The 72,089-nt window shown below is 45.5% G+C and overlaps 1 protein-coding gene across 1 annotated transcript; it reads left to right on the top strand.

The window, feature by feature from the left end:
- The first annotated feature begins 28,775 nt into the window (after positions 1–28,775).
- On the top strand, positions 28,776–63,715 carry LOC136632014 (phospholipase A2 inhibitor and Ly6/PLAUR domain-containing protein-like). The gene is made up of 5 exons (XM_066606550.1): positions 28,776–28,890; positions 31,684–31,791; positions 49,478–49,624; positions 55,025–55,162; positions 63,446–63,715. Exons 1-5 carry the CDS (start codon positions 28,836–28,838, stop codon positions 63,577–63,579), a joined length of 582 nt encoding a protein of 193 aa, XP_066462647.1. The 5' UTR covers positions 28,776–28,835; the 3' UTR covers positions 63,580–63,715.
- Positions 63,716–72,089: the final 8,374 nt, after the last annotated feature.

The raw sequence follows: 72,089 nt of genomic DNA, 5'->3' as shown, positions 1-72,089 counted from the left end.
ACGGTGTTGTACAAACATGAAATTTGGCATGACCATTCTTAAGGTCCTAAATAGAAAAAGTAAAGGGGTCACAACTCGATTATGCAATGCTAATTGCAAAACTAAGTGCACCCCTATGTAATTTAACTTCCTGGTGTTGTACAAGTGTGAAATTTGGTACAACAATCTAACTGACTTATGTGTGTATATACTGAGGAGCATCTACCTCACCTCTATGTGTATATACTGAGGAGAATCTACCTCACCTCTATGTGTATATACTGAGGAGAATCTACCTCACCTGTATGTGTATATACTGAGAACAATGTAACTGGCTTCTATGTGCATATGCTGAAAGGCTGTAAAGTGCATAAGGAAGTGGCCATGCAGTGCAGGGATGTAGCATACCTTTTAAGGCTAAAAAAGGTCTGCAACTTCCAGTTAAATTTGAATAAAAATGGGTGTTACCTTCAAGAGTAAAAAGTGAGTAGCGTGTAAGGGGTGGCACATTCTGCAGAAGGACATCGGTTCATGCAGTATGAAGAGAATCTAATGCTCCTCTATGTGTATACATATATTATTTCTTGCTTACTATGAAGTGACAATATCTTCATTAAAAATTTCCATGTGAGCAACGTGTAAGCACTAGAAATGAGCGAGCACACTCGTCCGAGCTTGATGCTTGCTCGAGCATTAGGGTGTTTAACCCCTTAACGACCAGCCCATAGTCTTTTCACGTCCTCCCGAAGTGGGCTTTATTCTCTGAGGACGTAAAAACATGCGTCCTGCAGAGAATAAAGCCCCTCGGTCTGTGGACGTGACAGCTTCATGCTGTCGGTGTCCGCAGATAGCCGACAGCATGGCATGGAGCTGTCATCCCGGGCTGTCCGCCCCCCCCCCCAGCATTGTGATCGGCGCTATCCAATGGATAGCGCCGATCGTAAAAAAGAAAATAAAAGTATCAAAAAAGTTAAAGATTCAGCTGCCCTGATGGGTCAGATCCATCAGGGCAGCTGAAAATACTCACCGAGGTCCGCCGCACTGCTCTCCGCTCTCCTGCCGCTCCGGGCCCGGAAGCTGGTCTTCTGCGCATGCGCGCCAGGCGGCATTATGTCAGCCGCATGCGCAGAAGGCCCGGCAGTACAGAAGCCGGGAGCCAGGAGATGTCAGCGGGGACTGCAGTGAGCGGTCCCTGGTACCGCGATCGTCATTATCCAATGGATAGCGGCGATCGCGGAAAAGTGCAAAAAAGTTTTTAAAAAGTAAATGTTTCACCTCCCCTCATGAATCGGATCCATGAGGGGAGGTGAAAATACTCACCCCAGGTCCGCCGATGTCCCCGGTGTTCCGGGACCCAAAGTCCCCCTCTGCGCATGCGCGCCCAATGATTGACATCGGGCGCGTGCACAGAGGGGCTCGAGCCCCGGGAAATTCAAAATCCCTCTGCTCCTGGCTGCCATGTGTAGCCAGGAGCAGAGAGATTATACCGGAGACATGATCACTGTTATCCAATGGATAGCAGTGATCATGTAAAGTAAAAAAAATGTAAAAAAGTAAAAAAAAAAAGTAAAAAAAAGTTTTAAAAAGTTAAAAAAGCGTACGTTTCATCTCCCCTCACGGATCATATCCGTGAGGGAGGATGAAATTACGTACATACAGCCCCCGGATTTATCCGCGGACCTTACCCCAGCTTCTGCGCACGCGCCCGTCGCCAATATAGCGGACGCATGCGCAAAAGCTGTGGATTGCCAGGATAATTTAAATTCTCCCTGCTCCTGGCTACAAAACGTAGCCAAGAGCCTGGAGATTTCACAGGGGGCGACGGTGAGGGGTTCCTGATCACGTGTTCGCCATTATCCAATAATGGCGATCAGGTAAAAGTAAAAAAAAAAATTTGAAGTTTCATCTCCCCTCATCGATGCGATCGGTGAGAGGAGATGAAACTCTTTACCGGAGGCCTGCGTATTTGAACCCCGACGCGATCCTCCTCCGTGAACCATCCCGAATTCTGCACATGCGATTGCCGGCAAAAAGCCGGACACATGCGCAGGAGTCGGGGAGCACAGGAAATTTTAAATCTCCTTGCTCTCAGCGACCAATGGTCGCCGAGAGCCTGGAGCAGTGACAGGCGGCCTCGTTGAGCGGTCCCCGTTCACGTGATAAAAAAGTAGCGCTCTAACATAGGTCGGTCTCACATGACCGGATAGGAATTACGGATTCCGCATGCGTCTGATCCGCGCTAATATGCAGATCAATCGCATTGGATTTCACAATTCCGCTCATATTAGTGGGTTGGAATTGTGTAATCCACTCGCAGAAAAGAGAACGCAGCAGGTTCTATTTTATCACGGCTATCCGCAACATAGAGCCCATTGTGCTCCATGGTCGCGGATATACCCGCAGCCCATACGCAACTACGTTGTATACGGGCTGCTGGTACCCGCGTCATCGTTAAGCGAGGGTTCGGGAAATGCAAACAACAAAAAAGGTGTACTGCGCATGACCGCCTGTGTGAGTACGCAGTTATGCGCAGTACATTACGCGGCCGTACGCAGGGTCACAGCCGGCCTCACAGATGAGATCCGCTGTGGGCCTCCGCAAGCAGAATCCACCTACGGTTGCGTGAGCACGGCGTTATTCAGACCGCTACCTGTAATACGTATTTTACAAGAAGCCCCGGGAACGCTCGCCTTCATGCAGTTTCAGGAGCAGCTTGTTGAGCGCCTTCTGTGTGAGACCGCCGCACCTCCGCAAGCTTACGGAGACTCACGGAACGCCACTTTTTACACCCCATACCTGCCACTGAGGTCACTAAGTACCCCCAAAAAGCATGAGAGGAGGGGGGATACACGGTTTTATTGCCCCATGGGCCCATTTCAACCAGTCTCCGTAATTACCCCTGTCTTCGGAAATACTACACAGTTCACATTATTACTTTTATTTAAGATTTGTGAACGCTGAAAAGGGCGTGGGGTGTGTGGGGGAGGGGGGTCTTTTAGGGAGTCAATTTTTATTCCGTACAAATAAGCAATCGGCCTGGAATGTATTCAGTTGTGCCCTGAAATCCAACGGGTGTTCCCTCCTTTATAGGCCTTGCCACGGGTCCTGTAAGTAAATTAGGGCCACAATGGGTATGTTTCTGAACACGGGACAAATGGGGGTATCCATTTGGGGGTGAATGTCCTCATTCCTATGTACACTGTACAAAAAAAAATGTTTTTAAATTTAAAAAATTGCCAAAAAAATTGAAAATCGAAACTTTTTCATTCTGCTTTGCTTAGATTCTAGAGATGAGCGAACGTACTCGTCCGAGCTTGATGCTCGTTCGAGAAGTAGCGTGTTCGAGATGCTCGTTATTCGAAACGAGCACCACGCGATGTTCGAGTTACTTTCACTTTCATCTCTGAGACGTTAGCGCGCTTTTCTGGCCAATGGAAAGACAGGGAAGGCATTACAACTTCCCCCTGCGACGTTCAAGCCCTATACCACCCCCCTGCAGTGAGTGGCTGGCGAGATCAGGTGTCACCCGAGTATATAAATCGGCCCCTCCCGCGGCTCGCCACATATGCGTTCTGACATAGCTCAGGGAAAGTGCTGTCTTGCTGGAGTTGCTATAGGGAGAGTGTTAGGAGTATTTTAGGCTTCAAGAACCCCAACGGTCCTTCTTAGGGCCACATCTAACAGTGTGCAGTAGTGTGGAGGCTGCTTTTTGCAGTGTTACACTTTTTTTTTTTTTTTGGTATATGGGCCGTGCAGAGCATTGCGCCCTGCAGTAATTATACATAGTCCAGGGCCAGTAGTGGTGGTGAGGCAGGGACAGAAGACATATTTCTTGAATATAGGCAGTGGGCCTTTCCAAAAACATTTGGGAAAAAAATTGTATTTGGGCTGCCTGTGACCGTCCTCAGTGTACAGGGTCTGTGCTGGGGGTAGTTGTCCAAATTCATACGCAGCCAGCTAAGTGTTACAGCAGGCTTGTGCAAAATTATTTCCTGGCTCTGTGTTGGCTGTTACATCAGCGCTGTATTCCAGTCCACAGTGCAACACTCTGCAGTTATTTTACATACTCCAGGGCCAGTAGTGGTGACGCAGAGAGAGAAGACATATTTCTTGAATATAGGCAGTGGGCCTTTCCAAAAACATTTGGGAAAAAAATTCTATTTGGGCTGCCTGTGACCGTCCTCAGTGTACTGGGTGTGTGCTGGGGCTAGTTGTCCTAATTCATACGCAGCCAGCTAAGTGTTACAGCAGGCTTGCACAAAATTATTTCCTGGCTCTGCTGTGCGGTCCGTAAGCGAAGTCAGCCTCCAACCACAGGCCAATAAGCGGCACATTTAATTACAGCGTTCTGTTTCTGCACTACTGCTAATACACCATGCTGTGGGGTAGGGGTAGGCCTAGAGGACGTGGACGCGGGCGAGGACGCGGAGGCCCAAGTCAGGGTGTGGGCACAGGCCGAGCTCCTGATCCAGGTGTATCGCAGCCAACTGCTGCGGGATTAGGAGAGAGGCACGTTTCTGGCGTCCCCAGATTAATCTCACAATTAATGGGTCCACGCGGTAGACCTTTATTAGAAAATGAGCAGTGTGGGGGGGCGTGGCCTGACCAAGCACCAAGATGGCTGCTTAATTTAAGTGCTCCGAGCGCAGAGGCTTTTAAAAGCAACTTTTAAGCAAAAAACGGTCGTTTCCCACCCAACAGAAAGACACCCTGCACTACCGACAGTAGCGGTGAGCGGAAGATCCGTCCTCAGCGTTCCATCTACTGCACGGACACCCGGAGAACCCGCTCCTTGCTCGTGGCGATTTCTCCATAGCGGACCCTGCACCTACAGCGCACGTGGTTTCCCGGAGGGTGAGAGACGGCCGGTGGTTTCGTTCGGAGATCGGCGGTCCCTGTACCTGCCGCCCGTAGCGAAAAGAGGGGAGCTGGATCCGGTGGAAAGACTGCCGGCTTCCCATCTACTGAACGGACACCCGGAGTGCCCGCTTTCTGCATGTGCCGGCTTCTCCACAGCGGCCCCTGCACCTCAGCGCACACAGTCTCCCCGGTGGTGTGAGACAGCCGGTGGGTCGTCCGGAGGCCGGCTGTTCCTGACACCTGCCGCTCTTAACGAAGAGAAAGACCCGGGAGAGAGCCTACACGGCTGTCATTGACGGAGAGCGGAGGAATCGTTGTCGGCTTCCCTTCTACCACACAGTAACCCGGAGAGCCCGCTTCCTGTGAGTGTCGGCTTCTCCACAGCGGCCACTGCACCCCAGCGCACATAAGCTCCAGGGTGGAGAGGGACAACCGGTGGGTCGTTCGGAGGCCGGCGGTCCCTGACACCTGTCACTCGTAACAGAGAGAGAAGAGCTGGCTCCCACCCAGCAGAAAACAAACTGCCACTGCTAATACTAACGAGAAGCGGAGAAACCGCTGTCGGCAGCTTCATCTTCTCCACGGATACCCGGAGAGACCGCTCTCTACAAATAGCAACCTCCCCTTACCCTGTGGTCTCCCTGACGGTGAGAGGCATTCAGTAGATCGTTTTTTCTTAAAGCTAGCGATCCCCGACGGCTCCCACTCATAGAAGAGAGTGACAAGGTGGTGCAGGACAACCAAGCTCAGAAAAACTGGAGAACAGATGAGCCGACGTAAGTCCTGTCAGCCCCTGCACAGACGACTAGAAGACTTCTTCACCCTGCGTGGCAGCCCATACACAGCGGATCCTGACTCTGGGACACAGCCTGCAAGCCAAACAGAGGAATCCAACTTACAACCTCCTAAAACCAGCGAGAGCCCTCTGACAAGAACCGCAGCAGAACGGAGAGGAGACATAGTGGTGAGTGACACTTCAGCCCCGCTTAACAACCCCTTGCCCCACACCACTAACTCCATGTCGGCCATTAAGGGGAAAGCTCCCCCAAAAAGCAAGTCACATCCCAACAAAATGGCTGCTAATTCAGCCCAAAACAAGAAACCACATGCATCCCCGACCGCTAGCCCATTAAAACAACGGGCAAAAATAGCGGAAGATCACATAGAAGATCCACAAAGCCCTCAGATGGAAGACCCTATCACTTCTATGCCCTCTTCAGACAAACCAGCCACAGAGGCATTTATGAAAGAAATGTTACTGGCCCTAAAAGATTCCTTACAAGTGAACTTTGATTCATTAAGCTCCACCCTAAAATCCTCTATGGAGGAGATGGAGGAAAGAGTATCCCATACCGAAAACAAAATGACCGAATTAACCCAATCTCATAATAATTTAATTGATGACCACTACTCTCTGTCAGAAGAGGTTGATGCCCTCAAAATAAAGCTTGCAGATATAGAGGATAGAAACCGACGTAATAACGTCAAATTCAGAGGCATTCCAGAGACGATCCAGACAGCTGAAATCACCAAATATATCCAGCAACTGATTAAAACAGTTCTCCCAGATGCTTCACTCATGGATTTAACCATAGACAGAGCGCATAGATTGCCAAAACCAAAATTCGTCCCCGACTCTATGCCTAGAGACATCATTGCTAGGTTTCACTTTTTTCATATCAAAGAAGCCATGATGCAAGCTACGCGCAAACTAAACCAACTACCGGCCCCATATAATGCAATTCGCCTCTACACGGATCTCTCGCAGATGACTTTACAAGCAAGAAGAAAATTCTCAATAGTTACCAACGCCCTACGTCAAGCTAAAATTCCATATAAATGGGGCTTCCCTCCGAAACTCCTAATCCACAAAGATGGATCCACTCACCTCTTCTCAAATCCAGAAGAGGCCACAGAAAAAATTAAATCCTGGGGCATTTCCATCCCACCTCCGGATGAAAACCCTAGGGGTCCAACAAGAAGACCAAGACCAGAAAAAACCCACATGACCTCCGAGCATGGCCGTTAAAAAATCCACTTACACCTCGACCTACGAAAAAACCTCATCATCACAGCCTGCCTCTGGCTCCTGCTTACTCAGGTGAACTTTACCCCCCCACTTTACAAGCCCACAATTTAACTGGGCTTGAAGTTCCACCCATGTTGTCAACTGTTTTGATGATATTATACCTTTTGATACTATACTCTGCAATGTTACCCTTTGTTATGCTTAGACATCGCTATTTTCCATGCTGCTTTATGTCATACTCTACTTCTAAAAATGTCGGTTAAACTTCTCTCCATAAACGCGAATGGGTTAAATTCACCATTTAAACGCTCATCACTATGGAGAGAAGCGTTGACCCAAAATGCTGATATTCTTTGTGTGCAGGAGACACATTTCGATGCTTCCGCGTGTCCAAAAATTTACCATACTAAATTCCCTAAGATCCTCCTGGCCTGCGCCCCAAACAAAAAGGCAGGAGTATTGATTGCTTTTAGAGACACGATTAATATACAAACCAAGTCAATTATACAAGATCCTAGAGGGAGATTTCTCTTGGTAACAGGAACTTTAAACTCTCTCCCTTTCTCCTTACTGAACATTTACGCACCAAATAAAGCCCAGATAAGTTTTCTGAATAAGACTATCAAAAAACTGCGGAGGCATGGAAATGGAAAAATGATGATTTGTGGAGACTTCAATCTCGTCCCAGACGATTCCATAGACACAACTTCTCAAACCCGCAGAATCCACCCAAACTTAAACCCATGGATTCAAAAAGAAGCTCTCTATGATAGCTTCCGCTGCCTAAACGCATCAGCGAGAGAGTATACTTTTTACTCCCCCCCGCATAAAATTTTTTCGAGAATAGACCTGATATTGGTGGATAGATGGTCTCTACCTCTAATCTCAAACGCCTCGATTGGAAAATCCACATGGTCAGATCATGCACCTATCACAGCCACTTTTACATGGGGAGAGGGAGGGAATGCGACACGCACATGGAAATATAACACTTTTCTAATGGGGATCCCTAAACATACAAAAACAATAAAAGATGCCCTCACGGAATATTTTCAAACTAATGTTACTCCGGAGGTATCTCCAGCAACAATTTGGAATGCCCATAAAGCGTTTACTAGGGGAATCCTCATTAAAATCAGCGCAAAACACAAAAGAGACAAAGAAAAACAAATCAATGACATTTTAAACCAAATAACAGCCACTGAAATTCGCCTACAAACAGTCCAGTCAGATGATTTACATAAACAATTATTTGAACTAAGGCACAAGTTACGCTCCCTTCTTATAGATGACTTTGATAAAATTATCAAAAATTCAAAAATAGCCTACTACTCCTCGATGAATAAACCTTCCAAATTAATGGCAAACCTAGTCAAAAAAACCAGAACAAAAACAAAAATTCCCTACATAGCAGACCCAGAAAACAAAAAGCTAAAAATATCACATCCTAAACAGATAGCGGAATGTTTTCGCAAATTTTACGAAAAGCTATATAATCTGAAAGAAGACCCCTCCACCCCCCAGCCGAACAAAAAGGAAATAGCGTCTTTTCTTCAAACATTAAATCTCCCAAAAATTTCAGAGTCGCAACTAAAAAACCTAAGCAAACCTATAACAACCCAAGAAACTATTGACATTATAAAAACACTAAAACTGCAAAAATCCCCGGGCCCAGATGGCTACCCAAACGAATATTATAAATCCTTTAAAGACATTTTAGCTCCACACCTGACCCAAATGTTTAATTCGGCAATTCAACAAAGTAAATTTCCAAGAGAAATGCTTGAAGCTACTATCGTTACAATAGCCAAACCTGGTAAAGACCCCTCGTGCGTAACGAACTTTCGCCCTATATCGCTGCTTAATTGCGATACTAAACTATATTCTAAAATTATTGCACAGAGACTACAGACAGTCTTACTGTCCATAGTTCACTCAGATCAAGTGGGCTTTATTAAGGGACGTCAAGCATCCGATGCTACAAGAAGAGTCATCAATCTTCTCTCTATACTAGAAACATCCCACACCCCGGCCTTATTCCTCGCCTTAGATGCAGAAAAGGCTTTTGATCGCCTCCATTGGGAATACACTTTTGCTGTTCTAGAAAAATTTGGACTCACTGGAAATATCATTAACGCAATAAAAGCTCTCTACTCCAGCCCCTCAGCTAAAATCCTGGTAGACGGTACACTGTCTGATACTTTTTCCATCACTAATGGGACCCGTCAGGGATGCCCACTTTCCCCCCTAATATTTATTCTAGCTATGGAACCCTTAGCTGAATTCATAAGAATGAACACTAACATACAGGGAGTACCTACAAAAATTAGACAACACAAAATCAGCTTATTTGCAGATGATACGCTAATTATGATAACTAACCCTTTATCTTCCCTTAGACATGTATACTCTAGTCTAGCCCTATTCTCAAAAATCTCATACTATAAATTAAATGTGTCCAAGTCACAAATACTGGGAGTCTTCATACCAACTGATTTAAAAAGAGATATAAAATCTGAATTCCCATTTCAGTGGCAGTCCCAAAATATTCCCTATCTTGGAATTCAAGTTTGCTTCCCCCTGGCTGCCACCATTTCAACTAACTATTCCCCACTACTCAAATGTATACAAATAGATCTAAACGATTTTAAAAAACATCACTCTACATGGCTGGGGAAAATTACATTGTATAAAATGATAATTCTTCCAAAAATCCTCTATTATTTCAGATCACTTCCTATTCCGATCCCACAAAAAATTTTACAAAAATTCCAAAGTCAGATGTCAGAATATGTGTGGAATGGTAAACCACCGAGAGTGGCACGTTCTATTTTGTCTTTACACAAAACCCAAGGAGGAGTTGATCTTCCCAACTTAGAGACTTATTATACAGCGATACAAATTAATCAGTCAAGAGATTGGTTAACCCACTCGACAATGTCAGGATGGGTAAATTTGGAGAGAGAAATAATGAACCCTAAAGCTCTAAAATCGCTAATTTATGCAACTATTATGACATCTCAACATCCACAACTAAGGTCAAAAATTGCGATCCCAAACTCCTCACCAACAATCACAGCGACAACGGAAGCATGGAGCAAATTTACTCAAAGCATTGAATATACAAAAACCCATAACCAAAACTCAATCCCGTTAGACACTTTGGAACATTTCATTCCAGGACTGAGACTAAACATTTGGTTAGAAATGGGGATAAAACAAATAGCAGACCTTTATGAGCAAAACTCATTGAAATCTTTCTCACTATTGGTTCAACAATTCAACTTACCAATAACAGAAATGTACAGATATTTCCAAGTAAGATCATTATTAAAATCCATCCACCCTCAGAACACAATGATTCCATACATAATGGTTTCAAACATAACAAAACTACAAAAGGGGAACAAAAGTGCAACCAGACTCCTCTATGACCAGATGACTGGAAACCTGAAGTCGGGTAAGAGATGCCACCTCTTAAATTGGGAAAAAGATTTAAAAACAAAGTTCTCTCTCGAAAGCTGGTTAGAATCTTTTAAAAGAGCCAAACAAGCGACAAAAAGTGCCAACTTAATAGAAACCCACTTAAAAACTCTCACAAGGTGGTACCTCACTCCGGACCAATTAAAGAAAAGACGGTTGATTCCCGGGGCTGAATGTTGGAGGGGTTGCGGTCAGGAGGGATCCCTAATCCACATTCTTTGGGCTTGTCCCCTAATCTCTATATATTGGTCTAACGTATTCTCACTAATTAACAAAATATTGAATATTAATGTACCGAAAATCCCTGCTACAGCGCTCCTACTTCTTGACCTCGGAGAAATAAAACCGGAAAAAAGACAATTAATAAGCCACATACTAATGGGAGCAAAAATCCTAATTACTAGGAAATGGCGAAACACGGAAATCCCTCATATAAACGAGTTAACTCAACTCATAACGGAACACGGAACCTTTGAGAAAGCTCTTGCGATCAGAAATAACTCTTACTTAAAATACACAGCAGTATGGAAACAATGGTTTGATAAATTTCAGCTGGATGTCTAAAAATGTTATATCCTATTATGTTTTTTCCTAGCCCCCTTTTCCTATATCCCTCTGTTCTTCTCTCCCTCCCCCCCCCCTCCCCTATCAAACCCCCCCTCTGCCCTGATTTACCTAATAAACTCTAAAATGTGTTCTTTAAATAACTAAACAAGAATTCACATCAACAAATCGAATGTGTCTGACTTTCTAATATATATATTGTGTAAAAAAATTGTTTTTTCTTACTAATGCATAATTGTATACCTGAATGTGAAATTCAATAAAAATTTAATGAAAAAAAAAAAAAAAAAAGAAAATGAGCAGTGTGAGCAGGTCCTGTTGTGAATGGCAGAAAGTGCATCCAGCAATCTATCGAACACCAAGAGTTCTGCGCCATCCACTGCTGCAACTCTGAATCCTCTGGCTGCTGCTCCTCCTTCCTCCCAGCCTCCTCACTCCATTACAATGACACATTCTGAGGAGCAGGCAGACTCCCAGGAACTGTTCTCGGGCCCCTGCCCAGAATGGGCAGCAATGATTCTGAATCCTCTTCCACTGGAGGAGTTTGTCGTGACCGATGCCCAACCTTTTGAAAGTTCCCGGGGTCCGGGGGATGAGGCTGGAGACTTCCGGCAATTGTCTCAAGACCTTTCAGTGGGTGAGGAGGATGATGACGATGAGACACAGTTGTCTATCAGTGAGGTAGTAGTAAGGGCAGTAAGTCCGAGGGAGGAGCGCACAGAGGATTCGGAGGAAGAGCAGCAGGACGATGAGGTGACTGACCCCACCTGCTTTGCTACGCCTACTGAGGACAGGTCTTCAGAGGGGGAGGCAAGGGCAGCAGCAGGGCAGGTTGGAAGAGGCAGTGCGGTGGCCAGAGGTAGAGGCAGGGCCAGACCGAATAATCCACAAACTGTTTCCCAAAGCGCCCCCTCGCGCCATGCCACCCTGCAGAGGCCGAGGTGCTCAAAGGTCTGGCAGTTTTTCACTGAGAGTGCAGACGACCGAGGAACAGAGGTGTGCAACCTGTGTCGCTCCAAGATCAGCCGGGGAGCCACCACCACCAGCCTCCCCACCACCAGCATGCGCAGACATATGATGGCCAAGCACCCCACAAGGTGGGACGAAGGCCATTCAACGCCTCCGTTTGCACCGCTGCCTCTCCCCCTGTGCCCCAACCTGCCACTGAGATCCAACCCCCCTCTCAGGACACAGGCACTACCGTCTCCTGGCCTGCACCCACACCCTCACCTCTGCTGTCCTCGGCCCCATCCACCAATGTCTGTTAACGCACCATCCAGCCGTCGCTAGCACAAGTGTTGGAGCGCAAGCGCAAGTACGCCGCCACGCACCCGCACGCTCAAGCGTTAAACGTGCACATAGCCAAATTTATTAGCCTGGAGATGCTGCCGTATAGGGTTGTGGAAACAGACGCTTTCAAAAGTATGATGGCGGCGGCGGCCCCGCGCTACTTGGTTCCCAGTCGCCACTACTTTTCCCGATGTGCCGTCCCAGCCCTGCACGACCACGTCTCCCGCAACATTGTACGCGCCCTCACCAACGCGGTTACTGCCAAGGTCCACTTAACAACGGACACGTGGACAAGCACAGGCGGGCATGGCCACTATATCTCCCTGACGGCACATTGGGTGAATTTAGTGGAGACTGGGACAGAGTCAGAGCCTGGGACCGCTCATGTCCTACCCACCCCCAGAATTGCGGGCCCCAGCTCGGTGCTGGTATGTGCGGCGGTGTATGCTTTCTCCACTAAACTACCCTCCTCCTCCTCCTCCGCAACCTCGGTCTCGCAATCAAGATGTGTCAGCAGCAGCACGTCGGCAGCAGTCGGTGTCGGGCGGCGTGGCAGCACAGCGGTGGGCAAGCGTCAGCAGGCCGTGCTGAAACTACTCAGCTTAGGAGAGAAGAGGCACACGGCCCACGAACTGCTGCAGGGTCTGACAGAGCAGACCGACCGCTGGCTTGCGCCGCTGAGCCTCCAACCGGGCATGGTCGTGTGTGACAACGGCCGTAACCTGGTGGCGGCTCTGCAGCTCGGCAGCCTCATGCACGTGCCATGCCTGGGCCACGTCTTTAATTTGGTGGTTCAGCGCCTTCTGAAAAGCTACCCACGCTTGTCAGACCGGCTCGGAAAGGTGCGCCGGCACTGCGCACATTTCCGCAAGTCCCACACGGACGCTGCCACCCTGAGCACCCTGCAACATCGGTTTCATCTGCCAGTGCACCGACTGCTGTGCGATGTGCCCACACGGTGGAACTCTACGCTCCACATGTTGGACAGGCTCTATGAGCAGCGTAGAGCTATAGTGGAATACCAACTCCAACATGGACGGCGCAGTGGGAGTCAGCCTCCTCAATTCTTTACAGAAGAGTGGGCCTGGTTGGCAGACATCTGCCAGGTCCTTGGAAACTTTGAGGAGTCTACCCAGATGGTGAGCGGCGATGCTGCAATCATTAGCATCACCATTCCTTTGCTATGCCTCTTGAGAAGTTCCCTGCAAAGCATAAAGGCAGGCGCTTTGCGCTCGGAAACAGAGCCGGGGGAAGACAGTTTGTCGCTGGATAGTCAGAGCACCCTCCTGTCTATATCTCAGCGCGTTGAGGAGGAGGAGCATGAGGAGGATGAGGAGGAGGGGGAAGAGACAGCTTGGCCCACTGCTGAGGGTACCCATGCTGCTTGCCTGTCATCCTTTCAGCGTGTATGGCCTGAGGAGGAGGAGGAGGAGGATCCTGAAAGTGATCTTCCTAGTGAGGACAGCCATGTGTTGCGTACAGGTACTGTGGCACACATGGCGGACTTCATGTTAGGATGCCTTTCTCGTGACCTTCGCGTTACACGCATTCTGGCCACTACAGATTACTGGGTGTACACGCTTCTCGACCCCCGTTATAAGGAGAAGCTTTCCACTCTCATTCCCGAAGAGGAAAGGGGTTCGATAGTGATGCAATACTACAAGGCCCTGGTGGACAAACTGATGGTCAACTTCCCATCTGACAGCGCTAGCGGCAGAAGGCGCTGTTCCGAGGGCCAAGTAGCAGGGGAGGCGCGGAGATCAGGCAGCATGTTCAGCGCATGCAGGGGAACACTCTCCAAGGCCTTTGCCAGCTTTACGGCTCCCCAGCTAGACTGCGTCACCACTCCCCAATCAAGGCTGAGTCGGAGGGAGCACTGTAAAAAGATGGTGAGGGAGTACATAGCCGATCATACCACCGTCCTCCGTAATGCCTCTGCTCCATACAACTATTGGGTGTCAAAGCTGGACACGTGGCACGAAATTGCGCTTTATGCCCTGGAGGTGCAGGCTTGCCCTGCCGCTAGCATCTTGTCAGAGAGGGTGTTTAGTGCAGCTGGGGGAATCATCACGGACAAGCGTACCCGCCTGTCAACTGCCAGTGCCGACAGGCTTACACTCATCAAGATGAACAAAGCCTGGATTTCCCCAGACTTCTCTTCTCCACCAGACAGCAGCGATACCTAAGCAACACGTAGGCTGCACCCGCGGATGGAAGCATCGTTCTCTATCACCATCAAAAACGGGGACATTTTTGCTTCATCAATCTGTGTATAATATTCATCCTCCTCCTCCTGCTCCTCCTCCTGAAACCTCACGTAATCACGCCGAACGGGCAATTTTTCTTAGTGCCACAAGGCTCAGTCATATCATTTTTGTAAACAATTTTTATACGTTTCAATGCTCATTAAAGCGTTGAAACTTGCACCTGAACCAATTTTTATTTAAACTGGGCTGCCTCCAGGCCTAGTTACCCATTAAGCCACATTAACCAAAGCGATTAATGGGTTTCACCTGCCCTCTTGGTTGGGCATGGGCAATTTTTCAGAGGTACATTAGTACTGTTGGTACACCAATTTTTTGGGGCCCTCGCCTACAGTGTAATCCAATTAATTTTTTGCCATCCTGCATTACAGCTGACGTTACCTCAGCTGTGCTGGGCACTGCAATGGGATATATTTATGTACCGCCGGTGGGTTCCAGGGAGCCATCCATGCTGTGGGTCCACACGGAGTTGTAACTACATGTGTCCACTTCTAAAGAACCCCAGTCAGACTGGGGCATGCAGTGTGGGCCGAAGCCCACCTGCATTAAATATGACATTACCTCAGCTGTGATGGGCAATGCAATGGGATATATTTATGTACCGCCTGTGGCTTCCTGGCACCCACCCATGCTGTCGGTCCACACGGAGTTGTAACTACATGTGTCCACTTCTAAAGAACCCCAGTCAGACTGGGGCATGCAGTGTGGGCCGAAGCCCACCTGCATTAAAGCTGACGTTACCTCAGCTGTGCTGGGCACTGCAATGGGATATATTTATGTACCGCCGGTGGGTTCCAGGGAGCCACCCATGCTGTGGGTCCACACGGAGTTGTAACTACATGTGTCCACTTCTAAAGAACCCCAGTCAGACTGGGGCATGCAGTGTTGGCCGAAGCCCACCTGCATTAAATATGACATTACCTCAGCTGTGATGGGCAATGCAATGGGATATATTTATGTACCGCCGGTGGCTTCCTGGCACCCACCCATGCTGTCGGTCCACAGGGACTTCACAATAGGGAGTTGTACCTGCCTGTGTCTATGAATTAAAAAGCCCGGTCAGGTTGGGGCATGCAGTGTGGGCCGAAGCCCACCTGCATTTAATCTGATGTTAGCTCTGCTGTCCAGGGCACTGCAATGGTATACATTTTTGTACAGCGGGTGGGTTCCAGGGAGCCACCCATGCTGTAGGTGCACACGAAATTCCCATTGGGGAGTTGTACCTGGCTGTGACTATTTATAAAAAAACGCGGTCTGACTGGGGCATGCAGACACCTTGACAGAATGAATAGTGTGTGGCACATAGGTTCCCCATTGCTATGCCCACGTGTGCATCTCCTTATGGCGGTGGCACAGGATTATATTTCTCACTGCTTTTGTACAGCATTGTGGGCTATCATCCTGCCCCTTTTAAAGAGGGTCGCTGCCTAGCCGTGCCAACCCTCTGCAGTGTGTGCCTGCGGTTCCTCCTCATGGCAGACGCACTTATAAATAGACATGAGGGTGGTGTGGCATGAGGGCAGCTGAAGGCTGCGCAGGGACACTTTGGTGTGCGCTGTGGACACTGGGTCGTGCGGGGGGGTTGGGCAGCATGTAACCCAGGAGAAGTGGCAGCGGAGTGTCATGCAGGCAGTGATTTTGCTTTGTTGGAGGTATCGTGCTGCTTAGCTAAGGTTTGCATTGCTAATGAGGGCTTTTCTGAACTAAAAATTGTTGGGAGGGGGGTGGCCTCTCTTGCCGCTATTGTGGCTTAATAGTGGGACCTGGTAACTTGTGATGCAGCCCAACATGTAGCCCCTCGCCTGCCCTATCTGTTGCTGTGTCGTTCCCATCACTTTCTTGCATTGCCCAGATTTTCACAAATGGAAACCTTAGCAAGCATCGGCGATATACAAAAATGCTCGGGTCGCCCATTGACTTCAATGGGGTTCGTTATTCGAAACGAACCCTCGAGCATCGCAAAATTTTCGTCCCGAGTAACGAGCACCCGAGCATTTTGGTGCTCGCTCATCTCTATTAGATTCATTCAAATACTGTGGGGTCAAAATACGCAGTACACCCCTAGATGAATTCGTTAAGGGGTCTAGTTTTCAAAATGGGATCATTTGAGGGTGTGAGGGGTTAATTCAGGTTTATGCCTTTAAATAGAGAATGATAAGTGTATTTCACAGAATACTTATTTATTTATAATTTGCGTCTTCTTCTGCTAAAGGTTTAAGCTTATACGTGTAAGGGCTGACGCTTTAAAAATAGACTACAGAGACTCCATTTTGTCTCTTTGCTTGTCTGCTATAATACACATATATACCTGTATTAATTTCAACTTTCACTTGAGAAAAATGTTAGATTTCAGTTAGAATGACCCACCTGAAAATATTAATTGCATTACCGTTAGGTTTCTGTCCTATTCTTATCTCTAAACAATTCTGGTTGAAACTTACTAACAAGCTTACAGGAATGTACCTGCGGATTACACCTACACAGAGGAAGACATACTAATAAGAGGCCGAGATGTTTTAAATCAATATATGTGCTTATTAATTTTAATTGTATCTGGCATAAAGCCACTCACTTCGTAAGAACTGTATAAAGATTGAATACATTGTACATTAAACAGGCATTTCTTTCGTTAACACATACGCTGTGGAGTCCATAGAATTCCTCCGAGTATACTCACATGATTTAAGACTAATTCGGAAGCAGACAGCATCAGCTGAACGGTCTGTTTTGACCCCCTACAAGGGGGTTCTTTATAGTTTTGGCCGCTCAATGGCTCTATAAGTGGGCAATGGGGCCTGGAATTTATTCTGTTGTACCCTGAAATCCAACGGGTATTCCTTTCATTGTAGGCCTAGTCATCGGTCCTGTAAGTCTATTAGGGCCACAATGGGTATGTTTCTGAACACAGGACAAACAGGGGTATCCATTTTGGGGTGAAAGTCTTTATTTATATGTGTGCTGTACAAAAAAAACTGTTTTTAAATTGACGCATTAGCCCAAAAAATGTAAATCGTAATTTTTTCCTACTGCTTTGCTTAGATCTATTCAAAAATTGTAGGGTTAAAATACACAGTACACCCCTAGATAAATTCGTTAAGGGGTCTAGTTTTCAAAATGGGGTCATTTGTGGGGGTTCTCTATGGTTTTGGGCGCTCAAGAACTCTACAAGTGGGCAATGGGGCCTAAAAGGACTTCAAGCAAAATCTATGTTCTGAAAGCCACCGATTACTCCTTTCATTTTGGGCCCCGTTGTGCATGCGGACATAAGATTAGGGCCACAATGGGTATATTTCTGAAAACAGCACAAACAGGGGTATCCATTTTGGGGTGCAAGTCTTTCTTCATATGTATGCTGTACAAAAAAAGCTGTTTTTAAAATGACAGAATTGCCAAAAAAACAAAAATCCTAATTTTGTCCTTTTGCTTTGCTTGAATTTATTCAAAAACTGTGGGGTCAAAATGCGCAGTACACCCCTAGATAAATTCATTAAGGAGTCTAGTTTTCAAAATGGGGTCATTTTGGGGGGTTCTCTATAGTTTTGGGCGCTCAGGAACTCTACAATTGGGCAATGGGGCCTAAAAGGACTTCAAGCAAAATTTATGTTCTAAAAGCCACTGACTACTCCTTTCATTTTGGGCTCCGTTGTGCATCCAGATATAAGATTAGGGCCACAATGGGTATGTCTCTGAACACGGGACAAACAGGGGTATCCATTTTTGGGTGCAAGTCTTCATTCATATGTGTGCTGTACAAAAAAAGCTGTTTTTAAAATGACAGAATTGCCGAAAAAACGAAAATCACAATTTTTTCCTTTTGCTTGGCTTGAATTCATTCAAAAACTGTGGGGTCAAAATATGCAGTACACCCCTAGATAAATTCCTTAAGGGATCTAGTTTTTAAAATGGGGTCATCTGTGGGGGTTTTCTCTGGTTTTGGGTGCTCAAGAATTCCACATGTGTGCTATAGGGCCTGAAAGGACTTCAAGCAAAATTTCTGTTTTGAAAGACACTGACTACTCCTTTCATTTTGGGCCCCTTTGTGGACTCAGATATAACATTAGGGCCACAATGGATATATTTCTGAACATGGGAGAAATAGGGGTATCCATTTTGGGGTGTAAATCCTCATTTTCATGTAAACTATAGGAAATAAATATGTCTTTAAAATGACAGATTTGCAAAAATATGAAATTTTACTTTTTCTCCTCTAAATTGAATTAATTCCTGAAAAAAAACTGTGGGGTCAAAACACTCATGACACCCCTCAGTGAATACATTAAGGGGTGTAGTTTTTAAAATGGGGTCATTTGTGGGGGTATCTATTATTCTGACACTCATGAGCCTTTCCAATCTTGGCTTGGTATAGGAAAACAAAGTGTTCGTCAAAATGCTAAAAAGTAATGTTAAATTTGTACATCTCCTAAATGGTTAAAAAAAACGAAAGTTTTTCCAATGTGCGCCCAAAATAAAGTAAATGGGTGGAAATATAAATCTTAGCAAAAATTTCTATATTATGTTTGCACATATTTAAGATATTGCAGTTGGAAATGTGAAAAAATGACGATTTTTTCAAAATTTTCCCAATTTTGGCGCTTTTAATAAATAAACACAAATTCTATCGGTCTATTTTTTTCACCTAAATGAAGTACAACATGTGGCGAAAAAACAATGTCAGAATCGCTTGGATATGCAAAACCTTTCTGGTGTTTTTCCATGTTAAAGTGACACATGTCAGATTTGCAAAATTTGGCCTGGTCATTAAGGCGCAAACAGGCTTGGTCACTAAGGGGTTAAGATGCTCATTACTCGAGACGAGCACCATGCGGTACTCGAGTCAATTCCATTTCCTTCCCTACATGTTTAGCGCCATTTTTTAGCCAATAGACATGCAGGGAAGGCATTACCACTTCCTCCTGTGACATTCCAGCCCTATCCCACCCCCCTACAGTGAGTGGCTGGTGAGATTAAGTGACCGCCGAGTACTTAAAGTGGTCTCGCCCGCGGCTCGCCTCAGACACACACTGGGAGAGTATAGGGAAAGTGCTGCTGACGAGATAGGGAAAGTGGTAGTGTAGGATCCTGTCCTCAAGAACCCCAACGGTCCTTTTTAGGGCCACATCTGACCGCGTGCATTACTGTTGTGGCTGGCTGGGAGCAGTTTTGCAAAAAAAAATTTTTTTCATCTCGGGCTGAGCAGGCCATTACAGCTATAGCGTTCTCAGTCTGCAGTCTGTAATACAGAGCATAGGGAAAGTGCTGCAGAGAAAGGGAAAGTGATAGTGTAGGATCCTGTCTACAAGAACCCCAACGGTCCTTCTTAGGGCTACCTCTGACCGTCTGCATTTTACTGTGTGTCTTGTGGGAGTTGTAGTGCATCACTATTGCACAGTTAGGCCTGTTTGCAGCCTTCCGTATAATTTTTTTCTGGCTGGAGTTTGCGTTACAATACCGCTCTCAGCATGAAAGTGTATGCAAATACTTCCATAATTATTTACACCGGTCTGTGTCTGCAGTGAATTGGACACACAGCGTACGGCCAGAGCCACTTATAGAGGGAAAGTGATATACACAGTATACAGCCTGTATTCTTTAAATAAAAAAAGAAAAACTCCTTTGTTGGGCTGCATCTGACCGTCTGCATTTTGCAGGGTGTTTGGTGGGAGTTGTAGTGCATCAATATTGCACAGCTAGGCTTGTTTGCAGCCTTCTGTATATTTTTTTCTCCCAGGAGTTTGCTTTACAATACCGCTCTCAGCGTTAAAGTGTATGCAAATATTTCCATAATTATTTACACCGGTCTGTGTCTGCAGTGAATTAGACACACAGCGTACGGTCAACACAGCTACTTATAGAGGGAAAGTGATATACACAGTATACAGCCTGTATTCTTTTTTTTTTTTTTTAAAAAAAAAAGCTTCTTCGTTGGGCTGCATCTGACCGTCTGCATTTTACTGGGTGTCTGGTGGGAGTTGTAGTGCATCACTATTGCAGAGCTAGGCCTGTTTCAGCCTTCCGTATTCTTTTTTTTCCGCCTGGAGTTTGCGTTAATAATACCGCTCTCAGCGTGAAAGTGTACGCAAATAATTCCATACTTATTTACACCGGTCTGTGTCTGCTCTATTCGTAATCCACCATGCTGTGGGGTAGGTGTCGAGGACGTGGACGCGGGCGAGGACGCGGAGGTCCAAGTGAGGGTGAGGGCACAGGCCGAGTTCCTGGTCCACGTGAATCACAGCCAGCTGCTGCGGGTTTAGGAGAGAATCAAGTTTCTCGGGTCCCCAGCTTCTTATCATAATTTATGGGTCTGCGTGGTAGACCTTTATTACAAACAGAGCAGTATGAGCAGGTCCTGTCGTGGATGCAGAAAATGCATCCAGCAATGTATCAACCACCCAGTCTTCTACGCAGTCCACTGCTGCAACTCTGCATCCTCTGCCTGCTGCTCCTCCTTCCTCACAGCCTCCTCACTCCATGAAAATGACACATCCTGATGAGCAGACAGACTCCCAGGAACTGTTCTTGGGTCCCTGCCTTGAGTGGGAAAAAATGGTTCCTCTATCACCTGAGGAGTTTGTCGTGACCGATGCCCAACCTTTGGAAAGTTCCCGGGGTCCGGGTGATGAGGCTGGGGACTTCCAGCAACTGTCTCAAGAGCTTTCAGTAGGTGAGGAGGATGATGATGAGACACAGTTGTCTATCAGTAAGGGCAGTAAGTCCGAGGGAGGAGCGCACAGAGGATTCGGAGGAAGTTGGAGGATGAGGTGACTGACCCCACCTGGTTTGCTAAGCCTACTGAGGACAGGTCTTCAAAGGGGGAGGCAAGTGCAGCAGCAGGACAGGTTGGAAGAGGCAGTGGGGTGGCCAGGGGGAGAGGAAGGTCCAGAGCGAAGAATTCCCCAACTGTTGCCCAAAGCACCCCCTCGCGCCAATCCTCCGTGCAGAGGGCTAGGTGTTCAAAGGTGTGGATGTTTTTCAGTGAGAGCGCGGACGACCAACGAACAGTGGTGTTCAACCTGTGTCGCACCAAGATCAGCCAGGGAGCCACCACTACCAGCCTCACCACCACCAGCATGCGCAGGCATATGATGGCTAAGCACCCCACAAGGTGGAATGAAGGCTTTTCACCGCCTCCGGGTCACACCACTGCCTCTTCCCTTGTGCCCCAACCTGCCACTCTGATCCAACCCCCCTCTCACGACACAGGCACGAGCGCCTCCCGGCCTGCGCCCACACCCTCACCTCCGCTGTCCTCGACCCCGTCCAGCAATGTCTCTCAGCACAGCGTTCAACTGTCGCTAGCGCAAGCATTGGAGCAAAAGGGCAAATACGCCGCCACGCACCCGCACGCTCAAGCTTTAAACGTGTACATTGCCAAATTAATCAGCCTGGAGATGCTTCCGTACAGGCTTGTGGAAATGGAGGCTTTCAAAAACATGATGGTGGCGGCGGTCCCACGCTACTCGGTCCCCAGTCGCCACTATTTTTCCCGGTGTGCCGTCCCAGCCCTACACCAGCACGTCTCCCGCAACATAAATCGTGCCCTTACAAACGTGGTTACTGAGAAGGTCCACTTAACCATGGACACGTGGACAAGTACTTGCGGGCAGGGCCACTATATCTCCCTGACGGCACATTGGGTGAATTTGGTGGAGGCTGGCACCGAGTCAGAGCCTGGGACTGCTCACGTCCTACCCACAACCAGAATAGCGGGTCCTACCTCGGTGCTGGTAGCTGCGGCGGTGTATGCCACCTCCTCTAAACTCTCCTCCTCCTACGCAACCTCTACCTCTTAATTAAGAAGTGTGAGCAGCACGTCGTCAGCAGTCAGTATGGCGTGGCACGACAGCACAGCGGTGGGCAAGCAACAGCAGGCCATGCTGAAACTACTCAGCTTAGGTGAGAAGAGGCACACGGCCAAGGAACTGTTGCAGGGTCTGACAGAGCAGACCGACCTCTGGCTTTCGCCGCTGAGCCTCCAACCGGGCATGGTCGTGTGTGACAATGGCCGTAACCTGGTGACAGCTCGGCAGCCTCACACACGTGCCATGCCTGGCCCACGTCTTCAATCTGGTGGTTCAGCGGTTTCTGAAAAACTACCCGCACTTGTCTGACCTGCTCAGCAAGGTGTGCTGCGTCTGCGCACATTTCCGCAAGTCCACCACGGACGCTGCACCCTGAGGACGCTGCAACATCGGTTTAATCTGCCAGAGCACCGACTGCTGTGCAACGTGCCCACACGGTGTAATTCTACGCTGCACATGTTGGCCAGGCTGTATGAGCAGCGTAGAGCAATAGTGAAATACGAACTGCAAAATGGGCGGTGTAGTGGTAGTCAGACTCCCCAATTTTTTACCGAGAAATGGGCCTGGATGGCAGACATCTTCCAGGTCCTCGGAAACTTTGAGGAGTCTACCCAGATGGTGAGCGGCGACGCTGCAATCATTAGCGTAACCATCCCGCCGCTATGCCTGCTGAGGAGTTGGCTGCAAGGCATGAAGGCTGATGCTTTGCGGTAGGAACAGGAGACGGGGATGAGAGTATGTCGCTTGATAGCCAGACCACCCTAATGTCTCTATCTCAGCGCGTTTTAGAGGAGGAGCAGGAGGAGGGGGAAGAGACAGCTGGGCACACTGCAGAGGGTACCCATGCTGCTTGCCTCTCATCTGTTCAGCATGTATGGCCTGTGGAGGAGGAGGAGGAGGATCCTCAAAGTCATCTTCCTAGTGAGGACAGCCATGTCTTGCGTACTGGCACCCTGGCACACATGGCTGACTTCATGTTAGGCTGCCTTTCTCGTGACCCTCACGTTAGATGCATTCTGGCCAACACGGATTACTGGGTGTACACCCTTCTCGACCCACGGTACAAGGAGAACCTTTCCACTCTCATTCCCGAAGAGGAAAGAGATACGAGAGTGATGCAATACCACAGGGCCCTGGTGGACAAAGTGATGCTAAACTTCCCATCTGACAGTGCTAGTGGCAGAAGGCGCAGTTCCAAGGGCCAAGTAGCAGGGGAGGCGCGGAGATCAGGCAGCATGTTCAGCGCAGGCAGGGGAACACTCTGCAATGCCTTTGCCAGCTTTATGGATCCCCAGCAAGACTGGGTCACCACTCCCCAGTCAAGGCTGAGTCGGAGGGAGCACTGTAAAAAGATGGTGAGGGAGTATCGTACCACTGCCTTCCGTGATGCCTCTGCTCCATTCAACTATTGGGTGTCAAAGCTGGACACGTGGCATGAACTTGCGCTGTATGCCCTAGAGGTGCTGGCTTGCCCTGCCGCTAGCGTCTTGTCAGAGAGGGTGTTTAGTGCAGTCGGGGGAATCATCATGGATAAGCGTACCCACCTGTCAACTGCCAGTGCCGACATGCTTACACTGATAAAGATGAACAAAGCCTGGATTTCCCCAGACTTCTCTTCTCCACCGGAACCTAAAGATTCTTTTCGCTGCAACCGCAGATAAAAGCATTCTTCTCTATCACCGGAAAAAAGGGGCATTTAGCTTTGCCAATCTGTCTCTGATATTAGTGCTTCTGCTCCTACTCCTCCTCCTGAAACATCTTGTCATTACGCTAAACTGCCAATTTTTCTGTAGCCCAAAAGGCTCATCTAACAATTTTTAGAAATATTGATACTTTAACATAAACCAATTTTTTGAACACGGCTGCCTCCAGGCTGTGTTACAAATTAAGCAATAGTGAGCTTTATCTTTAAAAAAATATTTATGGGTGTCACCTGCCCTCTCGGTTGAGCAATTTTTCAGGGGTACATTGGTACTCTTGGTACACTAATTTTTCTGGCCCTCACCTACAGTCATGGTACCCCAATTTTCAGGTGTTCGCCAATACTCTTGCTACAGAAATGTAACTGGGGTCTGCCTATACTGCTGCTACAGAAATGGTACTGGGGTCTGCCTATACCTCTACAACAGAAATGGTACTGGGGTCTGCCTATACTTCTGCTACTGAAATGTTACAGGGGTCTGCCTATACTGCAGCCACATAAATTTTACAGAGGTCTGCCTATACTCCTGCTACAGAAATGTTACTGGGGTCCGCCTCAACTTTTACTACAGAAATGTTACTGGGGTCCGCCTCTACTTTAACTACAGAAATGTTACAGAGGTCTGCCTATAGTTCTACTACTGAAATGTTACAGGGGTCTGCCTATACTGATGCTACAGAGATGGTACTGGGGTCTGCTTATATTTCTACTACAGAAATGGTACTGGGGTCTGCCTATACTTCTGCTACATAAATGTTACAGGAGTCTGCCTATACTGCTGATACAGAAATGTTACTGGGGTCTGCCTATACTGCTGATACAGAAATGTTACTGGGGTCTGCCTATTCTTTTACTACAGAAATGTTACTGGACTCCGCCTCTACCTTTACTACATAAATGTTACAGGGGTCTGCCTATACTGCTGCTACAGAAATGTTACTGGGGTCTGCCTATACTGCTGCTACATAAATGTTACTGGGGTCTGCCTATACTGCTGCTACATAAATGTTACTTGGGTCTGCCTCTACTTTTACTACAGAAATGTTACAGGGGTCTGCCTATACTTCTGCTACAGAAATGTTACTGGGGTCTGCCTATTCTCTTACTACAGAAATGTTACTGGGGTCCGCCTCTACCTTTACTACATAAATGTTACAGGGGTCTACCTATACTGCTGCTACAGAAATGTTACTGGGGTCTGCCTATACTACTGCTACCGAAATGTTACTGGGGTCTGCTTATATCTTTTCTACTGGAATGGTACAGGGGTCTGTTTATGCTATGGGTGCACACAGACTTCCCATCGCAGTGTTTTACCTATCTGGCCCCAAAACACTGACTGACTAGGGCATGAATTGTTGGCCGAGGCCAATATGTATTTTCTCTTGCATTGCCCTAGTTATCCGGGACACTGCTTTGGGCCAAACAAGAGGCGCAATACTGCACTTATGAGATTTTCACAGTTGCACTATCATCGGAGTCCGCTCTATGCACGCGATTGCTGAGGGTTTGTGGAGAGGCCTATGTCCTCAGCGCAGTGAAAGTCTGCCATGTTTAGGCACTCTGATTTCTTCATGGTTCACGTCTTGTTTGACTAGGACACACCTATGCTGTGCGTGCACACAGACTTCCCATGGCGGTGATTTACCTGTCTGGCACGAAGTCACTGACTGACTTGGGTAGGGTGCAGAGTGTAGATGGCTTTCCCCTTGCGGTGTCGATTGAATGAATAGTGTGTGGGCACATGGATTCCCTATTGCTATATAACTCGCGGCACCCTGGGTCACACAGTGTGTTTGCTGGGACCAAACCTGAGCAAGGGCCCGCTCACATACTTCCCACACAGGCTACAGCGGGTCTTGGTCATGGTTTCTTGGCCTTGTAAGGCCACCTCCTCCTCCTGCTTGGGGTCAGGGGATCAGCACTGGGCATCATGTATTTGCTCTCGTGTTACCACAGTTATCTGAGACACTGGTTTGGGCCAAAGAAGAAGATTGTTACTGCATTAATGAGACGTTCAATGCTGTAATAGCATCGAATCCGCTTCATGCCCTCGATTGCTGAGGGTGTGGGCTGAGGCGTATGTACTCGGCGCAGTGAAAGTCTGCCATGTTTAGGCACTCTGATTCCTTCATGGTTTGCCTTGTTTGACTAGGACCCACCTATGTTGTGGTTGCACACAGACTTCCCATGGCAGTGATTTACCTGTCTGGCACAAAAGCCACTGACTGACTTGGGTAAGGTGCAGAGTGCAGATGGCTTTCCCCTTGCGGTGTCGATTGAGGTATTCGACACCAACACAGTATGAATAGTGTGAGGGGACCCGGATTGCTTATTGCTATGTAACTCGCCGCACCTTGGGTCACACAGTGTGCTTGCTGGGACCGTGCCTTACCAAGGGCCCGCTCACATACTTCCCACACAGGCTACAGCGGGTCCTGGTCATGGTTTTTGGCCTTGTAAGGCCACCTCCTCCTCCTGCTTGGCATCATGGAATCAGCACTGGGCATCATGTATTAGCTCTCGTGTTACCACAATTATCTGAGACACTGGTTTGGGCCAACAAAGAGGAGCGTTACTGCATTAATGACATATTCACTGCTGTACTAGCATCGAAGACCACTTCATGCCCGCGATTGCTGAGGGTGTTGGCTGAGGCCTATGTCCCTGGGGAACAGCAACTACGCCAGGCTGGGCCTGTGGAACTTTTTCCTGGCTAATTCAGTCTTAGGAGCGGTGAAAGAAAACGTAACTGATTTAATGAGACCTTCGCAGCTGTACTAGCATCGAAGTCCGCTTCATGCCTGCGATTGCTGAGGGTGTGGCCTGAGGCCTATGTCCTCGGCGCAGTGAAAGTCTGCCATGTTTGGGCACTTTGATTTTTTCATGGTTCATGCCTTGGGTTGCCTATGCTGTGGGTGCACATAGACTTCCCATAGCGGTGATTTACCTGTCTAGCACAAAGACACTGACTGACTTGGGTAAGCGGCAGAGTGGGATGGCTTTCCCCTTGCGGTGTCGATTGAGCTGTCCGACACCAAGACAGAATAAATAGTGTGTGGGCACATGGATTCCCCATTGCTATGTAACTCGCGGCACCTTGGGTCACACAAGATGGAGGCTGGGAACGAGCTTGACCCCGGGCCCGCTCACGTGCTTCCCACACAAAGTATTGCTGCATTGTGGAGATGTGTAGAAGTGCTGGCACCTGAGTCCCCTTTATGCCCATGTTTGCAGCTCCTGACGGAGGTGGCACAGGATTGGAATGAAGATTGAACGTCAATTTCTCATCAACTCTCAGCAGCATTGTGGGCTATCGCCCCACCCCTTCAAAGAGGGTCGCTGCCAAGCCCTGCCAACCCTCTGCAGTGGGTGGGTGCCTCCGGTTCCTCCTCATCGCAGACGCACTCGGAAATATACATGAGGGTGGTGTAGCTATGAAGCGAACATGTGGCATGAGGGCAGCTGAAGGCTGCGCAGGAAAACTTTTGCGCTGTGGACGCAGGGTCGTGCGGGGGGTTGGGCAGGAGAAGAGGCAACGGTGTGACCCGCAGGCAGTGATTGTGCTTGGTTGCAGGTAGTGTGGTGCTTAGCTAAGGTGTGCCTTGCTAATGAGGGTTTGTCCGAAGTAAAAATTGTTAGGGAGGGAGGGGCAGACTTTTGCCCCTATTGTGGCTTAACAGTGGGACCTTGGAGCCTGAGATGCAGCCCTGCATGCTGCCCCTGCCCTGCCCTATCCGTTTCTGTGCTGTTTCCATGACTTTCTGATGTTTTCCAGAGTTTCACAAGTGAAGACCTATCCAGAGCATCAGTCATATACAAAAATGCTTGAGTCCCCCATTGACTTCAATGGGGTTCGTTACTCGAAACGAGCTCTTGAGCATCGCGAAAAGTTCGACTCGAGCAACGAACACCCGAGCATTTTGGTGCTCGCTCATCTCTAGTAAGCACCTGTACCAAAGTAACTCTGGCGAAGCCGGGTATTTCAGCTAGTGTCTAAATAAAGTAGGAAATTGCTTTCATCTAAAGACTGTTTCCTGAAAGTACTTCCCACCACCTACAACAATTGCACTAGGTACCACACAGCACTGCAATTTTTATATTTATTGTTTCTGCCTGGAACGGGTCCATACCCGTTTACAGGTTGGCGTCATGATAAAACAGCATCTTACCCTATCCGACTCCACGAGTAGCAGGTTGTAAAAACTACCCATTTTTGTTTTGTTTTCATTAGTTTTATCATTTTTACCACTGACTGTAGCATGATCATAGACTGGCATTTTTCCACTCTGCCAGGAGGAGCAGCAGAGCCACCACGGCTACCATCTCAATTTTTGCTCCTTACTGCTCAATACCTCCTAAGTCTGGGTCACTGCAACAGTATATTTATTGAGGATCATTAAAAACATGTATTTTCTATAGCAGAAAACCTCATGGGATAATTTGAGTAGAGCCATGTCACCCAACCGTCTCGAATTCTGCAGGACAGTATAGGATTTTTGGATCTATCCCGCTGTGTTGGGAGTCAGAAGAAAAGTACTGCTCCCCTTCATGCTCTATTATCAACCCTACATTCAGCTGGCAGTAATCATCTTCTTTCTTCATCCCTCAGGACTCGACTGTCGCACAGCGCCGTTCTGTGTATGGCACTGGCACAGCATGACTATACTCTGTCTGAAGATACATTCCCCTTATCATCAAGACAAAGAAGGGATGGGAGGTCACCTGTAACTTTAATTTCCTAGCAAGGAGGTTTTCATTTCTTTGAAACTACTAAGCCCCTCCTGTGCCCTTCCCTGCCAAAAAAGGATAAATTAAGAACCTCACCCAAGATTTCCATTTCTTGAGAGCATCTGAGCTGAATGATGACTTCTCTAATTGGGATTCTGAGCCTCGTCTCGGCTCTTACAGCAACAAGTAAGTTGAATTATTTGACTTTGTACTTACTTTATTACTATAGATTTCTCATTCACACTTCTGTTAAAACTATCAGTTACAATTCTGTCTCTGATCTATTTTTAGAGCAGAGAAATGAAATTAATTTGGAAATAAACTTTTTAGTTTTTTCCTAGTGATTTCAATAGTAAAAAAAAAACAAAACAAACTAAAAAAGGAAACAGAGAGCTTTCAGCCTGCTTCCATTTCATTAGGTTTATGTGTTGTAATTGAGCAAAAAGCGCAATCTGCAGAGCTAACAAAAAGGAAGCAAACTGTAAGCTTTCAGTTTTTTTTTTAAAATCTATCACATTGTGCTCCTGGGACTTGTAGTTCTATGGGTTCCAGAAGCACACTGCTGCAGGTATGTGGTTGATTTGGCTGGCTGATGGTGTGGATTTCCCCAGCCAACCAATCGCCATAAATGTCAATGAGTATCAGACCCTCTTGCTAGAAGGTGCTGGTCATTATCTATTCCTGATCATCTCCTTGCAGAACCCAGGTGACTACATTATTTGTTCAAATAAAACTATTTGCTGTACGATATGCTTCTGAGGTTCAAATTCAGTAAGTGGATAGCTGTGGCCAGGAAATAACTCCCACCACAACACAAACGGACATGCTCAAACGTTATTTGTTTATTGATTGACAAGCAGTAATTTTTATAGAGGCACATGCTTCGATTACAAAAATTCAAATTTATTATAATTCATTTATTACCATTGGTCGATAACACATCAACACAATATGAATAGGCAAAATAAATATTTTAACGTCTAAAATGCCAAACGCAGCACAGGTGCAGTAGAATCATACATGATTAGCTTCTCAGAACACAAAAGTACAGTAATGCTTAAGAATAAGTTGTTAAGAAATAATACTTTGGAACATATGTGAACAGCTAGGAACATGTCATCTCGACATGGAGGCCAGTCTGGAGGTCTTTTTATTATCTTATGGTAGCTCCGGCCTCGGCTGCTCACTCAAGGCTTTTTTTGATCAACTATTTAATATCTGTAGTTTCTTATTTTTAAAGGGAAAATGGCAATGTATGAAGGATCATACAAGATGGCAACAGCATACAAAAGAGAGTCATATTCATTTCACTGACAGTATGCATGTTGGCATGCTGTTCTGTTTGGTGTGACCCCAGCTGTGCTTAGATGGGAGGACTTCTTAATCCCTATGTCCATCTGTGTGCAGACACCTGGTGTGAAGAATGTCTTGTTCAGTGTCTGTCTGCATGCATTATTTTATTTCCTGTGTGGTGATCGCTCTGTCTATAGGTTTGTGGACTTTTGGTGTGTTTTATGTGCTATGTTGCAGGTGAGAAGATGCCTGTTGTGCGTTATGTCCTTCTTTGGTGTTCCTGCTTATTACCATTTAGGCCAAAATAGATATTCCCAAGGTTCCAGTGTGGGGATCATTCTTATTAGGATAATTGCCCCGCTTGTAGGCAGAGTTCCTTTTTTGGGATTTAATTGTCTTGTTAGAGTAGGGACTCATAAGACAAAGAAAAAACTTGATGAGGGCTTGTAAGCGTACATACTTTGGCCAAAATACTGATATCTCGTACTTATTTATATTCCCATCTGCTTGTTGTGTCAGTACGTTCCATAAGTATTTTTCTACCTGGTGGGGTCGAGGTGATCACCCGTTAGTGTTATATTTGTGGTTGTTGTCTGCACATTTGGTGTGTGAGCCTATATCCTTGCCTTCCCCTTCTCCTGTTTCCCTTCAGCCATCTTTAAATTCTAAGGCCAAAGGACGCTAAGGTCCTGGAGCCTCATGGAAACTGTAGCAGTGAGATGATTTAGATGTTGGGTAAGGAATTAATGGTGACAATGAGGTTCATTTCAGTGTTAGCAGAAAGTGCCTGAAAAGGCTGGTGAATTTTACTGAACCTTGGTTACAGGGTTTGGATTGGGCAATGGAAAATCAGCAGGAGAAAGCAGAAAGTCTGCCAGCTGAGTGATATCCTGGAAACAAGAATATGATTGATCAGGAGAAAGTGGGAAAAAAAAGAGGAAGAGGTATTATAAGGGGGTGACAGCTGGAGGGAACCTTCAGTGGAGAAAGCGAAGTAGGTTGTCCCGTCCACCTGTCCTTTGGTTTGGAGTGACTGTGCATCTGTCGTGGGCATTTTTTTTGGATGGGGGATTGCCGCCTGCCTTCGGCAAGTGGGCATCAAGGGTATCGTTAATGTTCGGTTGTTGGTTTAGTCTGGGTTCATATGACCAAGACTACTCCATGTTATACAAAATTATTGGAGTTTGAGTTAATTGCTAGCCCTGTTTGAAAAATGAATGTTGCAGCCATTAGATGTCATACTGTTGTCAGGGTCTTTATTTCAGGTATAGTTTATAGGGTTAATTTAAAGCATAAGATGGACATGCTGCAATTTTTTTTACGCAGACTATTAATCCGAGTAAAAAAAAGCCAGTGTGCATGCAACCAATCAAATGAATGGGTGTTATTTCTGTCTGATATTTGGATCTAAAATGGACAGAAATATCATCCATGTGCACATATCCTTAATAATGACATAAATAATAAATAGCAGGAATTGGGGTGGTAATAAGACATATTAATACTTCTATTACAGCAGGATAAGTCTCTGTATGACAACTATTACCTCTCCTCCTGTTTTGTTCTGGGAGATAAGCTTTTAGACATCTGTCTCCGATGCCGCTGATCTCAGTGACTTTGCAGCAGAAAACAAGAATGTAATAAGTGATAAATGTGCTGACTGTGTGCTGTGTGACATCTCTCTAGGTTCCGCTCTCTCGTGTATGGAGTGTAAATCTGAAACCTCACCTTGCTCAAGCATACTTTGTCCTCCAGAAACTATGTGTGGAACTGTATACTTTCAAGGCCTTGCTGGTGAGTTCTTTAACTAACCCTTTAATGACCAGGGCTATTTTGGTTCTTGATGGCCGTAGCAAAGTTTCACAAAATGGAATGCCAAATTTCATATTTTTGTTTTATATAAGTTTCTTATTCTACTCAAATAAATAAAAAGGTATTTTTCTATAACAATATAGAATATAATTTTATATTTATTTTTGTTTTTTTTATTTTTAGTGGAACGCTTAGCACTTTCTAATTCTTCCAAGTTGGAGTAGATATCCTTTTTGTTCTGTAGCTTACCCATAGTGATAAATTGGCATAAACAGAAAAAAGGAGACTTTTTTTTCTCACTAAGCGTTTTTTTCTAAAGTATTTAATTCAATCAATAATATTTACACCAATAATACATTTCCCTAATTCTCCTTTGCACAGTGATGCCAAATAGCGCTGCAAGAACTCAGCCTTTATTTTAGTTCGTTATGAGTCCTTTCTCCAGGATTTTTGCAGGCAAGGAAATTTTACTTCCCTTAAACCCATGATAGTACCAGTGAGAGACCCACTGCCATCCAGACAGGAAACGGGAACCTCCCAGACCTCTTTAAAGATGGGCACACCCTTCACCACCTCAGTTTCTGTTTCTTGTATATAAGACAGGTTGGAGGAGGTAGCTGCCGTTTGGCTGCCTCTGCTCTTTCAAGGATTCTTTGAAATCTCTAAAGGTGGTGGACTGCAGGGCTTCACTACCAAACTTCATGGCATGAGAGGTTACATGTCCAGGTGTAAGGGTGACTACCCACTAGCGTTTTTTTTCTGCTGCGAATTTGCTGCTATTTTTTCTTCCAATTGTCAATGGGACTTCTTAATGTTATAACCGCAACGCGACGCAACTTTGCGTTTTTAACATTAGAAAGTCCCATTAACAATTGGAAGAAAAAATAGCAGCAAATTCGCAGCAGAAAAAAAAACGCTAGTGGGTAGTCACATAACACTCCACAAGGAGTAACTGGGTAAGCCTGGAATCATCCTCTCATCTCCTGCAGCAGATGCAGTTCTTCCTTGGATCTGAAAGTTATGGAGGGAAGTCCCTTTCTCTATCTCATGGGATTCTTCTCCTGCAGTTGTTGGAGAACCCTTCAGTGGTGTTAGATCTACTCGATGTATTGTTGCATCTAGCATGGATTTTGTGGTGCTTTCCTCATCAGATGGATTTCAGGGGTGCAATACTCTCGGCAGTGCCTAGTAACCGCTGATTAGAGCAGCAGAGCTGGGAGAAGAAATGGGAATAGAATGTGAAGCGCTGAGTGAGAGGTCCCCGAGAAGTGAGTGATACTTAGCAGTGATCAGCCTGCCTTGTGAGTTGGTCCATGGCTCAGGTGTGACATCACAGAGTAGTATGTTCGGAGAGGCACAGGTGTTTACTTTTCCTCAGACTCCATTCTCATCAGGTGCCACTACTCATTTTTACCTCTAGGGGCTAGTTCCTGCAAAGGGGACAACAAAGAGACATCCAAACTTGTTTCCGTTGCAACCATAGGGATGTCTGATGTATCCAGTGGGAGTAGGGCTGCTATTTTGCACTTCAATTTTCGAGGACCTTCGGAGTCACTTCCTTGGTGCAAGCCTGGACCTTGATCACAGCTACTTGTTTAGGAAGAGCTAAAGAATTGTACAACACAGAGCCTGATTTTGTGTTCTGGATTGTGTTAGCTGATGATCCAACAAAATTTCTACTGCACCACAAGGGTGAGAAATTGAATGCAATTCCAAAAATGTATCTTAAGTCAGTGCAGATATTAACAGCCCTACCTTCAGCCAGTCTACACACTTCAGCGAGTGCCATCAGCTTTGCCTACAAAAAAGGCATCCCAGAAAGGGAGTGTTTTCTACAATTACCTCACTGTTGCATAGCCTATTTCTCTTGTTCTCTTGCCGTTTTCATGGTTTATTGAGCCATCTATGAAAAACTCAAAATCTGCATGACCCAGGTACAACAGAGTCGTTCCCACAATGCCCCCCTCCTGGCGAATGGAGACATATGCAGACTGCTTCTTTTTTCGATAATCTGGCCACAACCGCCATTTTATTATACAAACAGTTTACTTTAATGCTATCATATATATTGAACAAAAACCCTTGTCTGCCCCTCGCCTCACCACTAATGCCTTCCCTCCACAGCAACGGACTCGGGAGACCCAACCTCACCAGTTGCCTCCTGCCGCTTACCTTCTGGCCCAAAGACCTGATAACCATTTCAGGTCTAGCCCAATCCACCATCTCTGCAAGGCCACCACCCTGTCAGAGCTAAGAGGCGATAGACCCCTGTAACCATTGGTCGACCATGGTGACTCCAAAGGACCCCCCCTCTACTTTCCGCCACTGCTGTGATAATGCTACAACTGGCCCAATTGTTTCCCCCATAAATACTCCCCCATAACCCCTCTTTTTAACTACCAGGCGGATGGGACTTCCAAACCTCTTTCTTGCTGCTTTTCCCCTCTATTCTTGATTCTTGAGTGACTCCAAGTCTCTGCACCACTCTTCTTCTTATTCTTTGTCCTCCTCCTTTGCTGCTGCCTTTCCTCTATTTCTGTTAACCCCTTCCTACTACTCCCTATTAACTCTGTTTGGGGACGGCCTTCCCTGTGGCCCTGCAGGCCCCCCAGTTACATCCTTTCTATACCAATGGGAGTTTCAAGAACCTTTTTAAGACCACTAGTTTCACTTCCATTAATTCTAGACAATCATGCGCTTGAAATTCAATTTCATGATCTGCCCCTGCCACCCCTACCTTCCTCTTTCCAAATTCAATGACAGTAGTGAAGCTGTATTTAGAATTATTTTGATTGTGAAGTAAGGTTACTAGTAGGTCTTTCTCATACTTAGTGAATCTGGCAGCTGAAGGATGTTTAGTTTGTGCTTTATGCAGTATTTCCATGACCACATGAGGGACCATGACAGTAAGGGGGCCCATAACTCCTCTGGTGAAAAAAAACATTTGTTGAAAATGGGAGGATGAATTGTCATTATAATCTGTAACCATAAGAACAGCACAAATTTATTAGGGGCCTAACACCACTTGGGACATATTCAATTACTATCCTGGTCTTATGTCAACTGGGCAGCGCTCTGACATTAAAAGTCTACCCATATTTTAAATGTGACACAGTTTAAGTAAAACCTTGTTACTAATTTAAATTCTGTTTATAATGTACTTACCAGGCTTGTCAAGTGCATAACTATTTTATTTTAGCATACTAATTCAATAGTATTTGAAATAAGTGGAACCAAATATTTTATTTCATAACTTTGCCCCCCTTACAAACTGCAAATGAACACTACACAAACAGTGGGAACATTTATTCATTCAGAGTTATAAACTTATCATATGACGTACGAACTGGGATTGTACTTACGCAGGACTGAAGACAGTGAATGGAACATGCAGGTAAGGAAAACTCTTATCGTGGTTTGACATATTTTATCCTAAATCAGTCATCCAAGAATGATCCTCAGAACACAACACAGTCCCTTCATCTGAATCGCTCTTCCAACTATTCGCCATTAATTGTCTGTTTCTCAGTCCCAATGTGTTATTCGACATGTGCAAATGATTTTCACTGTGCTTTGTATTTTACACAAATGCTTATTAAGTTAGACTGAATATACATATATCTCTCAACATCTACATTCTATAGCATTCAACATTCTAATATTTAAGCAATTTAAGCTGAGTAGCTAAGCTAACATTTTAATATTCTTAACATATTTTATCATAATCGAAACATTAAATTCTGAGGAAAATAAACATGGATGGCATCCACTGGGCTTGCATCTTTACTGCCAAAGCCCCATCTGCTCCACCCTGAGATTATATCAGTGGAGTTCAATACATCCACTGCAATACCTATTGCTCCCAGTAGGGTGTCATACTATTACCCCTTCCTCATTATTATTGTGAGCATAAGCATTACATTTATTTTACCAATGATATAATGACACATGATTACTCTCCTGCCACGGTCACTCTCTGGCAGTGACCAGTGTGAACCCAGTTTGTTTTCCCTTCAAGCTTCACTGAAGTGGTTGTTGTCATAAGAACTTGGTAAGGACCCTCGTAGCGTGGAGCCGGGGATTTCCTTACATGTTTCCAATCTCCTGGCTCAGAAAATATGTTGTATACACGGAGGCAGGATCTGGAAGGGAAGCAAACACTTGTTTATGCATCAAATATAAATGTTTCTACAGGGCCTGGACATACCCGAGGAGGGTATGATACTGTGTCGTGGATTTATTTTGGGGTCCACGGCGTAATCAATAGGAATGTTTGCACCCTTCCAGATTTATGTTCAGAGTTTGTGCGCACAATGGAAGAGATCACACGGAGACAAGACTGTCACTGTAGAAACTCTTCCTGACTCTGTCTATTAGTAGGCGTAAAACATCTTTTATAGCATTAGGGGTTAATTGCCCTTTATGGGCAGCAGGAAGCGATACGTGGTTGGAAATCAAAGCATGGGTTTGGGGGGTCCAAATATGGTATTTTTGCATCCGGTCCTGCGTGAGTTGGTGTCGTCATGGACGTCCGACATCACGTGTTTTCAGATGAAGAGCTAGCACCATCTTTTTTTAGTTCGATGGAGGGGGCAGGGGCGGGAATGAGCAATGTGTCGTCAAATGACGCCTGAGGGTTATGTGCGGGTAAAAAGTGTGCCTTGAGGTTATGAGCGTGTGTTTCTATCAAGCTGCATATTCTGATAATGGTTAGCAGTATGAGATGTGCCAGCACATTCCGTTCTTTTGGCTCAGATAGTGAAATAGACATTTCACCTTGCATAGACATAAGGAGACAAATACATACTGTACATATATACATACATATCCTCCACAACTGTATCTGCAACTGCTGCTGAAAGTACCACCCTGTACTGGAAGCTGATCCGAAGGGTGGCAGGGAGTGTGAAAGGTGTTGCAGTTGTATTGTCTCTGGAACACCATTCCGACAAAATTACCTAGTTCAACAATTTGGCTGCTACCTCTGTAATGGAAAAACAATACCTGATTGGATAGGCCTTAACGTATACAGATAAGCTGTCAACACAGATATGGTATAATATACAAATTTGCAACCTTTAGAAGGGGGTACAGCGGCCCAGGTGTGTGCCTCTGTGCTGTCTTCACTACCCTCCCTATGTTATGTAAAGCACAGGTATACCTGGGTATATCTGGTTGCGGCTGGGCTGAATTCAGGAACAATCCAATGTTGAGACACAGGGTTTCACATATCAGTCTTTGACTGGTGGGCCATCATCAAGTAGAGGGCATGAGAGAGACATAATCCGTGGTCTCTTCTCACAGGCCGGTGTCCGTTTGGCTTGCCTCTTCGTCCAACGGCTCAGTTATGATACTGAATGGAGGGGCCGGAGTTACAGGTTTGGATGTTGACCTAACTCTCTCCCCTAGGTCTTACCGCAGCTGCCTTGGCAGCAGCGCCCACACGTGCATTTCCTTTTGCTTCTATACAGTCCTCCTTTATTATCCCTACTATGTAAGCAACATAAGAGCCTGCATATTAGGCCGCAATATATATATATATATATATATATATATATATATATATATATATATATATATAGATATATATATATATATATATATATACACATACATATATATACACATATATATATATATATATATATACACATACATATATATACATATATATATATATATATATATATATATACATACATATATATATATATATATATATATATATATATATACACATACATATATATATATATATATATATATATATATATATATATATATATACACATACATCTATATATATAAAGCTGAAAGCCCTCACTGACTCACTGACTAACTCGCCAAAGGTTCTCCAACTTCCCGATATCGTAGAAACATGAATTTTGGCACGAGCATAGATCATCTCCAAAATAGGAAAAGTAATTGGGTCCCAACTCGATTATTAAATTCTAGCGCAAAAGAATTGTCGTCGAAATTTTACGTACATAATCTAAATCTGTCACTTCCCAATGCCTTAGAAACTTAAAATTTGGCACGGGCATTGATTATGTCATAAATAGGAAAAGCTAATGGGTCCCAACTTCATTATTCAATTCTATGCGCAAAAGAATTAGCGTCCAAATTTTACGTATGGAATGTAATTTTTTCACTTTCCGGTGTCATAGAAACGGGAAATTTGGCACGAGCATTAATTATGTCATACATAGGAAAAGCTAATGGGTCCCAACTCGATTATTCAATTCTAGCGCAAAAGAATTGGCGTCGAAATTTTACGTACGGAATCTAATTTTCTCACATTCCGGTGTCATAGAAATGGGAAATTTGCCACGAGCATTGATTATGTCATAAATAGGAAAAGCTAATGGGTCCCAACTCGATTATTCAATTCTATGCGCAAAAGAATTAGCGTCCAAATTTTACGTACATAATCTAAATCTCTCACTTCCCAATGTCATAATTCAAAGTAACGATCCGCGCCACCATGCAGTAATAAATAAGAATAACTCACCTGGTGCCCGGCGGGGTTCCCATAGACCGTAAGATCCTAGGGAAGCAACCCGCCAGCACCTGTGATCCGAGTATGCCTGTAATAATCTACGAAGAGACTTCAGATATCCTTCGGTGGGGAAGGAGAGCCGCTGGAAAGAAAGCAATCCCAAGGAGAGAAAAAACTCCCCTGAATGGGTTAAAACAAACAAGCTTCACAAATAGAAAAAGCTCTTTCCGCGCTCCTGCTGGAGCTCCTCTTTGGATAAAATAAACTGTCGTGGCAGACAGTATTTATATAAATTAATCATAAATTTATTTCCAAAATAAAAAATTGCATGCAAGTGGAAATCTTGCAGCGATAGTTATACAACGCGTTTCAGCGTTCTACAGACGCCTTTCTCAAGTATACAAAGAGATTCAAATGCAACATTTAAATAGCGTGTCTTACCTTTTTGGAGGTGGGAGTTCCAGGTGCTTGGCGCGCACCTCCGTACCGTGTCGCTCTGGCGCGGTATCTAGGTGTCATAGCTGTGTAACGGAGAGGGTGTTCCAGCGTAAATGTGCGCTGATACTAAACGTGAACTCCGTAATTCCAGAAGGGAAGGCACGCTAGGAGCGCAACTCCCGATCTGATGTCAAAAAGAAGGAGACTCCGACCTCCAGAGAGAATGGAACAATGATATCAAATTGATTATACTAAAAATCAATGTAAATCAATTAATTAAGGATATTGATACAAAAATAGAATACTATATGGTGGAATTATATTATTCAAACAAAATGTGTACATCGATAATAGATAATATTGAATAATATAAGTAATATTGTTATTAATTAAAAAATACATTATGGATGATGTAGATAATTAAATTAATCAAAAAAGGAAAAATGGGCCCGATGCCAGATAAAAAAATACAACCATGTTACCTTACCAAAAAGAAGGGGATAAATACCTTAAACGTCATTCTAAAAATATTTTTAGAGCGACACGGTACGGAGGTGCGCGCCAAGCACCTGGAACTCCCACCTCCAAAAAGGTAAGACACGCTATTTAAATGTTGCATTTGAATCTCTTTGTATACTTGAGAAAGGCGTCTGTAGAACGCTGAAACGCGTTGTATAACTATCGCTGCAAGATTTCCACTTGCATGCAATTTTTTATTTTGGAAATAAATTTATGATTAATTTATATAAATACTGTCTGCCACGACAGTTCATTTTATCCAAAGAGGAGCTCCAGCAGGAGCGCGGAAAGAGCTTTTTCTATTTGTGAAGCTTGTTCCCAATGTCATAGAAACATGAAATTTGGCACAAGCATTGATTGTGTCATAAATATGAAAAGTTAATGGGTCCCAACTCAATTATTCAATTCTAAGCGCAAAAGAATTAGTGTCCAAATTTTATGTACGTAATCTAATTCTCTCACTTCCTGATGTCATTTTATAAAAAAGAAGCATTGCATGGTTACCTCCACGTGGTGTTTTCTGGGTAACGCAGAGAACTATGCAAAATGGTGAACATATCTTTTTCCTCAGTATCTCTAAAGTAACCACGACTTCATAAGATTTTCCATGTGAACACCACATAAACACCAGTACCAAATTAACTCGGGCAAAGCCGGGTATATCAGCTAGTATATACATACATATACACATATATATATATATATACACACCTATACATACATATATATATATATATATATATATATATATATATATATATATATATATATATATATATATATATATATACACACACATATATATATATAAGACGAAAGCCCTCACTGACTCACTCACTGACTAACTCACTGAATCACTGACTTGCCACTAATTCTCCAACTTCCCGATGTCGTAGAAACATGAAATTTGGAACAAGCATAGATTATGTCCAAAATAGGAAAAGTAAAGAAGTCGCTACTTGATTATTCAATTCTAGCGCAAAAGAATTAGCGTCCAAATTTTATGTACGTAATCTAATTCTCTCACTTCCTGATGTCATAGAAACTTGAAATTTGTCACAAGCATTGATTATGTCATAAATAGGAAAAGCTAATTGGTCCAAACTCGATTATTCAATTCTGAGCAAAAAATAATTAGCAACCAAATTTTACGTACGTAATCTAAATCTCTCACTTCCCGATGTCGTAGAAACATGAAATTTGGCAAAATCATAGATTATGTCCAAAATAGGAGGAGTAAAGAGGTCCCAGCTCGATTATTCAATTCTAAGCGCAAAAGAACTAGCATCCAAATTTTACAAACATAATCTAATTCTCTCACTTTCCAATGTTATACAAGTATGACATTTGGCACGAGCATTGATTATGTCTCAAATAGGAAAAGCTAATGGGTCCCAACTCGATTTTTCAATTCTAAGCGAAAAAGAATTAGCGTCCAAATTTTACATACAGAATCTAATTGTCTCACTTCCCCATGTTGTAGAAACATGAAATTTGGCACGAGCATTGATTATGTCATAAATAGGAAAATTTAATGGGCCCTAACTCGATTATCCAATTCTAGTGCAAAAGAACTAGCGTCCAAATTTTACGTACCTAATCTAATTCTCTCACTTCCCGGTGTCATAGAAACTTTAAATTTGGCACGAGCATTGATTATGTCATAAATAGGAAAAGTAAATGGGTCCCAACTCGATTATTCAATTCTAAGCGCAAAAGAATTAGCATCCAAATTTTATGTACATAATCTAATTCTCTCACTTCCCGTTGTCATAGAAACTCGAAATTTGGCACGAACATTGATTATGTCATAAATAGGAAAAGCTAGTGGGTCCCAACGCGATTATTCAATTCTAAGCGCAAAAGAATTAGCGTCCAAATTTTACGTACGTAATCTAATTCTCTCACTTCCTGATGTCATTTTATATAAAGGAAACATTGCATGGTTACCTCCACGTGGTGTTTCCTGGGTAACGCAAAGAACCATGCAAAATGGTGAACATGTTTTTTTCCTCGGTATCTCTAAAGTAACCACGACTTCATAAAATTTTCCGTGTGAACACCAGATAAACACCAGTACCAAATTAACTCGGGCGAAGCCGGGTATATCAGCTAGTTTATGTATATGTCTGCTGTCTTACCCTCTGCCGCTCTACATGCTTCTGTCAGGGCCTTCACTCCCGCCTCCTGTGTTGACAGATAAGTTGGAAATGGTTCTGATTTTGTTACCTCATTCTGTGTGACTACTGCATACCTCTGTACCTGCCATTTTCCACGTATCCTCAGGCATCTACAAAACAAAACTTGAAATCTGGGTTAGCCATCAGTTCATGTTTTTACATATTCAAACCCCTCAGTTTCTTGTGATATGAGGGTAATGTGGTCAGGTGACAGGAGTGCATCCTATTACTCTAACTGCTCAAATAATCTCAAAATACCAAATATTCTCAATCTTCCTTCCCCCTTCTAAATCCAGTGGAAGACTGAAGTGTGGTATAACCCTAATCCAGCCACATTGCTTCTGCCAGATTTAGAATTACACCACACCCCAAGCCAATATTTGGGGGTACAAGTAACTGTACGCATGTCTCAAAATAAATACCACATTACTGCCTTGATACATATACTGGGTATGTGCCGGACATTAAAAAAAAAGAACTTTCAATCTTATATATTTATTTATTCATGTCTCCGCCCATTAGGAGTGCCACACAAACCCAAGAGTCTGACTGTAATATACCGGTGAGGACTGTATAGCACTTCAAATAAGCAAAACTATTACATATAGTTCCAATATATCATACACAGCCTGAGCTGTACATTTACTTTGTATATTATAATTATTTTTACACAAATTTGTATAATATTTTCTAGCACAGGTGAAATACTTATTTACCAAGGGTGGATACAAGCAGCGTTCCGTCTAGTCAGCTGAAACTAAGTGCCTATATTGTAATGCTGACATTTTGTTTTTACCAAAACCTTCACTACCCAGCAGCGGCCACCTACTGGTTGTGAGAGAGACAGAATCACAAAATATATAAACAATATACAAATATTATATAGATATGCAGTTATTAAATGTAAAGAGAAATTCTATCAAAAGCTCAGATGTTCTGTCATCTGTTCCTGATGTGTCTCTATTGTCTACGTTATCAAGACTCTTATAAGTCAATCTAGTGCAGTCAGTGCATCTGGCAGGGGTGCTTTCTGTCTCTTGGACTATCTGCCTAGTGGGCGTTTGAACACATACTACCCCTTCCCCCTCATTTCCCAGTGAGCCTTCCATGATCCACCTGGTTATTAATAATCCTCAGGTGTATCCTGCAAAATCATGTACAAATGTCATCACATAGGTGAATGCCCCCCCCCCCCTTTGTCTGTGTACAGCCTTCTGGGGCTGATACCGCCCCAGTGCCATCACGACTGGTCACTAGGTGAAAAAATCCACCTCCGTCTTGTACCCTCTGGGGCTGATACCACCCCAAAGTGCCCGAAATGGGTGATGATACAAATCTTATTCGTAGTACTCACGGTTTTATTATAAGGGCTCACTCCATCTTCATACCCAGGTTGCGCATACCCAGGACACGGTGGTGAATAATCTGAATCCCACCTATCTCAGGACAAAAAAAACCTTATCACTCAGAGAAACAATAACATTTTAGCCGGCTAACATACATTTATACTTACGGGAAATGGGGACGACTCAACTGCTACTGCTATTCATACATTAGTGACATAAGGGCAGTACAATCATATCAGTAAATTGAGTCATTTCCACTTCACCTCTCTGACATGGTGAAATTGGTTTACACATAGACATTCATAATTCTGGGGAATTGTCAGCTCCTGAAGACATACAGGCACTTTAGAAGCAATCTATCAAATATGTCTTGTTTACGAAAAAAATATAAAAGCCCATTCAGTATACTTCTGAAATATAAATTCTCCCTAATTTGCGCTGACAGCAATAAACTCTTATCTATATATATTCTGTCTTTAAGAAGTCAATTGGCAGTCTACCAAAATTAGTGTAATCTTCTACATACGGATGGTGGTTAAATTTACTTGTCACGTCTGTCCATAATGCACTCATCAACAGTAAGTTAGTCAAATAACTGTAGATTTACTTCTCTGAAAAATAACTGATCTAACTGCATTGTATCTTAAGTTGGGACATGTAAAGGTCAAGTTAGTCGTCTGTGTCATCTGGGTCGTTATGTAGCGTGCATGTGACATGTATGTATATATCTGCAGGCTGTTCCCTTCTGTGTCATCAGTCTGTTTAATGCTTAAAAGGTCTTATTCCCTCAGTCAAAGGGAGTCTCTTTACACACGCAATCTTGTCATCACATATACAATCATCATTGACACATTAAACATATCATATTCATACATTCTTTCTAAGGCATAGGAAGCACACAAACACTGTCTACAGAATTATTATAACAGCAACCAGCCAGTCAAGATCAATATCATGCAATCCAAGCATGCAAGCAGATGTGCCCACAAAGCCAATTGATCTTCTCCCAGCAAGAGCAAACGACAGACAATACAAGAAAAGTCACACAAACTCATGAATCCACCGGTTTATGCATTATCAACTTCGGTATGTTCTGAGCCTGTACAATCTACTCCACTCGCTCCGTCCTCCCACGATCCTGGGTGACCCGTGCAAAAGGGCTGCATACACCCAGAACCAACTTGCGTGACTTAGGTCTGGGCTTATTTTGTACATATAGCTACTTTGAAGATGCAGACTATGAGGAAGATAGTGTTACCACTATCAAAAGGATTACCGTCTTCCTCAGCGGTGGATTCCCTACCGATATTGATGTGTATATAGTTTTTATATGCGTCAAACTCATTGGGTATCACTAATACAAGACAGTCTTTCACATAAAACACGCTCTGGCCTGTTGCGCCTCATATGGGTCCCAACGAGAAAAAGCAGAGCTCCTGACCCCAAAAAACTGAACAGCTTTCACCGCTCTCACTTCTCGCAGCCTCCCCCATTAGAGGCTCATCAAGTACTCACAGAATCATACGCATTATAAGACAAATTAAGCATATAGAAAGCAGATCACAATTCACTGGTACACTTCAAATTGCATCACGTCACACATCAAACCACAGAACAGTGAGCAGAGCTCAGGAGACAGGCAGTAACACAGTGGGTTACTTACCTCAGTCTTCCTGTGTCATGGTCCCTGCCTCTAGAGTGTCTGTGACTAGGGGTGCTGTTGTGAGGCCCGCTTCATTCTCCACCAAAAATGCTACGACAAAAATGTATGGCCGTTTAAGGAAGGCTGAGTGTACCTTGTGAATGACGTCATATGACCCATGCTACGGCGATAGCCTGCTGAGGGACAGCAGCGTGTACCCTTTAATTGAAGTCCAGGTGGCCCATGCAGTAGGGCTGCTAACACCAAGACTTCAATACGTCATATGACAGAGGAATTAAATGACAGAGCCCACACAGTTATGGATACATCAAAAATTCCTACCTGATGGTTATCAGGCATCTTTATCTATAGCCCCCTTACATTGGGGTGACACAACATCATCGGACAATTAACTATGCAAGTTTATTGGTTAGTTTTCAATCCAACATTTCATAGGTCAATTTACCACATCTTCGTGTCCATTGGTTACATCTCATTATTCTTAGTATAGTTTTTAAATTCCAAGAAATATCATAGTTCATTGGACAGTTATCAATCTAACCTTTGATTGGTTACTTCTTAGACATTACATGGCATTCATTGAATACATTCTGATTCTCTTGACAAAATTCCAAGTTGCGCAGTAGAAACTTCTTAAAGCTCTTATCTCATCTCAGCATGTGTCTCTGTATATAGCTAAGAACACGGTCACGTGGTATCTAATACATTCCATGATTATTCTGTGGAAAAGGTAATAAATCAAACATCACACACACATTATATATATATATATATATATAGTAGCACCGCGGGGGTTGAAGAGCACTCCAAACCGTCACTTGTCTTTTCTTTAGGTTTATTTACAGTCTTTAACAGGCAACATAAGGTAACTGGGTCTCCAGATAAACAGTAAATGATAGCAACAATGTAAAAGTCTCTGTTCAGGATTAACCCTCCCCAGTCCGGAGGTAACGTCGGTAAACTCCTCAGTTGAGGAAAACCATACAAGTCCTCAGAGGTGCACAGACCTGTGGATGTCCAGAGCGCCGCTGGTCCTTATGCCCACACTCTCTGTGGCTCCAGTCCAAGGGCAGGCGTATCCCCTCCAGGGGTCCTGCTGCAATTAGGTAGCGCCTCATCCACAGCATCTCTCTCTCTCTTCACAGTGGAAGTCACACAAAGCAATTGTAGGCTGTAACTCCCAGACACACCTCCTGTTACCTTCCACCTGTCTCCTTAAATAGCAGGCTGGACAGGTGGTAAGATCTGGCCTGGAGTGGAAGAGGACGGGACTACCTCACAGAGGCTAATAACCTCTGTGACACATACCTTCCACTCCAGACCATTCCTCTTATCCTGTTACATTATATATATATATATATATATATATATATATATATATATACACACACATATATAGATATCCACACACACACACACATACATACATTCATAGTAACATTGTTTGTAAGGCTGAATGAAGACAATGTCCATCTAGTCCAGCCCGTCCAGCCTCCTGTTTTGTTGATCCAGAGGAAGGCAAAAAAACCCCAAGAGCAGAAGCCAAATAGCCCTTTTGGGGAAAAAAATTCCTTCCCGACTCCCTAATGGCAATCAGACTGTTCCCTGGATCAACCCCTAATAGTTCCTACCTGCCTGTATACCCGGATTAACAAATAATCTTAGATTTATAGCCTATAATATCCTTCCTCTCCAGAAAGACATCAAGTCCCCTTTTAAACTCCTCTAAGGATTTTGCCATCACTACGTCCTCAGGCAAAGAGTTCCACAGTCTAACTGCTCTAACAGTAAAGAACCCCTTCTATGTTGGTGATGAAACCTGCTTTCCTCTAAACGTAGCGGATGTCCTCTTGTTACCGTTGCAGTCCTGGGTGTAAACAGATCCTGGGAGAGATCCTTGTAATGTCCCCTCATGTACTTATACATGGTTATTTGGTCGCCTCTTAACCTTCTTTTTTTCTAGAGTAAATAATCCCAATTTTGATAGCCTCTCTGGGTATTCCAGTCCCGTCATTCCATGTATTAGTTTAGTTGCCCTTCTTTGAACCCCCTCCAATACCGTAACATCTTTCCTGAGCACCGGTGACCAGAACCGTACGCAGTATTCCATGTGAGGCTTGACAAGTGCCTTATATAATGGAAGGATAATGTTCTCGCCCTTTGCCCCTATATCTCTTTTAATGCATCCCAAAACTTTATTTGCCTTTGCAGCAGCTGACTGGCATTGCTTACTCCAGTTTAGTCTACAATCCACTAGTACCCCCAGGTCTTTTTCTATTTCGCTTTTCCCTAGCAGTACCCCATTAAGTGAATATTGGTAACATCCATTCTTGCTGCCCATGTGCATAACCTTACATTTATCAACATTGAACTTCATTTGCCATTTTTCTGCCCAAGCCCCCAGCTTATCTAGGTCAGTTTGTAGCCGCACATTGTCCTCCATTGCATTAATTATATTGTGTAATTTTGTGTCATCTGCAAATATTGATATTTTACTGTGCAGCCCCTCTATCAGGTCGTTGATAAATATATTGAACAGAATGGGGCCCAATACTGAACCCTGTGGCACACCACTAGTGACTGTGGCCCAATCAGAGTATGAACCATTTATTACCACTCTCTGCTTTCTATCATTGAGCCAATTTTTAACCCAATTACACACGTTTTCACCCAATCCGAGCTGTCTCATTTTGTATATTAGCCTATTATGTGGCACGGTGTCAAACGCTTTAGAGAAGTCCAGATATACGAGATCAATAGACTCTCCCAGGTCCAGCTTAGAGCTTACTTCATCGTAGAAACTGATCAGATTTGTCTGACATGAGCGACCCTTCATGAATCCATGCTGGTGAGGAGTTATTCCCTTGTTCTCCTTGAGGTGCTCATCGATGGCGTCTCTCAGAATCCCCTCGAAAATTTTTCCCGTTACTGAGGTGAGACTTACCGGTCTGTAGTTACCTGGCTCACTTTTGGTCCCCTTTTTATAAATTGGAACCACGTTGGCAATGTGCCAATCTGATGGTACAACACCGGTCTTGATAGTGTCTAGAAATATTAGGTATAGCGGCCTAGCTATTTCATCACTTAGTTCCCTTAGTATTCTTGGGTGTATTCCATCTGGGCCTGGCGATTTATCGATTTTAATCTTCTTTAACCTGTTCCGCACTTCCTCCTGCGTTAGGTATGACATATTTTGCGAGGGGTTTATTTTATTCCCCTGTATCTCGTGTGGCATTTCCTTTTCGTTTGTGAATACGCTTGAAAGAAACTATTTAATAGAGTTGCCTTCCCTCCATCATCTTCAATGATTCCTCCTGCATTATTTGTTAAAGGGCCAGTGCTCTCCCTGCAAATCCTTTTACTGTTAATATAGTTGAAAAATAGTTTGGGGTTGTTTTTGCTCTCTTTGGCGATCACTCTTTCCGCCTCCTCCTTAGCAATTTTGATTGTATCTTTAGATATATTGTGTTTTTTTTTCCCTGTACGATTTTAGCGCTTCTTCGCTGCCTTCTTGCTTTAGTAGTTTGAACGCTTTCTTTTTTTCGTTTATTGCCCCTCTTACCGTCTTGTCGAGCCACATCGGTTTCCTTTTAGTTGAGATTCTTTTATTTTTAAAGAGAATGAACTGCTCACATGAGGTGATTAGGATCATTTTGAACTTTTCCCATTTGTCCTTCGTACTGGCATTTTTGAGGATGTTGTCTAAAGATGAGCGAACACCAAAATGTTCGGGTTCACGTTATTCGAAACGAACTTCCCGCGATGTTCGGGTGTTCGTTTCGAATAAGGAACCCCATTGAAGTCAATGGGCGACCGGAACATTTTTGTATTTCGCCGATGCTCGCTAAGGTTTTCATGTGTGAAAATCTTGGCAATTCAAGAAAATGATGGGAACGACACAGCAAGTTCTCCTCTGCCACAGCTGTAACAGCTGTGGCAGAGAAGAACGATGTTAGCCCATTGAATTCAATGGAGCCGTCAATACAGCCGACTCCACTGAATGCAATGGGCTGCCGGCGATCGCGGGATGAATTGTCGGAAAGGGGTTAAATATATAAGCCCTTTCCTGCAATTCATCCAGAAATGTGTAAAAATAAAAAATATATATATACTCACCTGGTGCCGGCAGACGGAGTTCAGCGCAGCAGGCTGCAGTTCTCCTGAACTGTTCTGAACAGCTGTGAGTAGTATTCAGCAGCCGTGGATTTAAAATCCCCGCCTGCTGAATACGATGCCTCTAAATGGTCACAGCCTGACCAATCAGAGGCCAGCCCTCACTCACACCCATTCATGAATTCCAGTCACTGATGCTCGTTCTTGTGTAAAAGCACAGGAATGATAATCGCTGGAACGGCCTGCCGGGTTCTATTGCGCTCCAAGTCCTGGAGGAAACTGTTAGTACCAAGGATAGGCAACTACTAAAAGTGAGGGTAAGTTCTGTTTTACATTTAGCTGGTGTCGTTTATATATATGAACACAAATTTTGACCTTCTATTTTAGGAGTTATTGTACTTGTAACTTTTTGCTTGGGTTGCATTTTAGCTGCTAGATTCACTGGCTATACTCCTTTAAAACATAACTTTTAATAATAATAAAGACAAACAAAACATATAAAAGAGACGGTCTACCCTGGCAGACCAGGTAAACAAAGTGGACGGGAAGGTCTTATCTTGCAAAAAGACCAAACAGTGTGAATATGACCCACCAAATATTTGGCTAATACCATTTTTTATGCATCTGTTATGACAAATTAACAATTTAACACAATTTTGAATGAAGGTGTCTGTGTACTATATGGAAAGTGCTGAGTGGCATTTTGACAATGAGCCAGGTGTCTACTCTCAGAAAATATATGGGTACAGTCGGTCAGTATGATTTTTTTTATTTTACAATTTAGGTTTTATCTGTAAATGTCAGAAATGTGAAACTCGTCCTGAATACTGGAGGTGCAAAATGCACAGATGCCCCCAGCAATAGAAGGGTGAAATTTACATGAGGAAATCTTTGATCTTTCTATTTGCAGCGGGAATGGGGTCTCAATCGCTGCACAGAGGATGCCTACCTTTATCTGAATGCGGCAACAGCGGCACCATAAGCATAAAGCAAGGACGATCTGGGGTTGGCGTTTCATGCTGCAGCTCTGACAACTGTACTCCCGGTCTTCTCAAACGTAAGTCATCCATCACTGCTTTTTTTTTTCTAAATAGAAACGTGGTTTGGTAAATCTTTCATAGACTTTACAGCTCCTAGTTTACCAGCACAGCAGAATTACCATTCTGAATAATTAAGGAATAATGTATAATTCGGTAATGCGGCACAATATTACTCGGGTCTGTACAATATTGAGCTCCTTACAACAGCCAAAAATGTTGTCTTCCCCTTTCATAATCCCCCACAGATCCTATGCAAAACCCATTTGTTTGCTCCACTCCATCAATCATGCTTCATTTTGATGCATGACCAGGGTACGCCAGACTCACCACAGGCATACTACCCTCCTCCAGTACCCCCAATAAATAGACCAGACCATGTCCTCTTTTGGGATATTTTGGCCACAGCAGCCATTTTATTGAATAACATAACAAATTACAACTTTTAAATAACAGAGAGGAGGCCCTTGGTGACACAACCAAAACTTAAGGTGGTCTGGTGCTTTGTACATAAAAAATGAACCCTGACCTCAACCATACCCCCCGCCCCGGAGACACCAGTAGGCCCCCCATTGGGAGGCTAGAAAATCAAAAATTGATCAAGTCCACCCAGGATCCCTTCTCTGGCTTTCCCCAATGCACCAGACCCAACCACAATGAACCAACAGGGTAGGAATTCTTACAGGTGAGGCCGTACCCACCATAACTCCCTCCACCCAATATAAAACCCACTTTGAAGGACGCCCCCCATCCGCCACAGCCTGCCACGACATGATATACAATTTTCAAACCTACTCTAAACCTTATAATTCCAACTCTGCCTTCAAGGACACCATTTTTCTGAAGCCTCTCTATAGGAAGGGTGGGTGAGACTCTCTTCTCTGTCTTTTTAAAGATGGTGCCTAAATGCTCCACCCGCTTTTAACCCTTTCTATCCCCTCACTCCATCAGCTCTCCACCAATCCCATTTGAACTACACTTCTACCCACTCCAACTAACTAATTTCATCACTATTACATCTAAATTAACCCCTTTTTGCCTTCCTCTGCTCACTGACAATCCTGTCATGCAGGGCTTCGCCTTGTGGGCCCTTCTGGGGGGCCCCGCTACAGCCCTGTGCTTTTCAGCTGCATGTCACTCTATCATTAGCTGTGCAAGTCGGTGTGTTTTTAACATTAGAAAGTCCCATTGACAATTGCTTGAAAAAAAAGCAGTGATATGGCGTGAAAAAAAACGCAAGTGGGCAGGAGCCCTAAGGCCTCATGTCCACGGGGAAAATCAGGCCCACTACGGATTCTACATGTAGAATCCGTAGCGGGTCCCTCCTGACCCGCGGACATGAGCGCTGAAAATAAGAATTTACCTATCCGTAGCGGGCGGGGAAGGTCTGCTGTTCCTCACGACCGGATCTGCTTTTTCGGCCGGCGGATGAATTCGTCACGCCGGTGGCACGTCGCCGGCACGTCGTCGACGTGCCGCGCGCATGCGCCGGGCACATCCGCCGAGCCGAAGCAAGAAAGATCCGGCCGTGAGGAAGAGAAGACTTTCCCGGTCCGCTCCGGATGGGTAAATACTTTTAAATTCCTATTTTAGGTCTCCCGCGGATCTGGACGGCTTCCATAGGCTTCAATAGAAGCCCGCGGGAGACCCGCACGAAAATGGAGCATGGTCCAGATTTTTTCATGCTCCATTTTTTTTAAAATCCCTTTTATTGACCATCCGCGGGTATTTATCTACCCGCGGGTGGTCAATGCATCCCTATGGGATGCGGATCCGCATGCGGGAGATCCGCTGCGGATCTTAAATCATATTTTGCCCGTGGACATGAGGCCTTAGAGGAAGAAAAAAAAAGAAAAATACATTTTTTTATCAGCACATTTAAACAACCAGAAACCAATTACAAACATTTAAAAATCCTAAAATAGGCCCAATGCCCACGAATGGATTATAGCTGCGGAATTCATGGCCAGATGCCCACCACGAATTCCGCAGCAATGTCCATTCATAGACATGCTATGTTAAAAGATTCTCCCCTGCCCACAAGCAGAAATCAACTGCAATTTTCCGCTTGAGGGGGAGAATCGCAGCATGTTCTATTTTGTGCAGAAAATCGCATGGACGGCTTTCATTGCAGTCAATGGAAGTCATCCGTTCCGCGATACATCTGCAGTGAGCACTGTGGAAGTATCACGGGATTATGTGTCATAGCCCAGTGCTGATGCTTCATGTGCTGCACTGCGAATGCACGCCAGCTCATCAGCCAAGACACTTGCGGCGGATCTGGACAGGTGAGTATAGGGTCTCTTGGGGGCATTGGGTCTGATTCCGCTGCGATATTCCGCAGTCTGAATCCGACCCAGCTGTGGGCATGAGGCCATAGTTTAAAAAAGGTAAAAGCAGACACCTATAATAAACAGTGACCCCCATAAACATTATTATAAACACACAAGTGCAAAATATTACTAATATGAAAATGCAAATACAGTAACTCATACCTTAGGTATGTATCATTTACAAAGACTGTTAAAGGGATTCTGACAACAACATTATATTAAACTGGCCCCATAGCGCTCCCCTGGCATATTACACACGAGGGCTCAGTCAGACAGGCGTTTTTAGCTGCACATGTTTTTTGCGTTTGCGATTTGCATTTATTAGAACCAATGCTTTTCAATGGCAGTGGTCAAATGTCCAATTTTTACCTGCGCAAAAAATTTCCACAGGTCAAAAATAGGACAGCGAATTGCAAGATGCACGTAACTGCAGCATCAGGATTCTTTGGATGTGGTCAATGGGGCCTGCGGCAGTAGCGGCGTCCCCATTGACAACATACAGAGAAGACCGCGATCTCCTGCCACAGCTGTGACAGCTGTGGCCACAGATTTCTTCATCCCCCGCGGGGATTCTCCTCATCACTGAACACTGTGACAGCACTGTCACAGTGTTCAGTGACAAGGGGACTCCCCGCGAGGATGAATTCCCCTCTCACAGCCTGCTTAAAGGGCTGCCTCTGATTGGCTGTGCGTTGTGACCAATCAGAGGCAGTGCTCAGCATTGAATGACAGCTGAGCACTGCCTGTGATTAGACCCTGTGCTCAGCCAATCAGAGGCAGCATTTAGCCATTCAATGAATTCAATAAATGGCTGAATTATTTCAGTGACGCAATTTTTTGCCACATGTCTTGTGTGTGCGTTTTACACAAGTAAATGCGCAGCAAAAAACACTCATCTGACTGAGGCCTGAGGACGCTTCCACAAGGGGTGACAACCATATTGATGCACTTCGTGGAGGCGGGGATTTTAAACCTCCAATCCAGGAAGGGCTGCCGGCTGTCTACAGAAAAGTGCGCCGGAGATGATAGTGCCTGATAGGTGATGTATTTTTTAATATTTTTTTTTATGCACATAGGCCTTACTTTAGGGCTTTGACAGTAAGATTTTCTACTGTCAAAGTTGCATCTCATTGCACGAAAACCGCATTTTCATGCAATGCAAGACAAAGGAAAGGTCCATAGGGAAACATGGGCTACAAAATATCGCAAATCCCAGCAGTATAGAGCATGCCACAATTTTGTATTCTCGCAATGTGACATCCTACAAAACATTGTTCATGTGGTAGAACCCATTGGAAAGGATGGGCTCCACATTTATACGATTTGTAGCACTGTTGCATCGCAAGAAAATCACACAATTTTGTTGGCCGTGGGGAAGCGGCCTAAATGTCACAGGCGTATTACAGCAAGCACTTTCCTTATTTTTGTAAAGACTGCACTTTTATTGTGCTCCAAGCCATATGCAAATCAGCTCACCGTGAGTCACGGAGGCGAGCCGCTTAAAGCCCCAAGTCACTCTGTCCAGTCATCCTGCATGTCCCTCCAGCATTCTGGCTCCCCAACCCTTTCTGCTTATGTCAGCACAAACAGCGCTGTGCGGCTCTCGGAGACAACCGGACGTGGACTTGTGCTTTTTGTGCACAGTGTCATATGTTGTACACAAAGCATGATCAGTCTAGGTATAAAGATGTACAACCAGCACTGAAGAAACAAGCCACATATAAAATGCACAAAGCATGGTCAGCCAAACTGAGTAAAGAATTTACCAGAGCAAAGGGGAGGATTGGGCTGATACCCCACACATATGACTCCAGTACAGGGGCTTCTTCAAAGGTGACCAGAGGCGGCTCATGTGTTTTTATATAAAGGAGGATAATGGAAGGCTAACAGGCATCACCTGCAGCAACAAGCATCACAAATTACACTGACAGATCAGTGTTAGCATGCAAAAGGAAAAAAAAAAAACAGGCCTGTTCATTCCAAGTTGGAAGTAACAAGAATGCCTTGTGTGACCTCTTGTGTTTGTGTATTGCATGGAAGATGATTTCTTTTTACTGTACAGAGAAGGGCACCAAGAAGTGTCTTGATTGTGATGTTAATGTAGTCGCCCAGAGTTGGGGTGTCTTTAGAGTAGGTGTATGTCCGTTTTGTGTAAACTGTTTTGTGTGTATCTGTCTCACCTAACTTGTTCATTGTGTCTGGTATCATGATAGTTCAGAAGTAGTTGAGGGGCGGAGTCTAGAGTAGTGGAGAAGAGAGTGTGTAGAGATGTAGTCGGCGGAGGAGGAAGTGTCAGTGGGAGGGTGAAGCTCACTTTTGCTTCTGCCTGCGCAGAGGCGTGGGCCTTTCTCATTTGCCGTGGGATATCTCCCCTCCGGGGACTGAAGCTCAGAGTAATGGCTTCTGTTATGACAAACTGGGAGGAGTAGCTAGCTGACGAGGAAAGGCAGGAATTGTGTGGATCCACTGTGTCAGGAATGTACGCCCAGGGATCATCTATCAGATAACTTGGACTGAAGACACCTAGAATCGGATAGGAAAGTGCCTCCTAGTATAACGTGTGTGTAACAAAGGTGAATCAGAAGGAAGCCTCCGGAAGTGTTGTGTCTAAAAATATCATTTTGCTTTATTCTTGGAAAATCAAAGTTGGATTCTGTGAGTAAAGAAAACCGTGTACCTCCAGTTTTGAAAACTATCTTTGTCTGTGGACTCTTTCATTAAATGATGAGCAACCGGTTTCTGGAAAAAAACGTACTGGCATTACGTGACAACAACAATAAGACTGTTCACTAACGTTTACATCTGCCTGTTCTTTTTGCACTGCGCACGACCAAGCTGGACTTTTTGCCGCCATTGTTGGGGAGGGATCACAGAGCCACGCGTAACAACCATCTTGAGAACCCCGTGGTCTCTTCCGCAAAGGCTTGCCTCCGCTCGCCGGCCACATTAATAGGCTCTAACACAGGGACAACTGCTTCATCAAAGAGAAGGGTAGAGGTCATCAGGTTCTTCATAGGTTGATACATTACGGTTTATGTGTGATGCAGACAAGTCAACTTTTTATTTCTTTCTCCTGTTCTCTTATAGCTCCACAAAAAAACCATAACCCCAATGGAGTGATCTGCCCATCCTGCGCTACTGCTGAATCTACCTCGTGTGACACCTCAGATACTATCCAGTGTACAGGGGATGAGAATATTTGTCTTTTCAGGACAACTAAAACAGGTTTCAATAACTATTTTATTTTTGTACTTTGGTTTATAGGGAACCATTGATTAAGATTGAAAGTATCTCTACATAAGATTTCTTACCAACACTGAACTAGTGAATTAAATAGTCCTTGACTGCCCATTTAGGGGCCAGTAAAAGTATTTGCGGTTACTAGAATGGCCAATTGAAGAAAAACCTTTCCTGTTTTCACATGTAAACATCTTATAGCTTATCGGGCTTGTAAGTCCGGTACAAAACATATACCAAATAAACCTCATTTATGAAAGATACTTTTTCACTGGGTAGATTCTAATCTCTGTGCTAAAACTTAACCTTTAATAATATTAAATGTAAAAAATAGAGAAACATCTGACGTACACACAAGGTGGGCATACGGCCACCTATATAAAATCAAAGGGAGGAAAAATAGTGCAATACCCAAAAATGGATAGACGATACACTAACAGAACAATCACATCATTTATAGCGAATCGATGGGCTTTATGGTATTAGTCACAGGAATGACATGGGGTGTTGCGCTAAACTCCCTATATATTTACTAAGGCGAATTGGTGCTGTATTCCTTTAGCGTATAATAGGAGTGGCACCAAAATAAAAGGCCAATTGCGTCTCACTGTACAGACAACAATATCCAAAAGGATATTGGATAGAGATGAGCGAGCACCAAAATGCTCGGGTGCTCGTTACTCGAGACGAACTTTTCGCGATGCTCGAGGGTTCGTTTCGAATAACGAACCCCATTGAAGTCAATGGGCGACCCGAGCATTTTTGTATATCGCCGATGCTCGCTAAGGTTTTCGTTTGTGAAAATCTGGGCAATTCAAGAAAGTGATGGGAACGACACAGCAACAGATAGGGCAGGCGAGGGGCTACATGTTGGGCTGCATCTCAGGTTCCCAGGTCCCACTATTAAGCCACAATAGCGGCAAGAGTGCCCCCCCCCCAAACAACTTTGACTTCTGAAAAGCCCTCATTAGCAATGCATACCTTAGCTAAGCACCACACTACCTCCAACAAAGCACAATCACTGCCTGCATGACACTCCGCTCCCACTTCTCCTGGGTTACATGCTGCCCAACCCCCCCCCCCTGCACGACCCAGTGTCCACAGCGCACACCAAACTGTCCCTGCCCAGCCTTCAGCTGCCCTCATGCCACGCCACCCTCATGTCTATTTATAAGTGCGTCTGCCAGAGGTACCGCAGGCACACACTGCAGAGGGTTGGCACGGCTAGGCAGCAACCCTCTTTAAAAGGGGCGGGGCGATAGTCCACAATGCTGTACATAAGCAATGAGAAATACAATCCTGTGCCACCTTCATCAGGAGCTGCACACGTGGGCATAGCAATGGGGAACCCATGTGCCAAACACTATTCATTCTGTCAAGGTGTCTGCATGCCCCAGTCAGACCACGTTTTTTTATAAATAGTCACAGGCAGGTACAACTCCGCAATGGGAATTCCGTGTGCACCCACAGCATGGGTGGCTCCCTGGAACCCACCGGCTGTACATAAATGTATCCCATTGCAGTGCCCTGGACAGCAGAGCTAACGTCAGATTAAATGCAGGTTGGCTTCGGCCCACACTGCATGCCCCAACCTGACCGGGGTTTTTAATTCATAGACACAGGCAGGTACAACTCCCTATTGTGAAGTCCCTGTGGACCGACAGCATGGGTGGGTGCCAGGAAGCCACCGGCGGTACATAAATATATCCCATTGCATTGCCCATCACAGCTGAGGTAATGTCATGTTTAATGCAGGTGGGCTTCGGCCCACACTGCATGCCCCAGTCAGGCTGGGGTTCTTTAGAAGTGGACACATGCAGTTACAACTCCCTGTGGACCCACAGCATGGGTGGCTCCCTGGAACCCACCGGCGGTACATAAATATATCCCATTGCATTGCCCATCACAGCTGAGGTAATGTCATGTTTAATGCAGGTGGGCTTCGGCCCACACTGCATGCCCCAGTCAGACTGGGGTTCTTTAGAAGTGGACACATACAGTTACAACTCCGTGTGGACCGACAGCATGGGTGGGTGCCAGGAAGCCACCGGCGGTACATAAATATATCCCATTGCATTGCCCATTACAGCTGAGGTAATGTCATGTTTATTGCAGGTGGGCTTCGGCCCACACTGCATGCCCCAGTCAGACTGGGGTTCTTTAGAAGTGGACACATGCAGTTACAACTCCCTGTGGACCGACAGCATGGGTGGGTGCCAGGAAGCCACAGGCGGTACATAAATATATCCCATTGCAGTGCCCAACACAGCTGATGTTACGTCAGCTGTAATGCAGGTGGGCTAAAAATTAATTGGATTACACTGTAGGCGAGGGCCCCCAAAAATTGGTGTACCAACAGTACTAATGTACCTGAGAAAAATTGCCCATGCCCAACCAAGAGGGCAGGTGAAACCCATTAATCGCTTTGGTTAATGTGGCTTAATTGGTAACTAGGCCTGGAGGCAGCCCAGTAAAAATAAAAATTGGTTGAGGTGAAAGTTTCAACGCTTTAATGAGCATTGAAACGTATAAAAATTGTTTAGAAAAATTATATGACTGAGCCTTGTGGGCCTAAGAAAAATTGCCCGTTCGGCGTGATTATGTAAGGTTTCAGGAGAAGGAGCAGGAGGAGGAGGAATATTATACACAGATTGATGAAGCAAAAAGGTCCCCGTTTTTGATGGTGATAGAGAATGATGCTTCCATCCGCGGGTGCAGCCTACGTATTGTTTAGGTATCGCTGCTGTCCGCTGGTGGAGAAGAGAAGTCTGGGGAAATCCAGGCTTTGTTCATCTTGATGAGTGTAAGCCTGTCGGCACTGTCGGTTGACAGGTGGGTACGCTTATCCGTGATGATTCCCCCAGCCACACTAAACACACTCTCTGACACGACGCTAGCTGCAGGACAAGCAAGCACCTCCAGGGCATACAGCGCGAGTTCAGGCCACATGTCCAGCTTCGACACCCAGTAGTTGTAGGGGGCAGAGGCGTCACGGAGGACGGTCGTGCGATCGGCTACGTACTCCCTCACCATCCTTTCACAGTGCTCCCGCCAACTCAGCCTTGACTGGGGAGCGGTGACACAGTCTTGCTGGGGAGCCAGAAAGCTGGCAAAGGCCTTGGATAATGGTCCCCTGCCTGCGCTGTACATGCTGCCTGATCTCTGCGCCTCCCCTGCTACCTGGGCCGCGGAAATGCGCCTTCGGCCACTAGCGCTGTCGGATGGGAAGTTTACCATTAGTTTGTCCACCAGCGCCCTGTAGTATAGCATCATTCTCGAACCCCTTTCCTCTTCGGGAATGAGAGTGGAAAGGCACTCCTTAGACCGAGGGTCGAGCAGTGTGTACACCCAGTAATCCGTAGTGGCCAGAATGCGTGTAACGCGCGGGTCACGAGAAAGGCATCCTAACATGAAGTCAGCCATGTGTGCCAGGGTACCTTTACGCAACACATGGCTGTCCTCACTCGGAAGATCACTTTCAGGATCCTCCTCCTCCTCCGGCCATACACGCTGAAAGGATGACAGGCAAGCAGCATCTGTACCCTCAGCAGTGGGTCAAGCTGTCTCTTCCCCCTCCTCCTCATGCTCCTCCCCCTCCTCCTTCTCCTCAACGCGCTGAGATATAGACATGAGGGTGCTCTGACTATCCAGCGACATACTGTCTTCCCCCGACTCCGTTTCCGAGTGCAAAGCGTCTGCCTTTATGCTTTGCAGGGAACTTCTCAAGAGGCATAGCAGAGGAATGGTGACGCTAATGATTGCAGCATCCCCACTCAGCATCTGGGTAGACTCCTCAAAGTTTCCAAGGACCTGGCAGATGGCTGCCAACCAGGCCCACTCTTCTGTAAATAATTGAGGAGGCTGACTCCCACTACGCCGCCCATGTTGGAGTTGGTATTCCACGATAGCTCTACGCTGCCCATAGAGCCTGGCCAACATGTGGAGCGTAGAGTTCCACTGTGTGGGCACGTCGCACAGCAATCGGTGCACTGGCAGATGAAACCGATGTTGCAGGGTCCGCAGGGTGGCAGCGTCCATCTTGGAGTTGCGGAAATGTGCGCTGACCCGGCGCACCTTTCCGAGCAGGTATGACAAGTGTGGGTAGCTTTTCAGAATGCGCTGAACCACCAAATTAAAGACATGGGCCAGGCATGGCACGTGTGTGAGGCTGCCGAGCTGCAGAGCCGCCACCAGGTTACGGCCGTTGTCACACACGACCATGCCCGGTTGGAGGCTCAGCGGCGCAAGCCAGCGGTCGGTCGGCTCTGTCACACCCTGCAGCAGTTCGTGGGCCGTCTGCCTCTTCTCTCCTAAGCTGAGTAGTTTCAGCACGGCCTGCTGATGCTTGCCCACCGCTGTGCTGCCATGCCGCGTGACACCGACTGCTGGCGACGTGCTGCTGCTGACACATCTTGATTGCAAGACAGAGGTTGCGTAGAAGGTGGAGGAGGGTGGTTTAGTGGAGGAAGCATACACCGCCGCACATACCACTACCGAGCTGGGGCACGCAATTCGGGGGGTGGGTAGGACGTGAGCGGTCCCAGGCTCTGACTCTGTCCCAGCCTCCACTAAATTCACCCAATGTGCCGTCAGGGAGATATAGTGGCCCTGCCCGCATGTGCTTGTCCACGAGTCTGTTGTTAAGTGGACCTTGGCAGTAACCGCGTTGGTGAGGGCGCGTACAATGTTGCGGGAGACGTGGTCGTGCAGGGCTGGGACGGCACATCGGGAAAAGTAGTGGCGACTGGGAACCGAGTAGCGCGGGGCCGCCGCCGCCGCCATCATGCTTTTGAAAGCCTCCGTTTCCACAAGCCTATACGGCAGCATCTCCAGGCTGATCAATTTGGCAATGTGCACGTTTAACGCTTGAGCGTGCGGGTGCGTGGCGGCGTACTTGCGCTCGCGCTCAAACAGTGGCGCTAGCGACGTCTGGACGCTGCGCTGAGAGACATTGCTGGATGGGGCCGAGGACAGCGGAGCTGAGGGTGTGGGTGCAGGCCAAGAGACGGTAGTGTCTGTGTCCTGAGAGGGGGGTTGGACCTCAGTGGCAGGTTGGGGCACAGGGGGAGAGGCAGTGGTGCAAACCGGAGGCGGTGAACGGCCTTCGTCTCACCTTGTGGGGTGCTTGGCCATCATATGCCTGCGCATGCTGGTGGTGGTGCCTCCCCAGCTGATCTTGGCGCGACAAAGGTTGCAAACCACTGTTCGTCGGTCGTCAGGCGTCTCTGTGAAAAACTGCCACACCGTAGAGCACCTTGACCTCTGCAGGGTGGCATGGCGCGAGGGGGCGCTTTGGGAAACAGTTGGTGGATTATTCGGTCTGGCCCTGCCTCTACCCCGGGCCACCGCACTGGCTCAGCCTGTGCCCACACCCTGACCTGGGCCTCCGCTTCCTCGCCCGCGTCCACGTCCTCTAGGCCTACCCCTACCCCCCAGCATGGTGTATTACCAGTAGTGCAGAAACAGAACGCTGTAATTAAATGTGCCGCTTATTAGCCTGTGGTTGGAGGCTGACTTCGCTTACGGAACGCCAGGAAATAATTTTGCGCAAGCCTGCTGTAACACTTAGCTGGCTGCGTATGAATTTGGAGAACTACTACACCCAGCAGAGACCCAGAACACTGAGGACACTCACAGGCAGCCCAAATAGATTTTTTTTTCCCCAAATTTTTTTGCAAAGGCCCACTGCCTACATTCAATCAATATGTCTTCTGTCCCTGCCTAAGCGCTTCTGGCCCTGGAGTATGTCAAAGAACTGCAGAATGTTGCACTGTGAACTGCAATACAGCGGTGATTTCACAGCCCAGACAGAGCCAGGAAATAATTTTGCGCAAGCCTGCTGTAACACTTAGCTGGCTGCGTATGAATTTGGAGAACTACTACACCCAGCACAGACCCAGAACACTGAGGACAATGACAGGCAGCCCAAATAGATTTTTTTCCCCAAATTTTTTTGCAAAGGCCCACTGCCTATATTCAATCAATATGTCTTCTGTCCCTGCCTAAGCGCTTCTGGCCCTGGAGTATTACTGCAGGGCGCAATGCTCTGCACGGCCGATATACCAAAAAAAAAAAAATGTGCAACACTGCAAAAAGCAGCCTCCACAGTACTGCACACGGTTAGATGTGGCCCTAAGAAGGACCGTTGGGGTTCTTGAAGCCTAAAATACTCCTAACACTCTCCCTATAGCAGCTCCACCAAGATACCACTTTCCCTCCTCTATGTCAGAACGCATCTGTGGCGAGCCGCGGGAGGGCCCGATTTTTATACTCGGGTGACACCTGATCTCGCCAGCCACTCACTGCAGGGGGGTGGTATAGGGCTTGAACGTCGCAGGGGGAAGTTGTAATGCCTTCCCTGTCTTTCAATTGGCCAGAAAAGCGCTCTAACGTCCCAGAGATGAAAGTGAAAGTAACCCGAACATCGCTTGGTACTCGTTACGAGTAACGAGCATCTCGAACACGCTAATACTCGAACGAGTATCAAGCTCGGACGAGTACGTTCGCTCATCTCTAATAATGGATAAATGATGTGCTGACAAATAATCTGCATCTACTACACGAAGGCATGTGACTTTATAGTTATTAGTCACTGGGATAACATTAGATATTAAACTGCACTCCTAGTAGATGTTTTTTCCTTAATTAGGTAGATAGATACTGCATTTAAAGGGGTTGTCTCGCGAAAGCAAGTGGGGTTAAGTACTTCTTTATGGCCATATTAATGCACTTTGTAATATACATCGTGCATTAAAAATGAGCCATACAGAAGTTATTCACTTACTTGCTCCGTTGCTGGCGTCCCCGTCTCCATGGCTCCGTCTAATTTCGGTGTCTTCTTGCCTTTTTAGATGCGCTTGCGCAGATGGGTCTTCTCCCTTCGGCTCAGCTCGTCAGCATCGGCGTTTTGGCTCCGCCCCCTTGTACAGCTGTGGCAGAGAAGAACGATGTTTTCCCATTGAATTCAATGGAGCCGGCAATACAGCTGGCTCCACTGAAAGCAACGGGCTGCCGGCGAGCGCGGGATGAATTTTCGGGAAGGGCTTAAAAATATAAGCCCTTCCCTGAAATTCATCCAGAAATGTGTAAAAACAAACAAACAAAAAATTTATAAATATATATACATAAATATATATATATATATATATATATATATATATACATACTCACCTGGTCCCGGCAGACGGAGTTCAGCCGCGGCCGGCGGCATTTCCCCTGAACTGCTCTGAGTAGTATTCAGCAGCCGGGGATTTAAAATCCCCGCCTGCTGAATGAGCTGCCTCTGATTGGTCACAGCCTCACCAATCAGAGGCAGCTCTCACTCACACCCATTCATGAATTCATGAATGACAGCTGAGAGCTGCTCCTGATTGGTCCCTGCGCTGAGCCAATCAGAGGCAGCACTCACTCACCCATTCATGAATTCATGAATGGGTGTGAGTGAGAACTGCCTCTGATTCGTCAGGCTGTGACCAATCAGAGGCAGCTAATTCAGCAGGCGGGGATTTTAAATCCCCGGCTGCTGAATACTACAGAGAGCAGTTCAGGACAACTGCCGCCGGCCGCGGCTGCACTCAGTCTGCCGGGACCAGGTGAGTATATATTTTTTTTATTTTTACACATTTCTGGATGAATTGCAGGGAAGGGCTTGTGTATTTAAGCCCTTCCCGAAAATTCATCGTGAGATCGGCCGCAGCGCATTGCTTTCAATGGAGCCGGCTGTACTGGACGGCGCTGCACGGCTCCGGCCCGTTTCGATTGAAACGCGGCTAGGAGCAGTTTTTTCGGACGATTTTTCGGCCCCGGTCACGCGATTTGCGGATGCGCATCCGTCATGCGATCTGCAAATCGCGGGAAAAAACGCCCGTGTGACTAAGGCCTAAATGATGTGATTGTTCTGTTAGCACATCATCTACCCATTTTTGGGTATTGCACTATTTTTCCTCCCTTTCATTTTATATAGTTGGCCGTATGCCCACCTTGTGTGTACGTCAGATGTTTCTCAATTTTTTTAATTTAATATTATTAAAGGTTATGTTTTAGCAGAGATTAGAATCTACCCAGTGAAAAAAAAGTGAATTTGAAAATTTAGATTCTTCTGCTACAGTGAATAAGTCATTTATGAAAGAAGTCTCTCAGGAAAAAAGAAAAAAAGATACCCTATCACAGCAAAGCTTTTATTTCCAGGAAAATTTATGAAAAAGCTGTACTTTGGTCAGATTTTATGAGGCCTCCTATTGTGGAACATGACATCTTTGTGTATCTTCGCAGGAGAACTGTCAACAGCCGTGCGAGGATGCGCAACAAAGTCCTACTGTGATCTTGGCAGGCAGTTCTATAACATTGAAGGATCAACAACGGAAGTTACACAAAGCTGCACCAGTGGCGGCATAAGTACCCAATAAGTCGTCCTGACTCCAGCCATTCTGTGTCTTCTACTGCTGAAATTGTTCCTCTAACAGTTGTAAACAAGAGAAGTTTACAGGATGGAATATTTTATAGGATTCCTTTATGGTGGCAGGTTTTTGTTTCTAATAATCCTTGGCTAATACATTAATAAACACTTCTTTGCTGCATTTATTACTTTTATTGCTTTTTATTCTCTAATTTTACTCTTCCTTCCCATAGAGCTTCCACGGTTAATTCAATAACTTGTGAAATGACTCCTCCCCCACTTCACCAAAAAACCCTACTTTTTCTTCCTCATCAGTTGCAAATACTGCAAGCTGAAAGCATCTTAAAGGGGTTGTCCCGTGAAAGCAAGTGGGGTTCAGCACTTCTGTATGGCCATATTAATGCACTTTGTAATATACATCGTGCATTAAATATGAGCCATACAGAAGTTATACACTTACCTGCTCTCATGCTGGCATCCCCGTCTCCATGGCGCCGACTAACACTGTCTTCTCCTTCCTTTAGACGCGCTTGCGCTGTGCGGTCTTCTGCTTTGTTCAATGGAGCAGCTCCGGCGTGCTCGCGCCGCTGAGGTCTTCTGCGCATGCGCAGACCAGCTCTCCGGCCATCCGGAAAAGATAGCGCATATAGAGCACATATAAAGCACATTCTGTCCGGCCAATTTTACACCTACCGCAAAAGATAGGTCTGGAGCTATCTTTCAGCCAGAATATACCGGACGGTCCCACAGACTCCTATGGGAGCTACTGGAAAAGGGTGGTGGGAGGAAGTTTAGCAGTGGCTCTGCTAAACTCCCCCCACCTTCCATCTCCCTCCCTGTCCCTTGTCAACTGATGGCAATGGGAGGGGGTGAGACTGGGTGGGAGATTAGCACACTAGCTTTGCTAAGATCCCATCATTTCCTGCTCCCTCCCAATGCCATCAGCCAACAAGGGGCGAAAAGGAGGAGGAAGTTTAACAGAGCTAGTGCGAAACTTCCTCCCACCACTCTTTTTCTCAGTCTATGGGACCGGCCAGCATATTTTGGCTGGAAGATATGTGCACACGAGCATGTGGTAAAACACTGTTTCTCACGCATGCGCTCATGCACAGGCTTCCTGGTTTCATTTTTTAAATTTCTTGTTCTGTCACTTAACGACATTGCATACTACAGACGTTTATATATGCTATACAATTGCTCTTTTAGGACACTATGAGGATTTAACAGTGTCAGTTCCTCTGGTTTCTGGATCGCTCAGACCTAACAGCTCCCATCCTCCCAGAGTCATCAGTGTGACTGCAGGACGCTCCGGCTCCCAGTCATGCTGACTTCAGCTCTGCTGCATGTGGCATTTAGGAATATTGACAACAGGCTGCTAGTTATTTATATGGCAGATGTTATCTAGGAGTATTCCCGGTTACAAGATAATCTTCTCTTGATCAGTGTCTATTATTATGGTCACTGGCATATTGCTAGGGGTAGCAAAGGCGACGTGACTCTTGTCGAATGGGGACCATAGGCCCCCATTATATGCTACTACGCTGCTGAAGATAGTCTCTGGATGATGCCCAAGGAGGGGAGAATCATTACCTGGCGGAACCAGCCAATTCCACTCTGCAGACTCCCTGGCATGCGGTCCTCCCTTCCACTGAAAGACTGTGGCTGTGATTCATCATAACTGCAGTCTATCAGTGCACTACCGGCTGCGTGATTGGTCCATGTGATTGTCTCATAGTGAAGAGGAGGTGAGCGGGGATCATGTGGTGCAATGAGGTATGCGAGTATATAATTAGACATGAATAGCTGGTATAAGTAATACTCTATAGTTTATACCAGCTGTACTTATATAATTATATGCTGGAGAAACCCAGGTTATATCAGCATGCTCCATATCACTATATACAGGAGATGTGTATAGTGATATGGAGGATGCGGGTGTAACTTGGATATCTCTTGTACAGGATTATATATGTGCAGCTGGTAGAAGTTATACATCCTGTAAATAGTGATATGGACCATGCTATTATATTCTGTGTTTCTCTTGTATATAATTATATATGTATAGATGGTATAAATTTTACAGAATACCTAGTATCTATATCTATATCTATATATCTATATATCTATATATATATATATATATATAAAAAGACGAAAGCCCTCACTCACTCACTCGCCAAAAGTTCTCCAACTTCTCGATGTCGTAGAAACATGAAAATTGGCACAAGCATAGATTATCTCTAAAATAGGAAAAGTAATTGGGTCCCAACTCGATTATTCAATTCTAGCGCAAAAGAATTGGCGTCGAAATTTTGCGTACAAAATCTAAATCTCTCACTTCCCAATGTCATAGAAACTTGAAATTTGGCAAGGGCATTGATTATGTCATAAATAGGAAAAGCTAATGGGTCCCAACTCGATTATTCAATTCTATGCACAAAAGAATTAGCGTCAAAATTTTACGTACAGAATGTATTTTTCTCACTTTCCAGTGTCATAGAAACGTGAAATTTGGCACGAGCATTGATTATGTCATAAATAGGAAAAGCTAATGGGTCCCAACTCCATTATTCAATTCTATGCGCAAAAGAATTAACATCCAAATTTTACGTACAGAATGTAATTTTCTCACATAGAAACTTAAAATTTGGCACGGGCATTGAATATGTCATAAATAGGAAAAGTTAATGGGTCCCAACTCGATTATTCAATTCTATGCGCAAAAGAATTAGCGTCCAAATTTTACGTACGGAATGTAATTTTTTTACTTTCCGGTGTCATAGAAATGTGAAATTTGGCACGAGCATTGATTATGTCATAAATAGGAAAAGCTAATGGGTCCCAACTTGATTATTCAATTCTATGCGCAAAAGAATTAGCGTCCAAATTTTACGTATGGTATCTAATTCTCTCACTTCCTGATGTCATTTTATATAAAGGACAGGTCGCATGGTTACCTCCCCGTGGTGTTTCCTGGGTAACGCAGAGAACTATGCAAAATGGTGAACATATGTTTTTCCGGTATCTCTAAAGTAACCACGACTTCATAAGATTTCCATGTGACCACCAGATAAACACCAGTACCAAATTAACTCGAGCGAAGCCGGGTATATCAGCTAGTAATTATATACAGGAGATACCCAGGGTCTGCCAGCATGGCCGATTTCACTATGTACAGAAGATGTTATATCAACCATGCTGGTATAACCTGGTATCTCCTGTATATGATTGCACATTTTATACATAATTCAAAAAAACACATCAAAAACCTGCAAAATGTTTAAAAAAACATTTCATTAGATCCACATGTGGTTTTTAATAGTGTATGCAGTTTCTTATGGGAAGATGGAACAATACCTCTTCAGCACCACCTATTAGAAGGCAACATTCCTGCAAATCAATGTTAGACCTTTTAAACAATTACTGGGAATTGTAAGCTAAAGACAGAATCCATACTCAGACAGGGGTTTCGGGGTGATTGCCCCTCATCAGTGTGCAGTAGGTTTCTGGGAGGCCTATAGACATGGGTCAGGAAGGTTATCCTACTGTATTAATCATGCAGCATAAATGACAAGATGATTTTTTTTTCTGAGGGTCGGTACAAGTACAACAATACAGACATTATATTTTTTTAACAGTTTTGTATTTGTGCACAATAAAACCTTTTTTAAATTTTTTTTTGGATTGCTGCATTCAAAGCCCCATAACTTTTAGATTTTTCCATTGACAGAACTCTAAGGGCTTTTTTTTTCTTGACGTGATGACCTGTAGTTTTTATTGGCACCGTTTGAGGTACATATGGATTTTTTGAAAGTGTGCAAAAAAGTTTTCCTATTTTTTATGTGTGCTTTTCTTGTTTTACATTTTTTATGTCCCTGTAGGGGACTTAAACATGTGACCCTAAAATAGCTATGATAATATATTGTATAATACATTCCAAACAGAGGAGGAACAAAAGCGCTACAGATAAGAGGTATATTAATCGAAACCTAAGGGCTCATGCCTACTGCAGTGACAAGTTCCGCAAGCGGAATACCGCAGGGGAGTCCATCATGGCGCTCCCCCAGAGACCCCGTACTCGCCTCCGAATCCGCTGGGCAGCTCCCGCACGGCACGCCGGTGCGCAAGCGCAGTACAGCGTATGATGCACCGGCAGTGTCATATGACACGGCCGGCGGTGAGCGGGGCGCGTATTTAACCAATACTTCGGCTGTGCTACAGCCTAAGTATAGCATGACGGGCGGCATCCATTGACTACAATGGAAGCTGTCCGCGCATATTCTCGCGGCAAATAATCAATGCTCGTGCCAAATTTCAAGTTTCTATGACATCGGGAACTGAGAGAATTGGATTCAATACGTAAAATTTGGACGCTAATTCTTTTGCACTTAGAATTGAATAATTGAGTTGGCACTAGAGATGAGCGAGCAGCAAAATGCTCTGGTGCTCGTTACTCGAGTCGAACTTTCCGCGATGCTCGAGGGTTCGTTTCGAGTAACGAACCCCATTGTATATCGCCCATGCTTGCTAAGGTTTTCATTTGTGAAAATCTGGGAAATTCAAGAAAGTGATGGGAACGACACACAAACGGATAGGGCAGGCGAGGGGCTACATGTTGGGCTGCATCTCAAGTTCCGAGGTCCCACTATTAAGCTACAATAGCGGCAAGAGTGCCCCCTCCCAACAATTTTTACTTCTGAAAAACCCTTATTAGCAAGGCATACCTTAGCTAAGCACCACACTACCTCCAACAAAGCACAATCACTGCCTGCATGACACTCCACTACCACTTCTCCTGGGTTACATGCTGCCCAACCCCCCCTGCACGATCCAGTGTCCACAGCGCACACCAAAGTGTCCCTTCGCAGCCTTCAGCTGCCCTCATGCCACACGCTGGCCTCATAGCCACACCACCATCATGTCTATTTATAAGTGTGTCTGCCATGAGGAGGAACACACTGCAGAGGGTTGGCAGGGCCAGGCAGTGAGCCTCTTTAAAAGGGGCGGGGCGATAGCCCACAATGCTGTACAGAAGGAATGAGAAATCCAATCCTGTGCCACCTCCATCAGGAGCTGCACACGTGAGCAATGGGGAACCCATGTGCGACACACTATTCATTCTGTCAAGGTGTCGCATAGCTCAATCGACACTGCAAGGGGAAAGCCGTCTGCGCTCTGCCCCCTACCCTAGTCAGTGTCTTTGTGCCAGACAGGTCAAACACTGCGATGGGAGCTAAGTTTGCACCAACAGCATAGGTGGGTCCTAGGAAACCCAAGACATGAACCAAAAATTGATCTGACCGGCGAAACATAGCAGACTTGCACCGCGGCCACAACATAGTCCTCAGCCCACAGCTTCAGCAATCCTAGGCAGGAAGAGGACTTTCACTGCACCAAGGACATAGGCCTCTGCACAAAACCTCAGCAATCGCGGGCCTACAGCGGACTCCTATGCTAGCGTAGCTGTGCACGTCTCATTAGCGCTGTATAGCTCCTGTAGTTTGTCCCAATGCAGTGCCCCGGATAGAAGAGCTAACATCAGAATAAATACAGGTGGGCTTCGGCCCACACTGCATGACCCAGTCAGACCGGGTTTTTTTTATAAATAGTCACAGGCAGGTACAACTCCGCAATGGGAATTCCGTGTGCACCCACAGCATGGGTGGCTCCCTGGAACCCACCGGCGGTACATAAAAAATCCCATTGCAGTGCCCAGCACAGCTGAGGTAACGTCAGATTAAATGCAGGTGGGCTTCAGTCCACACTGCATGCCCCAGTAAAACTGGGGTTTTTTATAAGTTAACACAGGCAGGTACAACTCCCTAATGTGAAGTCTGTGTGGACCCAAAGCATGGGTGGCTCCCTGGAACCCACTGGCGGTACATAAATAAATCCCATTGCATTGCCCAGCACAGCTGAGGTAACGTCAGATTATATGCAGGTGGGCTTCGGCCCACACTGCATGCCCCAGTCTGACCGGGGTTTTTAATACATAGACACTGGCAGGTACAAATCCCTAATGTGAAGTCCCTGTGGACCCACAGCATGGGTGGCTCCCTGGAACCCATCGGCGGTACATAAATGTATCCCATTGCAGTGCCCTGCTCAGCAGAGCTAACATCAGATACAATGCAGGTGGGCTTCGGCCCACAGTGCATGGCCCAGTCAGACTGGTAATATGTACCTTAACACTAACCGCGTTGGTGGGAATGTGGTGGAGACTGCGGCCCTAGTAGCGTGGTTTTATTTAGTTGGTTTTCGGAATGTGGCCAGGATTAAGTGGGCCGTGGCAGGGGGATGGTGGGGGGGCTCTCTTGTTGTGTCGTTAAAGGTAAAACTCTTGGACTGCCACCAGACGGACCGATGCAAAGGTATTTGCCAAGAATGTTTTCATTGTTGGAGGAGGGGGGGGGGGTGTTTTTGAGGCACTACGTGTCCTGTCCATGTGTCCGTGGTTATATGCACCTTAACAGTAACCGCGTTGGTGGGAAATGGCCCCGCCGCCATCATGTCTTTGGGAAGCCTCCGTTTCCACACCCCAGTGACATAGCATTAGCAGCGGTATAGGCAGAGCCCAATATTAGTAACATTTCAGCGGTAGCCACAGGCCCCAGTAACATATCACTAGCAGCATTATAGGGGGAGCACAGTATTAGTTCCATTTCAGTAGTTGTAGCACTCAAGACAGGCCCCAATAACAATTCTGAAGCAGCAGTATAGGGGGAGCACAGTCTTAGTTCCATTTCAGTAGTAGTAGCAGTCAAGACAGGCCACAGTAACATTCCCGTTGCAGCAGTTTAGGGAGATAACAGTGTCTTGCACATTTCAGTAGTTGCAGTATAGACAAGGCCCCAGTTACATTTATGTAGCAAAAGTGTAGGCCAAGCCCACACACCTTGCTGTAGCATGAGTGCAGGCGAAGTCCTTAAAAATTACTAGGATTACACTGTAGACGAGGGCCCAAATAAAATTGGTGTACCAACAGTACTAATGTACCTCAGAAAAATTGCCCATGCCCAACCAAGAGGGCAGGTGAAACCCATTAATCGCTTTGGTTACTGTGGCTTAATTTGTAACGAAGCCTGGAGGCAGCCCAGTTAAAATAAAACTTGGTTCAGGTGCAAGTTTCAACGCTTTAATGAGAATTGTAACGTATAAACATTGTTTACAAAAGTTATATGACTGAGCCTTGTGGGCCTAAGAAAAATTGCCCGTTCGGCGTGATTACGTGAGGTTTCAGGAGGAGGAGCAGGAGGAGGAGGATGAATATAATACACAGATTGATGAAGCTAAAAGGTCCCCGTTTTTTAGGGTGATAGAGCACAATGCTTCCATCCGCGGGTGCAGCCTACGTATTGTTTAGGTACCGCTGCTGTCCACTGGTGGAGAAGAGAAGTCTGGGGAAATCCAGGCTTTGTTTATCTTGATGAGTGTAAGCCTGTCGGCACTGTCGGTTGACAGGCGGGTACGCTTATCTGTGATGATTCCCCGAGCCGCACTAAACACCCACTCTGACAAGACGCTAGCCGCAGGACAAGCAAGCACCTCCAGGGCATACAGCGCGAGTTCAGGCCACGTGTCCAGCTTCGACACCCAGTAGTTGTAGGGAGCAGAGGCGTCACGGAGGACGGTCGTGCGATCGGCTACGTACTCCCTCACCATCCTTTCACAGTGCTCCCGCCGACTCAGCCTTGACTGGGGAGCCGTAAAGCAGTCAAAGGTCTTGTAGAGTGTTGCCCTGCCTGCGCTGTACATTCTGCCTGATCTCCACGCCTCCTCTGCTACCTGGCCCTCGGAACTGCGCCTTCTGCCACTAGCGCTGTCGGATGGGAATTTTACCATCAGTTTGTCCGCCAGGGTCCTGTGGTATAGCATCACTCTCGAACCCCTTTCCTCTTCGGGTATGAGAGTGGAAAGGTTCTCCTTATACCGTGGGTCGAGCAGTGTGTACACCCAGTAATCCGTAGTGGCCAGAATGCGTGTAACGCGAGGGTCACGAGAAAGGCATCCTAACATGAAGTCAGCGATGTGTGCCTGGGTACCTGTATGCAACACATGGCTGTCCTCACTAGGAAGATCACTTTACAGGATGACAGGCAAACAGCATGTGTACCCTCAGCAGTGGGCCAAGCTGTCTCTTCCCCCTCCTCCTCATGCTCCTCCCCCTCCTCCTCCTCCTCCTCCTCCTCAACGCGCTGAGATATAGACATGAGGGTGCTCTGACTATCCAGCGACATACTGTCTTCCCCGCCTCAGTTTCTGAGCGGAAAGCGTCTGCCTTTATGCTTTGCAGGGAACTTCTCAAGAGGCATAGCAGAGGAATGGTGACGCTAATGATTGCAGCATCGCCGCTCACCATCTGGGTAGACTCCTCAAAGTTTCCAAGGACCTGGCAGATGTCTGCCAACCAGGCCCACTCTTCTGTAAAGAATTGAGGAGGCTGACTCCCACTACGCCGCCCATGTTGGAGTTGGTATTCCACTATAGCTCTACGCTGCTCATAGAGCCTGGCCAACATGT

This window comes from Eleutherodactylus coqui, chromosome 6 (assembly GCF_035609145.1).
Source record: "Eleutherodactylus coqui strain aEleCoq1 chromosome 6, aEleCoq1.hap1, whole genome shotgun sequence".
NCBI lineage: Eukaryota > Metazoa > Chordata > Amphibia > Anura > Eleutherodactylidae > Eleutherodactylus > Eleutherodactylus coqui.
Note: the sequence above shows the minus strand (reverse complement) of the source record. Positions and strands in the feature narration are given on the sequence as shown.

Excerpts from the sequence above, each read along its gene's own strand:
- LOC136632014 (XM_066606550.1), top strand. The coding sequence starts at position 28,836 with ATGATGACTTCTCTAATTGGGATTCTGAGCCTCGTCTCGGCTCTTACA. Across the intron at positions 28,891-31,683 it reads CTCGGCTCTTACAGCAACAA|GTTCCGCTCTCTCGTGTATG; the intron begins GTAAGTTGAATT and ends ACATCTCTCTAG. Across the intron at positions 55,163-63,445 it reads TTTCAGGACAACTAAAACAG|GAGAACTGTCAACAGCCGTG; the intron begins GTTTCAATAACT and ends GTATCTTCGCAG.